At 36.5% G+C, this 60,948-nt stretch overlaps 1 protein-coding gene and 1 long non-coding RNA gene across 3 annotated transcripts; both read left to right on the forward strand.

The window, feature by feature from the left end:
• Positions 1-677: 677 nt before the first annotated feature.
• Positions 678-4,603, forward strand: LOC131424204 (uncharacterized). The gene is made up of 2 exons (XR_009226871.1): positions 678-2,969; positions 3,665-4,603. It is a non-coding gene; the product is annotated as an uncharacterized LOC131424204 (long non-coding RNA).
• A 6,371-nt stretch (positions 4,604-10,974) lies between these two features.
• LOC124093174 (steroid transmembrane transporter SLC22A24-like) lies at positions 10,975-44,701 on the forward strand. Of its 2 annotated transcripts, XM_046445459.2 has the most exons (10): positions 10,977-11,634; positions 12,460-12,563; positions 19,084-19,238; positions 19,338-19,506; positions 21,242-21,365; positions 28,700-28,815; positions 37,039-37,253; positions 38,867-38,975; positions 39,419-39,622; positions 40,519-44,701. In XM_046445459.2, exons 1-10 carry the CDS (start codon positions 11,233-11,235, stop codon positions 40,577-40,579), a joined length of 1,659 nt encoding a protein of 552 aa, XP_046301415.1. In that variant the 5' UTR covers positions 10,977-11,232; the 3' UTR covers positions 40,580-44,701. The 2 variants fall into 2 exon arrangements, with proteins under 2 accessions (XP_046301416.1, XP_046301415.1); XM_046445460.2 differs by lacking the exons at positions 38,867-38,975; positions 40,519-44,701 and having other exon boundaries at positions 10,975-11,634; positions 39,419-39,616.
• Positions 44,702-60,948: the final 16,247 nt, after the last annotated feature.

Genomic DNA, 60,948 nt, shown 5'->3' on the forward strand with positions numbered 1-60,948 from the left:
GCTTAAACTTTTCTCAAACTTGAAACAACTGCAAGCAGAAGATGAGCTTTTTGGGAAGCTGACTACTGAAAAGTTAGGAGATGTGAGAAATGCCTAGTGCCTGGGGTCAAACCAAGCCAGAGGAAGTAATCCTATAAGTAAAAGGTGGAACTAAGGGGCTCCCAGCAGCTGCCAAAGCCATTTTGCTTTGGGGAGTTTCCTCCTTCCTTACCTGCACTTTAGGGTTTACCCCACCTCTGTTTGCTTAACTAAGGGAACAATAAATACAGTAATGTGTTGATGTTATAGATTGTTTCTTGGGGATGATCTTGGCTAAATGTGTATCTAAAAGATAATTTTTTTATTGTAACAATTTGGTATCTGAATGGGTTTCTAAAGCATTGCACTATCTTGCAGTTAAAAGTTGGGTTTAAGCAATTGTTTAGTTTGATTTCAGATAGTTCATGCTAGAAAACTTAAATACTTAGGATAAAAAAATTAAAAAGTTTCAATTTTGAACTGGGTAGCCTGAGAAAATTTCACTAGGTATTCCAGTGTATTAACTTGGGCGAAGATAATAAATTATGATATGATATCTGTTCCCCTCAGTGTGTAAGATTCAGGAAAAAAAAAGGGTGCTAAATTAAAACTTTGGTCTGGCTTATTGAAATGACATTAATTAGCAACAGTCTTGGGAATTTTTAAGGCTTGATTTTTGATATACATGGTAGAACTTAATACTACTTTAGGAACTTCAGAACAAAGGAAGCAGCTTAATGATCCTGAGGGAATTTCCTCTGATGGTGGCCTTTATATTATCAGAAAAAGATCCTATTTTCAGTTTTGTGTGAGCAAGTGTTTCTAATGTAAAGAGATATAAGGATATAAAATTTTGAGAATTGCATCTTAAACCTGGAAATTATGACTTATAGCTAAAATGCCTTAGACATGAGGTTTCTGCTCAGAATTACAGTTTTCCCAGTTCCTCCCAAACCTCAGCCAGGACTTAAGCTGATATGCAAATAGAAGAAGCCTGGAACACTCAGCAGGAGACAGATTTCAGGCCCAAGGAAAAAAAGAGTTAAAGTGTCTTTTTACCTGAACTCAAACTAGACCCCAACCAAAAAGTAAATTATATGGTATTTATTAATTACTGGCCAGTCATCTTTTTTTAGGACTCTTGCTTTTTCTTAGATTCTGTATTTTTTTTGGAGCTCATGATTTTAATCCCACAGACAGGTTAATGTTTTCTGATCAGTTCTATTTCTGATCAACTGTGGAGTTTTTAAACATTGCAATGGAGATTTCACCTGAAAAAGCTACAAGGGTGTTACACTTGTGTTATGTGTTGTATGTCAGTATGTCTGGATGTGTGTATGTCCATATATCCTGCAGTGATATGACAATTGACAGATGAGGAGCGCTCATTAAAAAATTTAGAAATGGATCCAAATATCTTTGATTCACGTGGTTCAAATGGTTCAATTTACATTGGGTAAACAGATATGTCTATAAAATTGGGTAAACAGTTGATGTCTATAAAATAATCTGCTTAAATTCAGAAATTTACAGATATTGTTTTAAAGTGTGAACAGAAGGAGGTTATCAGATGGAAAAGAAAAACTAGAACGTTTTAGGTATGGATTTAATAGAGGGAAAATGTGTTTCTGGATAAGAGAGTCTATGTGATTAAGTAATTAAGAAGGTTTAAGTAAGTGATAAAAAAGGTTTGTGTAAGTTGGTTATGTGTGTAAGTTTTTGAGCAAATAATCTTAAAGAAATTAAAGATTATACAACTATGGTTAAACAACAGCTGTTATTTTTCAATATTGTAATCTTGTTACTTTAAAAGCTAACCTTGGTTAATATAAAAACATCAATATAATTATGGTGCTACTAATGTGTTCATATCTTCCAGGTATACAAGTCTGTAAAGTAGAAGCTTCAAAAGAACATTGTATGAAGCTGGTGTTCTAAAGTTGTATGGTAATTTTAGGCTTAAAAGAAAAAAACATGTTGGAGATTTGTTTATATCATTTGTGTTCTACGATTGGACTTGTTATCAATAAGATACATGTTACTTTTTACACTGAGATACAATTTAAATGTATTTTTAAGTTAATGAGAGCCTAATCTGTGTAAAGGTTTTATTGTAAAACACCAAAGTACTTTGCTACTTTTCTATAAAAGGTTAAAAGCTTTCAGCCTTTAATTCATGTTTTAGGTGTGATATTATGTTGTGTTAGCTAATGTTCATGTAAACTTGAACAACAATTTATGTAAACTTTGTAAAATGATCAGCTTCAGAACTATAGTACTTGAGATTTATAAAGAGCCCTGCCTTACTTGAGATAAGGCTCTGTCCCATCTCACTACATGTGAAAGTGGCTATGAAAGAAGTAAGCCAGATTTCAGTACAGTTAAAGTTGTGTCCAAAAGTAGGTTTTTGCCAAAATTACTAGGATCTCAAATAGGGAATTATGATGTATAACTCTGCCAGAATTCAAGGTAGCCATTATGTAAGCTAAATATGTTTTTACCCTAGTTAGTTTTGTTTTGTATTTTGCTTATAGATGGTTTAAGGATTGCCTGTTAATGTTTTAAAGTGGTATTGCTTTAAGAACACAACCTGGGTCAACATAAGATAAGGAGTTATCACCTACAGGATAGAGAGATAGACATTAAAGCCCAGTGCTCTTAATAGAAGGCTGTTAACTTATTTGCTGGATGTTTAAGATTAAGTTTTAAAATTAAAAATTTGGCTCTTGCCCTCTGAGTCAGTCTGAATCAGGGAATAGGGGACTTCTCCAAAGGGCTCTGCAACTCTAGGCCACATAACCTCCTGAGCAGGGAGATTAATGAGACCAGTGGAGGACAGAAAGCCAATCGGTGCATTTGCTTTGAAGAGAAGGGTCATCAGAAAAGGGGAAACATCCCTGATGCTTCCGAGGGAAGCCACATGGTCAAGCAAGGCCTGGACCCATCCTAAGGTAAATGGCACTAGCAGAACTGAGAAGCTGCTATGAAGTTCCCCGAGGACTCCCAGGGAAACTCAGCTGTCTGTTGACAATAGATAAGAACAAAAGTCAGTTTGACTTGCTTCATCTTAAACACTTAGCAAAGATAGTTAAAGCCAAAGCACAGCTGTTCCTGGACATTTTAAATGATAATAATAGTTAAATGTAACTTCCAAAAATAAGTAAACTAGAGGCTACAAAAGAGATTCTCAGACAGGAATGCCTGATAACTACTAAAAGGAACTGCCAGAGTAGTTTTTAGTTTAAGGCCCACAGATATTCCTAACCTACACAGGTAGGCTTGGTGTTTGCTAGGATGGTTATCCAGCCCTAAGTAGCAAAATTAAAGGTTTCTCTATTAGACATAGGTCATACTAGTAAAAAGGACATCTGTAAACCTAAATGTTAGTTGTTGTGTTTACATCCCTGACATTTCTGGCAAGGTGACAAATATCCTTAAAGATTTACATGCTTAGATAGAAGCCATGTCCTCAGCAACTTTGTCGTGGAAACAATATCTTAGCTTCTGGTTCTTGGTACTTCCTGGTGGAAAACATTGTTAGTCTCTGTCTTGGCCATTATACTCATTGTCATATTCCTGTGCTGTGACATTTATTGTTGCATCAATATGGTTCCAGTAAATTAATGAATTCTTGTTTCTCTTATAGACCACCTATCACTCGAATGGCCCTCAAGCCTAATACTTCTCAATTGGACTTTTATCATGGACCACTCGATAGACCCGATATTTTTAAAGGGGGACTCCAAACTGCTTGCCCCACACCGTCCCTTTTCAGCCTGAAGAAGCCAGAAAGATTCTCTTCGCCCCCCCCCCTTCCTTACAGCAGTATGGAGTTCCCAAATTAGAGGGGGAAATGAAGCCAGATTTTAATTTAGGTAGTCAGTGTAGTTAGATAAATTGGGGTCTAATATTGAGTGGAATCTAAAATGGAGGCCATGCTGAAAATGATTCCAGGGAACGCAAAACAACTCATGAAATGTGAAACCCTTCAATAATTGTGATGCATTACTTTTAAGATTAAAAGTAGTCAGAAAAAGGAGTGGGGAATGTAAGGGTAAAAGAAATTGAAGTTAAAGCGTAAAAGTTAAAGGGTAAAAGACCGGGTGTTGTAAAGTTTCTAAGCTGCAAGGTCTGAGTTAAAATGTAAAGGATTAGGTATTGTTAGGTTCCTATGCTACCTGCAAAACCTGAAATTTCTGTAGCTGTTAAGACAATGCTTGGAACTGCCCAGTAAATATTTCCCCTGACTATTTGGTTGTTTAATAAAGGCTCTGTGTGGTCGCACATAGGCATTGCAGGGCCTGGACCAATCAGTTTAAATGTAACCCCCTCCTTAGGAATGACCTGTCACTCCAGCCTGACCTGTTCCTGCCAATGAATGAACTAATCATGTTTAGGAGTTGTTGTTCAATTTTCCCGTGCCTCATGATGATTTGTTCTGATGTATACAAAGCCCTCCGCCCTCCCCAAAAAGTGTACTTAAGCAGTGCTCAGCCCCTGCTCGGGGCTCTGGGCTGCTTTCCCTTCTTGAGTGGGCACGGAACCCCAGCATGCTGGTTCAATAAATCCCCTTCTGCCAATTGCATGAGTGGTCACTTGGTGGTCTCTTTCTCCGACGTTTCGCGGAACCCTTACAGGTTCAGAGAAAGAGAACCATATTGGAATTTGTAGTAGAGACAATTTGTGTTATGTCCTGTCTGAGAAATTGTCTGTATTTTGCCCAAAGTCTGTGAGGCTGATTTAAAAGTTCTGGTGAAAGAAGTATCTAGAAAGCATAGAATTTCAGCAGTGGCATACATGTTGCTGGTGGCTGTTAACCACATTTATTGTGATAATCAAGAGAAGAAAGCAGAGCAGAAAGATTTGAAAAACTTTGACTTGAAAGGTGGGAGTAAAACTGAGTCTATAGAAGTTGCAGTTGAGAAACACATTACCTAACTAAAATGCTAAAAGTTTTTCCCAGAGACAATAAGAAAGATGGCTATAGAGCATCTCAGAAAATGGCAAGATCATATCCATCTCAGACTCAAGAAAGTCAAAGCAAAAATTCTCTTGAGAAGAGACCAGTGGGGACCCCTTCTTGCAGAAAGGGAACTAGGAGTTTTTTTCTACAGAGTAATATACCCAAACACTCAGAGGCTGCCACAGCCAGGGTCCTTGGAGGCTTAGCTAATGTTCAAGTTGGTGGCAGACCTTGCTGTCAACCACCTAGTTCTGCAGGAATGTAACATGGTGGAGTGTGGAGGTCAGGGAAGCCTTCATCGAGATTTCAAATTAAGGTGTGGGAGTCCAGAAAAAGTGCAGCAGCATCATAGTTCCTGCAAGCAAGGAGGGCAATGCATAAAGATGTTAGGAAGAAACAAAAGCTGCAGTGGCAACCCTCCAGAATAAGAAATTCTAGTACCATGGAACATCCATTGAGAAAGACTGCAGCAACCAAGGTGAGTCAAATCAACAGAAAGGCCACGTGGGCTACAATCAAGAAGGCCACAGATTGGAGTTAAACAAGCCCTTTGGACAGAACATCATGATATGTGCACCAAATTCCAGATGTGGAATTACAGGACTTGTTTTCCTAGCTGGATTTAGACTTCCTGAACTCCCTGTACATTTATATTTTGGATGCATGTACATTGCTTTTGAATTTTTACAGGAGCTCATGATATGAGCTTACCCTGAGTCTCAGAGGATATTTTTTTAATATAAACTTTTGGGCAGCTTGAACTGTTCAGCCTATGGGAACTCTTGGAAATGGACTAAATGTATTTTCCATAATGAGATGAACATGAGCTTTTGTGGGACATGTGTGAAATGTTATTGTTTAAATATTAGTTGTCCCCCAGAAGCTTGTGTGTAAGACAATGCAAGCATGTTTAGAGGAAAAATGACTAAGGTATGAGAGCCTCAACCCAGTTAGTGGGTTAATCCCCTGAAGTGACTATCTGAGTGAAAATGGAAACAGGTAGGGTGTGGCTTGAGTAGGTGGGTCATTGGGGGTATGCCTTTGGGGTATATATTTTGCCTGGCAAGTGGAGTCTCTCTCTGCTTACTGATTATCATGTGAACTGCTTCCCTCCATAACACTCTTTCACCATGATGTTCTGCTTCACATGGAGCCCTGAGAACCAGACCTTGCTATCTATGGATTGAGACTTCTAAAACTATGAGTCCTAAATAAACTTTTCCTCTTCTACAATTGATCTTGTCAAGTCTTTTATTCACAGCAGCAAAAAAAGTAACTAAAACATCAATAGAACAGAATAGAAGATATAAAGACAAAACTGCATAGATATATAGCAATCTGATACTCAAAAAGGTGCTAAAAACATAGATTGGAGAAATGATGATCTTTTGAACAAATGTTGCTAATGAAAACTGTATATTCATATGTACAAGAATGAAAGCAGATGCTTGTTTTTCACCCTGACAAAAGTCAACTCAAAGTGGATCTGATACCTAGGAATTAGACTAGAAAATGCAACTGTTGGAGGAAAACATAAAGTCACCACTCCAATGTATTGGAGCAGGCACCAACTTCCTTAGCAAAACCCTAAAGCTCAAAAAAATCCAAGAATGAATAAGTGGGATGGCATCAAATTAAAAATCTTATGCACAATAAAGGGAACAATTAAGTGAATGAAAAGAAAGCCTACAGAAATCTTTACCAGCTACTCCTCATAGAGGGATTAATGTCCAGAATATATAAAAAACTGAAAATACTTAACAAAAAGGAAAAAACACAGTCAACAAGTGGGCAGAAGAACTAACCAGATATTTCTCAAAAGAAAAAATATAAAAATCAACAAATACATGAAAAAAATACTCAATATCTCTAGCAATCACGGAAATGGACATCAAAGTACTACTGAGACTTTATCTCACTCAATTTAGAATGTCAATCATGGAGAATGCAAAGAATAATAAATGCTGGCAAGAATGGTACACTCAAAAATTTTGGTGGCATTGAAAACTAGTACAACCACTTTGGAATGTAGTTTGTAGATTTCTTCAAAGCCCAGGAATGGATCAACCCTATGACCCAGCTATCCTGTTTCTTGTTGGACATGAAACATAAATAAATAAATAAATAAATAAGGCCATTACAGTGAAATAGGAACATCACATCAATATTTATAGCAGTGCCATTCACTAATAACCAAGTTATGGGCCCAGCCCAGATACTCATTAATAAATGAATGAAAAAATAGGATATGCCATATATACACAATGGAGTTTTACTCAACCATGAAGAAGACTAAGATAATGGCATTTGCTGGGAAATGAATTGAATTGGAGAACATAACACTAAGTGAAATAAGTTAGACTCATAATGTCAAAGGTTGAATATTTTCCTTCACATGCAGAAGCTAAAGCAAAATAAGAGAAAAAGATAGGTGGAGGGCAGTTACTTGAAAATAAAATGCAAGAGAGTGGAGTAGTATAAAAGGATAGAAGGGAAAGGAAAAGAGAGAAAAAGTACGAGACTGTGGAATAAAATGGACCACATTATTCTATGTATCTAAATTTGAATACAACACAGTGGCTGAGCATGGTGGCACACCCCTTTAATCCCAGAAACTCAGGAAGCTGAAGAAAAAGTATTGAGTGTCCAAAGCCAACTCAGTGAGACTCTGTCTCTAAATAAAATATTTTAAAAAGGTCTGGAAATGTGGCTCAGTGTTTAAATACCTCTGGATCCAATCCTCAGTACCCCCCCGCAAAAAAAAATTTAATACAACACAGTAGAGTTTTCTTTTATGTATACCTATAAAACATCCATTAAAAACAATAAATTAATCAAAGAAAGACCAGTAGAACAAAGGAAGGGGAATACAGGACAGTGGAAGAAAAGAAAAGAAGTGGTAGTAGGGACTGAAAAGGAGCAAATTATTTTCTATGCATCTATGGTTCTGTGAAAATGAATTCCACTATTATATGTAAGTATAATGCACTAATAAAAACAATTTTTTTTTAAATTGAAAAGAGAAGCCATATGATCCAGTAATTCTACTACTGAGAATATACCCAAAGAACATGAAGTCAGTGTGGAAAAAGATACCTGTGTGCTGATGTTCATTGCAGCCCTATTCACAATAGCTAAGAAGTGGAAACAAGCTAGGACTTCATAGATGAATGAATATATAAAGAAAATATTTATTCATATGTATACATATATATTCATAAAGAAGAATGAGAAGGAGGAGGAGTTGAAAGGTGGAGGAGGGGAGGCAATGGAATGTGGAGTAATGGGGATTGAAATGGAGCAAATTACATTTCATGCATGTATGAATATGTCACAATAAACTCCACTACAATGTATAAGTATAAGGCACTTAAAAATTTGAATTTTTAAAATGAAAGAGCCTAGAAGCTAGTGGAATGAAAAACAGAAACAAAATCCTGTCATTTGCAACAACATGCATGGATTTGGAGGTCTATATGTCAAGTGAAATAAAACAGGCTCAAGTATTGCATATCATAAAAGTGTAGAATCTTAGAAATTCAGAGTATAATGATGTTGCCAAAAGGTTGGGAGAATATAGTGGACAGATGGCAAAAGTTTGATCAATGTGTACAAAATGACAGTTGGATGGGAGCATAAAATATTGGTGTGCTATTTTACAGTGGGGAGACTATAGCTCACAATAATGTGCAGTACATTTTTAAAAGTTATAATAATAATTTTGATAGTTTTCACCATGAAAGAAATTAAAGGGCTGGAGCTCTGGCTTAGTGGTAGAGCACATGTCTAGCAAGTGTGAGGCACTGGGGTTGATGCCCAGCACCACATTTAAAAAATCTACATAAACATAAAGTATTGTGTCCATCACAACTAAAAATATATTTTTAAAATTTTTATTATTAGTTGTTAAAAACATTACAAAGCTCTTGACATATCATATTTCATATATTTGATTCAAGTGGGTTATGAACTCCCATTTTTACCCCATATACAGATTGCAAAATCACATTGGTTACACATCCACTTTTTTACATACTGCCATACTAGTGTCTGTTGTGTTCTGTTGCCTTTCCTATCCTCTATTATCCCCCCCCCCGCTCCCCTCCCCTCCCATCTTCTCTCTCTACCCCATCTACTGTAATTCATTTCTCTCCCTTTCTCTTATATGTAATTTTGTATAACAAATTTTGTATAACAAATTGCATTTCCATGCAATTCCCTTTCTCTCTCCCTTTCCCTTCCATCTCTCGTCTTCCATCTCTCCTTTAATGTTAATCCTCTTCTCATGCTCTTCCTCCCTGCTCTGTTCTTAGTTGCTCTCCTTATATCAAAGAAGAAATTTGGCATTTGTTTTTTAGGGATTGGCTAGCTTCACTTAGCATAATCTGCTCTAATGCCATCCATTTCCCTCCTCCAGTTGGGGTGGTCTGTCTACTGCACAGGCGGGCTGCTGGGCCCCTCCTCCAGTTGGGGTGGTCTGTCTACCAGGCGGGCAGGTGGCTGTGCCCCCTCTCCGGGCTGCTTGGTCTGCCTACCGCGCGGGCTGGGGGCTGGGCTCCTCCTCCAGTTGGGATGGTCTATCTATGGTGCAGGCAGGCCACTGGGCCCCTTCTTCAGGTCGTCTGGTGTGCCTACCCTTCAGGCAGGAGGCTGGGCTCCTCCTCCAGTTGGGGTGGTCTGACTACCATGCAGGTGGGCCACTGGGCCCCTTCTCCGGGTCGCATGGTCTGCCTACCTCGCAGGCCGCAGCTAGGCCCCTCCTCCAGTTGGGGTGTTCTGAGTACTGTGCAGGAGGGCTGCTGGGCCCCTTCTCCAGGTCATCTGGTGTGCCTACCCTGCAGGCAGGAGGCTGGGCTCCTCCTCCAGTTGGGGTGGTCTGTCTACCACGCAGGTGGGCCGCTGGGCCTAAAAATATTTTAAATTAAATAAATGGTAAATGTTTAAGGAAACAGATGTTTGGCCATATTAAAATACTACACAATGTATAATGTGTCAAAACATAAAAGGGTACCCAAAATATGCACATTTTAATGCTTTTATGTATGACTTAAAAACATTTCATTTAAATTCTCAAAAAGTCTTTTCCTGTAAAAATTTGTGCATCCTGGACAGAAATCTGCATTTTAAGATGTTGCACAGGTGATGGATTTAAAGTTAAAGAATAAAAACCTCTAGTTTGCATAATTAATTCCAGATATTCTGTTTGGTTGCTTGTTTTGGTTTTGTTCAACCAGTCCAACTTCTTTCATTATTACCCTGCATGTTCTTTGGAATATCCTGCAAATATAGTTATGTCAAACCTTTTTATATAATTAGTTACTTATAATTATGTACTCTCTTGTTCAGAAACTGTCCTTTTAATCATTTATTGTCTCAGGAATTCTTCTTCACAAGTTCAAAGTTCTACTTCTAGAGGGATGACTCTCCTGTCCCGTTCTACCAAGGAATAATTAAACATTTTCTGTGAAATAGTTTATGTGTCTATCTCTCACTAACCAGAACATAAGACCTTATAACAGCAAACTCATATACTATTTCCAAATTTGTAATTAAGTACGCAAATATATTGATATAAAAGGCCAAAATGCTATTTGAATAAATTAATAAATCTGATAAAATAAACTATGGCATAAAAGTTCTGTTTTCTTCCTCTCTGTCCATTATATTTGTTTCCATATTTCAAAAACTTTAAAATCAGTCACTATTTAAACTGAAACATAATTTCAGTTACCAATAGTCAGCATTTACATTCAATATCCCTCTTTCCATTATTTTAACCAAGAATATTTATCAGTAACTTCTAGTGAAAAGACAGTCCTAACTAAGAAAAGCCATGCTCTATTCTTTACACAGTAATATCAGAAAGCTTTTTACTTTTGAGATTCCAACATTCCTTTTCTAAAAAGGACAGATCATTGAAAGGTATATTTCGGGTCATGTGGACATTACACCCGCTGAAAGTCCACTGTTGACTTCTCAGAAAGCTCAAAGATCAGAATCATTCACAGAGTAGTCTTTTAAGCAGCGTTCAGTTGCCAGCAAGTAGAAGTCTCTTTGTCAAATATTTCTGTAACTTTATTGAAACTATCTGCCTGTCTAAACCCATTATTCTGCAGCAGTGAGTCACAGCCCAACAAGGGGAAAGTTGAATGAGGATCAACACATTATAGGTCTTGGAAAAGAAAGCATTTTCTCCTTCTGAATTTACCTTCATAAAGTGATTCCTTCAGGTGATCCCCTGTTCAGCCTAAATGTCTTTTGATGAGCTCCTGGATCAAGCTGGAGGCCTGGGGAGATTCCAAATCTTTCAGCTAGTTCTCTTTTGTGTCATCAACCTCCTAACATACCCACATATTGTACTGGAGAACTTCACTGCTGCAATTCCTGATCATCGCTGCTGGGTCCAGATTCTGGACAATGACACTGTCTCTGGTAATGTCACCAGAACTCTCAGCCAAGATGCCCTCCTGAGGATCTCCATTCCCCTGGACTCAAACCTAAAACCAGAGAAGTGTCATCGCTTCATCCATCCCCAGTGGCATCTTCTTCACCTGAATGAAACTGTCGCCAACAAAACTGAGCCAGACACAGAGCCCTGTGTGGATGGATGGGTGTATGACAGAAGCTACTTCCCCTCCACCATCATAACTGAGGTAAGGTGCCTCATCCAAATATACTGTTTGTATGATCAAAGAGTTTGGAGGTAATACCAAGAAGAAGCTTGCTTTATACATTTAGTCCTTCTGCAGGTAGAAATTGCTTATCTACTTACTCTTTGATGCTGTGGAGAATGTACAGTATTGGAGTTAATGAACTGAACAAACAAAACATATACCTATAATTATCATTTAATCTAGTGAGAAATATCTTTAATTTTAAAAGTGATCAAATGTTATACTAAGTCAGTGGTTCTCAGTGCTGAAAAACTGACCCTGAGAGCAAATAAATCAGAATCTCTGGGCATAGAATCCAAACACTAGTGTTTTTGATGTCCTTTAAGTGATTCAATGTGTGGCCAAGGATGAGAGATATTGTCGTAGTTGAAGTATGGACTGCTAAGAAAAGTCAAAGGCAGGGTCCTTATACCACTTACATGATGAGAAAAAAAGTTATAGTTTTAAAATTTTTGGTAACTGTGTTTTTATATGTTTTAATTGTAGTAGCTAAAGAATCTGTATAAGTTAATGGAATAAAGAGAGTTGGTGACCTGAAGGTAAAAATGAATAAAGTCATGCAGAAAAAAGGTGCAGAATATTGGAAGGTTATGAGGCAAGAGAGAGGCAAGTGTACTTGAAGGGCTAAAATAAGTGGAGGAGGGGCGACCAGGGGAGAGTGACTGTAGGTGAAGCTGGAGATCGGGCAGGATCCACAAAGCAGAGATCATATATGGGAGTTTGCACTCTGTTTTCACTGACTGCAAAGATTTCAAAGGCTCCAAACGTTCTAAAACTCCACTGTGCTTTTTTATTTCCCTCCAGTGGGACCTGGTTTGTGAATCCCAGTCATTAAAATCAGTGGTTCAAACTCTGTTTATGACTGGGTCACTGTTGGGAAGTCTGATATATAGCCTTCTTTCAGACAGGTGAGTGTCACCTCATTTTCTTTTGGACTGTTGGTAAAATTAAGTATTCAGTACATACTTATTTCTTTATTTAAGAAATCTTGACGAGTTCTCTGTGTTTTGCACTGAACTGTGTATTGGACTCACTTTCTGACTCCAGGAAACTATGTATTAGCACTTAATACATATACACTGGAAGTTAAAACTTGTTGTGAAAAATTCATTGTTCTGCATTAAGGAGGACAGAAAAGGGTATGTCAATCATATTAGTTTCAGGGAGCAATTTGCAGAGCAAATCCAGAATGTGAGGTGTATGAGTAACAGTTAGTTCAACAAAGGCAAGGAAAGGAGATTTCAGGGAGAAGGCACTTGCATGTTTAAAAGTATGTTCCTGGTCTTGGCAATATTCTGAACCACCTAGACCCTGTAAGATAAATGAGCATAGATACTTTTATACTGGTCATCATTTCACACATGCAGTGTAGGCACACATACAGAGGTAATCAACATTATAAAATCTGAATCTGAGGATTGAGTAGCACTGTGGCCCTGATGGGATGGTAAGTCACTGGACCTGTAACCTGGATGCTGGTCCTTGTGAAATGACTTTAATAGGTAACATTTGTAACCAGAAAAGTTAATTATTAAGAAGTTAGAAGGATGAAACTTGGAGGTGAGAAGTTTGTGGCTTCTAGCACCCTGGCAGAGCTACAGAAGGCAGTCAACCATGGCTCTCATCCACGCATGTCTCCTACAAGAACACTGATGGGAGTGCTGATTCTGAAAGCCATCTAGTATTCTCAGTTCAAAATTGTGACTTTGAGCATACAACAAATAAATGATGCCTGTATGGATTTCTAGATCAGAGAATTCATTTCCCTCTAGTTTTCAGGTCTCTATACTACCAATTTGTACTGGAGAATGAATTATCAAAACAGTTAAATGAAAAATATGAATAAGTAAGTTTTCTTTGAGCATAGATTCAGGTTACTATCCATAAATAGCAGAATAAAAATGTATTATATTCATATAAATTTCTATTGAGCCACAAGAAAGAACAAACTACTGCCACATGCAATAACAGGGGCAATATTACATAACCCAGGACTGCATAATACATGATTTCAAGTTCTATGAAGATCAAAGCATACAGGCTAATATATGGTATTAAAATTCATGATCTTAGATATCTTTGTTGAGAATGGTGTCCAGAAGAATGTCTGAGAACAACTTCTTTATGAGACTGATGTTCTATTGATTTAGAACTGGTTAAATAGAGTGGTCTTGTGAGAATAATTAAACTTGTAAATGAAATGCTTAATAAGGGATGTAACAATGGTAGAGATGTGACTATTGAATTAGGAGTATAATTTGATAGAAGGCAATAGTAGCAGCTAGGAGATCAGTCGTAAAAAGATTAACTTCAATACTCATGACAGAGATTTGTAAGATGGCCCTTTCAGATCTAAAGTAGTAAATAATGGAAAGCAGTATAGAAAATTACTTTAGTAATTATTTTATTTCACAAATTTATGGAGTACATTAATTTGGTGTATTTATATACATTAAATACATACAAACAGTGTGTAATTACCACGACAATGTGGTTAATATTTCCATCACCTTAAACATTTAAAAATGTCTATAAACACATAATAATTGTATTATGAAATACTATGTGATATTTCATTTTATGTATACCTTATATACCAATAAAATCTGGGTAATAAGCATTTCTGTCTCTTTATGATTATATTGGTTTGCAGCTTTGAAGCTCCTCTCTTCTAGTGATTCATAAAATATACTATAGTTTATGTGAACTATAGTTGCCTGCTTTGCTGTAGAACTTAGAATTAATTAATGCCATACATTTGGGCTTTGGTGTCAATTATTCAACTTCCTTCTACTCCCCCTCACCTCTCCCTGCTTCTAGTACCAGAAGTTATGGAGTTCAACCCCCCTATCAAATGAAGGGACCTCTGCATTTCTGACAAATAACCACCCAGTCTCTTAGAACACTTTAGAGTATGTGTAGCTCACATTTGCAGCTAGCATTTGACATGCATTAATAATCCATATTTCATCCACACACTATGTTGACCAGTGTCTTCTCAAGCTTGAAAATTTTCTGCCTTTCTTACCCAGGAAATAGCCAGTGATTTTCTGTCATACATAGAATAAAACTCTTGAGTTTCTTATCAAGTCTTGCCATTCTGTCGTATGGCCCCAGCCTCCCTTCCTCACCTTATCTACCCACTTCTCCATTCTCTGATAGTCTTCAGAACATCTAGCTGGATTCTACCACGTGGCATTTGCATTTTCTATTTATTCTGCCTATAATGCTTTTCCCTGTACACTGTTCAGCCCAACTTCTAGGTTCTCAGATTCAAATCTTCTTACCTTCTGAAAAGTTTCTTCCCTGATTCCCTATTTAGTGGTACCTCTATCCAAGTTATTCTTGTGGCAATTTCCAGCCTTTAAATTTAATGGGTGTGTGGGCTCTCTCTTGTCCAGCAAGGAGGTCCACAAAACAGGGTATAGGAGTGTGTGGCTGTGGAGTCCCTAAACAAGTTCTCCGGAGGCCAAGCAGGAAGCAGGTCTGATTTTATTGCACAGTTACCACGTATTTATACTAGGGCAATAGCTAAGCAGATTACAGGTAGATACCAATGCAATTTCTGATAACTGTCCTTGCAGCAAACAGTTGAGGAGTGGGCCGTGGAGCAAGCACAGGCCTCACACCCATGGCCTCACACCCAGAGCTGTGCTTACAGGGTAAGCAGTCTACCACTCACATGCCTAGCACGAGGGGAGTGGCCTGCTACTCAGATGCCCTTAATTTATGCCATGTATGCAGTACTCCATGCACTTGTCCCCACAAATGGGAATTTTATAACTTTGCCTTTTAAATGCCTTATTTCTGCACTGAGTGGTAACAAAGAACATCTGTCAGCCTATTGAAGTAGCCCAGAGTAAAGATGATAGGAGTCTAAAAGAAGTAGATATCATGGAGATGGAAAGATGGAGCTAGATTTGGGGAATGTTTTAGAAGTAGAGACATCAAGACCTTCTGGAGATAAAGATTATTTTCCACTATTGTAGAGCTGTTAGTAAGAGAAATGGAAGTATCAAAGAGGATATAAGCTTCTGGCCTGAAAAATTGACTAAACTCTAGACTTAATGCCACTATAGAAGATGGAAGAGAATTAGAGAAGTGGAGAAATGTTGGTGGAGAAAATCAAGAAATCTGTTTTGGACTTGCTGAGTGGGAGCTATTTTGCATTGTGTCCGTCCGCTTTTTTCGTACTGTGACTAAAAGAGCCAACAAAATCAAATTTAGAGGATAAATGTTTATCTTGGGGCTCACAATTTCAGAAGTCTCAGTGCATAGGTGCCTGACTCTATTCCTTGAAGTATCATGGTAAAAAATATGGTGGAGGAAAGTATTAGCCAGGAACATGGCACAAAAGGGGTGGAGAGAGAAAGAGAGAGAGAGAGAGAGAGAGAGAGAGAGAGAGAGAGAGAGAGAGAAACTCTCCTTATCAAGACAAACTATAAAAAGGCATACCACCAGTGACCTACCTCTTCTAGCCACATGCTACTCAACTATAGTTACCACTCAGTTAATCCATTCAACTGGATTTATGCACCAATTGGTTAATATTCTCATAATCCAATCACTTCGCCTCTGAACTTTCTTGAGTTGTCTCACACACATCAACTTTTTGGGAACAGCTCACATCTGTTCACATCTAAACCATAATGGACATATATATGGAGATTCAGGTATCTAGTTGTACACATACATTTGGGCCATAGAAAAGTTCAAGGCTGTGAATATCTTGAAATTTGCTATCATACAAATATTTTTATAGTTAGAGGAGTGAGGATAGGAAAAAAAAATCAGTAAGCACAGTGATACAAAATAGTTTAAACCGGCCTAAAGCAATAACACCATGTGCACCATTCTACTTCACTGTAACTGAACAGGTGTTGTCTTCCTTTTACTCGAGGATAATGTCATTCTTCTCATTTACAATGTTCTTATTGGTTTCAGCAAAGATCCTTTTCCTTGTGTATTCCCATTCATGTCCATGAATTCCCATTAATCTCCATTCCCATCTATAACAACAGAGAAATGTCTCACATGCTTACTATTTCTCTTTCTACATGCTATGAAATATGTGATGTTTTTGAGTATGATAGTTTTCAAATCTATATAAGATGTATCTTTTTCTCTAATCTCCTTATTACATTTATCATTCAACGCTAAGTTCTTTTAGGTCTACTTATATTTTCATGTATGTAGTCTTTTGTTTCAAAGTAACCCAGAGCTCCTCATGATAAGCTCCCAACACTTTTCCCTATTATATTTTCCAGTGTTTGTTTCTTTGATTCCCAAGGCATCCCTAAAACCACACCTATCTATTGAAACAGGGTTTTCCTCAGGTGAGGCTGACCTTTAACTTCTGATTCTACCTCAGCCTCCTGATTCACCACCATGCCTGGCAATGAGCTTTAAAATTTTGCATCAGTTTTAGGTTTACAGAAATATTGTGTCCAAAGTACAGAGAGTTCCCAATACCCCCTTGTAGCGACCCCTCACCGGCAAAGGAAAACACGACACAGGATTCTTCTTACAGCAGTTTATTCAGGCCTTGTTTCATGTATCATCTTCTAGTGACCCCTCGCCGAGCGCCCATGCATAGCCTAATAAAGCTTACTCAAGTCCAATCCAAAGCTGCCACGCGGGGTTTTCTCATAGGGTGTTGAGGGACAGCACGCCAACTCTCCCAAATAAGGAGTTGTTTACCAAGATCCACAATGCAGACCAGCGCCGTATTCTAATGGCGGCAACGGGTCTACAAACACGGCTCACCACACCCCCTCCCACAAACAACCTCACATATTCTTAGCAACCTACATTAGTGTAATGAGGTTATTATATGTGATAGACCAATATTTATATGGTATTGACTAAAGCCCATGGTTTACAACAGGACACAATCTTGGTGTTACATGGTTTTAGGGGTTTTGGCAAAAGTATAAAGCCATGTAGCCACCAACAGAGTATCTCTTTTAAAAGATCCTGTCCTCTAACTGACCATCCCTTCCACTCAAGCTCTGTAACCATTATCACAAGAATTCATTTGTTGTACTGATTTTATTTTCATTTCTCAATTTTCCAGAGATTGTTTCATCCTCAATCATGGCTCATAAAAAGACAGTTCTATCTTAAATTCTCTCATTCAAGTTTAGTAACACAATGTATGTGGCAAGAACCTACATTTTGTTACAGAAGGTAACATAATTCATAAGACTTTTAATGACTTAGTCTGCTAAAGTAACAAAAGTTACAGGGAAAATGTTCAAAACTAAAATTTTATCCAGATAGTAATGTCCTAGTCAGCTTTTTCACTGCTGGGAGTAAAGGACCCAATCAGAACAACTGTAGAGGAAGAAAAGTTTATTTGAGAGCTCACCGTTTTAGAGGTCCTTAGACCATGGAAAGACAGCTCCATTCCTTGAAGCTGGAGGCAAGGCAGAATATGATGGTGGAAGAGTGTGGCAGAGGGAAGCATCTCTCATGGCAACCAGGAAGCAGAGAGAGACTGCTGTCACCAGATGCAAATATATTCATCATAACTGTGACTCCAATAAACCACTTCCTCCAGCCACACTCCACCTGCCTCCATTTACCACTCAGTTAATCCCACCATGGATTAACTCACTGATTAGTTTAATTAGTCATTTCTTCTCCAAGCCTTCTTGCATTGTTTCACATGTGAGATTTTGGAAGACACCACATCTAAACCATAAAAATTAACATTTCTGAAAACTTTGTATCAGCTCGTGGAACTTTGTCCAAGTTAACTCCAGAATGAGACCCTTCCCTGGAGCTCCATGACACAAATATTTCCCTGTTCTTTTTTGTGTGATATGTCCTTCTGCTTCTTATTCTCTGTCTCTCCTCTGTGGACCTCCTATGAGTTCTTGTGCTAAAGGGAACAGTTGCCAGGTCATCTTCTGAAAAACACTTCCCAAAGCCTTTGAACACTGACATGGCCCAGAGTATTGATTATGTCATCTATCTGCAACTTTGATGTATTGTCTTCCCACACTTCCTTTCAAATCCTTCAGCATTTACCTAAAGATTGCAAACATCCAACTATGGATCTCTTGATTTCACTCCTCAGCACTCTGAACATGACACACAAATCCACTTTCCTAAATTAACGTTTTTAAAACAAACATTTGTTATGACCTCCCCTATTTCCTCCTCTTGATATGGTTCCACGTGGCATCAAGATCCTCTTATGCCATGTGCTTTTCTGTGCATTCTGACATCATTCTAAGATTAGCAGGGATGCTTACATCTGTGATTTTCATTGTTGACTAGTATTATAATTCCGCTAGACCACAAGTACAACGTCCTACTTGTTAAACATTTTACCCTAAATCTCAAGTTATTTTATCTTTTCTTGTTTTTCACATATTACTTTTGTTCTGAAATAAGCTTACCTGTTCCGATCTTTCTTAGGTTTGGGCGGAAGGTGGTCTACCTGTGGTGCTTACTCCAGCTGGGCATCGTTGACACCGCGGCAGCCTTCGCCCCCACCTTCCTCATTTACTGCATATTACGCTTCTGGGCTGGGTTGAGTGTCATGACTATTATGATAAATGCTTTTTGTCTCAGTAAGTCAATAATTTAAGACTTTCATTTTCTCCATGCCTGAATTGACTGTGAAATTACCCTTTGCCTGGAATGACAATTATGTACATATTTTATTCCAGTGTCAGAATGGACAACATCCAAAAGGAAGTCTGTAGGAATAGTCCTGATGATGTCTTCCTACAGTATTGGGCAGATGTTCCTTGGAGGACTGGCTTTTGCCATTAGAAGCTGGCACACACTACATCTGGCTGTGTCTGTACCCTTGCTTGTCCTCCTCTTGCCTTCCAGGTATGAACAATCTCCATGTTATTTACAAGAGAGGCCAAGGTGATAACAGAAGAGCTATGTCACTGGGTATGTTTTTGGTTCCAATATTGGTCCCTATTAACACCCCTTGTGCCATCCAAGGTGCAAGAGAGGAAATAGGATGGCAATTTGAATGGTGGTTGGCACTATGCATCACCATTTTTGTATAATAGGCAGAAAATTGTCATGAAATAATTGTAATACAAAAAATTAAACATTTTATTATACTTTTATGAGTGCAGCATAATAATACATAATAGTGGAGTTCATTGTGACATACTCATAAATGCACATAATATAATTTCCTATGTCTTATTTTCCCTTACCTCCCTTTTGCCTACCCTCTCACTCCCTCTGATTGTCTTCCTTATGGTATCTCTTCTACATGTTTATTTTTTTAATTGGTGCAGTATGATCATATATAAACATGGAGCTCATTGTGATTTGTATATACATGGACATAGCACACTTTGGTTGATTTCAATGCCCAGCATCTCTCCTTGGCATCTCTCATTCTTGCCTGTCTTACTCTGCTATACTGTTCTCCCTTCTATTCTCATGAGCTCCTTTTATTTTTCCCTTTTTTTCTCTTTACCTTTCACCTATGAAAGAAAACATTCAATCTTTGGATTTCTGAGTCTGGCTTATTTCACTTAGCATTATGCTTTTCAGTTCCATTTATTTACCAGCAAATAACATAATTTCATTCTTCTTTATGGCTGCATAAAACTCTATGTGTGTATATACCATATTTTCTTTATCTGTTCATCTGTTGATGGACACTAACAATGGTTTTATAACTTGGCTATTGTGAATTGCACTCCTACAAACATTGAAATTCATGTATCACTAGAGTATACTGACTTGGGGGTTTTGGCATAAATTTCCTAAGTCTGGAACAGCTGAGTCATGTGGTGGTCCCATTCCTGGTCTTTTGAGAAATCTCCAAACTGCTTTCCAAAGTGATTTTACCAATTTGCAGTCCTACCAATGATAAATGTTATTTTATTCCGTTTTTTTGCCACTGTGATTTAAAGACCAACCAACAATTGTAATTATCTTTTCACATTGTTCATTAATAGTGTATATGAATACAACTGACCTTCTATGTTGACTTTGTATTATGCTATTTGGCTGCATTTTCTATTCATTAGCTAAAATATCTTTTTTTCTGGAATCTTCAGGATTTTTTACATGGAAGACCATATCATCTGCAAACAGATAATTTTACTTTCTCCTTTTTCATATAGATGCCTTTTATTTCTTTTTCTTGCCTAATTAATCCATCTATAATTTTTAGTTCTATGTTGAAAATAAGTGGTGAAAGTGGGCATGCTTGCCTTATTTCTGATCTCTGAGAAAAATCTTTTAGTCTTTCACCATTGAGTATGATGTTCACTGACTTTGGTCCTACAAAAACATTATGATATGTGAATTATAGATAAAAATTATATATCAAAAAAATTGGAATGCAAATGGATGATTTATACCATTTGATCCTTGTTTACTGATCTCTATAATTATTTTCACACATTAATGGACAGACATGTCCCTCATCTTAGTGGAAGACAAGTCCAGTGGAAAAGGAAGATTTGGTTAGAAATTACACTGCCACAATAATAAAGTATGTATAAATGGAAAGGCAAATGAATCTCAAGGTTGTATGGAAATTAAATAGTTGAATATTTACTGTACCTTTCTTGTCTTCTTTAATCAGGAAGCTGGTGGAGTCCTTCCGGTGGCTGATTGTCAGAAATCAGCTAGAAAAGGGTGTAAAGGAACTTAGAAGAGTTGCACACATAAATGGAAAAAAGAATGCTGAAGAGACCCTGACCATAGAGGTGATCTGGAAGGGGGACCTGGGATGAAATGACATGAACTCATAATCACACTAGGCTATGTTCCTGGGTCTCTGGGGGTGACTAAAGGGTCTGAATGAGAATGCTGAATGAGCTCTTACATCTCGTCCTGGTTCTTCATTGATTCATTATAGAGAGGGGACCTTGAACAAATGTATCAGGTATTTGGACATACATGTTGCAATTCATTCATGTAAGTACACAAATTGTACCCTAATTCATTTCTCACTACTTAAATAAATCATGGTCCCTTTTAAAGAAAATCAGAAAGCTAGTAAGACAAAGAGTAATTGACCATGAAAAGGATAGCATTAAAATTATTTTTAATTCTGTCCATTTATTTATCAATTCAACAAATATTTATTGTGCAACAAATGAATCACATACTCTTCTACACAATATAAACATGACAGTAAAATATATAAAAGTCCTTTCCTACTTCTTTTGACATTTAACATTGTTCTCACTAGAGAGTAATAAAATTGCACCTCTGTGAAAAATCTTTGGACAAATCTTTTTTTCCTTTTTTTCTCCCTGAAGTTCCCTCCTCATGGGAGCCAAATTCTGATGTGGCTTATTCAAAAATTACTCTCATTAACACATTTAAAAATACTTACGCATCTACTGTGTGCCAGCAGGTTAATATATATTAATAAGCAAATAAATCAGATTCTCTGCCTTTAAGGAACTTACATTTTAATTTGGGACAAAAATTAAGAGACAATTACAAAAAGAGTGATATGACAAGTCACGTGAAAAGAATTTTTGAGAGAACACAGCTTTAATGGACCAAAAAGTATTGGGGGTTAACTGATAAAAAGGAAGCTAAAAAGCACTTCAGGCATCACACAAACTGCTTGGTGGAGGGACAACTAATAGACTTCCCCACATTAACCCTGAAAGAGAGCAAATGCCCTAGACTAGAAATTGTTAATAAAGGAAAACACAAAGGATAGATTCTATGGCTACAAAATTATTCTATCCTTCTGACTCACTAAATAAATTGACACATTCTCAATTTCCCCAAAAGTCTTATTTTTATAGCATGTTCTTGAAGTCCAGAATATTTTTTAATTGCCATCATTTGAACTAAAGACTTCACTCTTGATAGAAGAGCACTCTAACACTGAGCTACACCCTGACCCCCAGAACCAAAACACTTCAATGAGATCCAAATGTGGATCAGACTACTTATGTGTTGTTCTCTAATCATAGAACCTGTATTTGTAAATCCACGAAACTAAAGAGACAAAACACATGTCTGAAATATATCCAACATATACTGATGATATAAGTTTAGAATAAATACTGGAGACATTCCTATTCAAAAAGGAGATTTGAGATACAGAGTATATAGCAATTATGAAATCAAGAAAGGCAAAGTTTAGAAATTTTGTGAGTAGGTTTAAAGGTTTGGAAAATTGAAGCAATTTGGCTCTCACAACCTCTTGTCCCTTGGCTCCAACTTCCAAATTTCTTCCCTCTCATAAAATGCATAAACATATTTTCATCTAAAAGGTGTTTTAAGTTAGCTTATCAGTGTAGCATTTTGGGGAGCCTTTCTCATTTGATACTATTTCTGTTCCCTTCAGTCAAGTTGGAAATGTTTATTGTGACAAATATTTCTCAAAAACATTGTGGAGCCCCTATGAAATTTCTTGGAGTTTACAAAAAATTTTAATTCTCTAACAAATATCTTTGATATAAACCCTTCTCAGCTTTGGGTGCCTGAAATGGCTGAAAGAAAACACATCTAATTATCTCAGAAGTTCTATTGTTTGTTTGAGATCTGATCCCCCTGAAATCTTGAGAAACATTGTACAGGAGGTGATGTATATGCTAATTACGTATTGATTCGTGAATGTTAAGACATCCTTGCAAGATTGGCATAAAAATCAACTTGGTATTGGTGTGTAAATCTTCTCAATATATGATTGAATATGATTAGCTAATATTTTATTAAGAATTTTTTCATCTTAGTTCATCAGGGTAATTGGCCTGTAGTTTTCTTTCCTTGATGTGTCTTTATCTGGTTGTAGTATGAGGATGATAGTGGCTTTATAGAATAAATTTGGAAGTGTTCCATCCCTTTCTATTTTGTGGAATAATTTGAGGACCATTAGCATTATTTCTTCTTTGAAATTCTGGTAGAATTCAGATAAGAATCCATCTGACTCTGGGCTATTCTTTGTTTGAAGACTTTTCATTACTTCTTCTATCTCATTGGTAGTTATTATTCTGTTCAGGCTGTCATTCAAAGCTGTGAACAATTATTTCCATATGAAAAACAAACTCTCCCTTTATTCAAGTTTATACTCTGACCATCTTGATCATTTTTCTTTTTCTTTTATTAGTTCTGTTTTAATTATGCAAGACAGTAGAATTTACTTTGGTATATTTATACAAGCATGGTTTTTCTCTCTTTCTAATTAGGATCTCAGTCTTGCAGATGTACACAATTGTGAGTTTCACTGTGTTCTATACATATGTGAACATATGAGATAATGCCAGATTCATTCCACTGTCTTTTCTATTTCTATCCCCCTCCCATCCCTTCATTCCTCTTTGTCTAATCCACTGAACTTCTATTCTTCTCCTCCTCCCACCTTATTTTGTGTTAACATTCATGTAACAGATAAAAATCTAACCTTTCGTCTTTTGGGATTGGTTTATTTCCCTTAGCATGTTAGTCTCCATATCCATTCATTTTCTGGAAAATATCATAAATTCATTCGTTTTATAGCTGATTTATATTCCATTGGGTATGGTATATATGCCACAGTTTCTTTATCCATTCATCTCTTGATAGGCATCTAGTTTTGTTCCATAAGTCTGCTATTGTGAATTGTTCTGTTAACATTGATGTAGCTGCATCACTATAGTATGCTGATTTTAAATCCTTTGGCTATATACTGAGGAGTGGAATAACTGGTGTTTCCATTCCAATTTTTGAGGAATCTTCATACCACTTTCCAGAGTGGTTGCACTATTTTGCAGTCCCACCAGCAATGTATGAGTGTTTCCTTTTCCCTACGTCCTCATTAACACTTATTGTTCCTTATATTCTTGATAATTGCTATTCAGACTGAAATGAGATGAAATCCCATTGTAGTTTTAACATGCATTTCTCTAATTTCTACAGATATTGAACCTTTTTTTCATATATTTGTTGGCCATTCCTATTTCTTTTTTTGATATGTGTCTTTTTAGTTTTTTGTCCCATTTATTCACTGGTTTTGGGTGAAGGTGATTATTGTAGTGGTGGTGGTGGTGGTATTGTTGTTAAGCTTTTTGAGTTCTTTTTATATCTTGGAAATTAATCCCCTATCTGATGTGTGGGTAGCAAAAATCTTCTCCCATTCTGAAAGCTCTTTCTTCATACTCTTGATTGTTTCCTCTTCTAGAAATAAGCTTTTTAGTTTTATACCAACCAGTCTGTTGGTTTTTTATTTTACTTCTTGTACTTTAGGAATTTTGTTAAAGAATTCTGTTCCTAAGCCAACATGGAGTGTTGTGCCTACATTTTTTTTTCTATCAGGTGCAGTGTTTCTATCTAATATCTAGGTGACCACCTTAATCTTAGAATCTTTTCTTTCATAGGTAGAGTTAATATTGATTAAGTCACCATATGACCCAACATGATCTACACATTCAATGCAATACCCATCAACATATCAACAACACTCTTCACAGATGTAAAAAAAAAAAAGAAAAGGAGTCCTAGAATTCAAATGGAAAGACAGAAGACCCATAATAGCCAAAACAATTTTTAACAAAGAAAATATATCACTGGATATATCACAATATCTGATTTAGAATTATACAACAGAGTTGTATTAAGAAAAATTACAGTAAATGCTGGTGAAGATGCTGGAGGATTGGAACTCTGATATTTGAACTCTGTAAGAATGTAAATTACTACAGTCACTATGGAAATCAGAATAGAGATTCCTTAAAACTAGAAATAGAACCACCATATGACAGGTATAAAAGTGAGTAATTCAGTATTTATCCAAAAGACTTAATATCATCATACTCTAGAGATCCATTCACACAAATGTCTATGGCAGCACAAATCACAAGAGCCAACTTATGGAGCAGGTGTTCATCAACAGATTAAGGGATAAATACAGTGCTATATTTATAAACAACAGTGTTGTATTCAGCCATAAAGAAGAATGAAATTTTATCATTTGCCAAAAAATAGATGGAATGTGAGATCATTATGTTAAGTGAAATAATCCAGACTCATAAATTCAAGGTCATATGTTTTCTCTCATATGTGGAAGCTGGATAGAAAAAAGGAAAAAATGAGAATCTCATGAAAGTTGAATAATACTGTCAGAGTAAAGAAAATTATCAGGGGGACAAAATAGAATTTAATGGGGTGTTACTTGAAAAAGAAATTAACCGAATTATGTTATGTGCATATAGGAATCAGCAACAATGAAACCCACTATTTTGTATAATTGATATTTGCACCAATAAAATTTTGAAATCAAAAAATTATTCCCCATATGTGCTCTCAAGCTGATGGTTTTAGCTTACTACTGGAGCACTTTGAGCATACAGGCACATCTCCCAAACAGAGTATATTTTTCTTTTCTACGTCTGGTAGGAGGAAAATAGTAATAAATTATGACAGGGAAATTATGCATTTTCTTGCAATCATAAACCTCTGCACTATCTTTAAACCAGACAGTAGCACTAGATTTTAGCAGGGAGGAGGGGTCAATATTTTTTCATGCCAAGTAGTAGAAGGGAATGTAAGGATTCAAAAGGATCAAATGCCTCAACTCAGGTATAACCATCCCCAAGTAAGTCCTATTTCTCAATTAAGGCCAGGTCCTTTCACAAAGAAACAACAAAAGGTTCCTATCTTCAAGTTTTATTGACAATATTTTTAAAATTGAGTCCTGGGACTTGGACTTCAGATTTTTCTGCCCTCTACCTGTGGAAGATGAGGGTATCCTTATACTCTGATCTTTATATACATCTTCTGATTTTCACATTCCACTTTAGATTGGTAGTCAATTACTACTAGTCTTCCATTGTCTTTTAAAAATGCATTTGTAGTACTTTACAAGAGTTCTAAATATCAGCATACTCTAGAGATACATTCTAAAGTCCTAACAATTATTCCTTTTTTAAAACTTTTGAAATTCTGGGATCATAACCAACCCATCCCAGTTTACCACCAGTGAAAATTTTAATACCTGAATTACAACTGCATGCACCAGCTAACACCACTATGGGATATCCATTGGATAATCTAGTTCTCGATTATTATTATAGCATTAATTTATTTGACTACTACTATACAATTACAAGTATTATAGATCTGCTTTCCTAGAAACTGAAAAATCTGAGATTTGTGTGCAGAAGGTTTATTGAGGTTTTCTTTCAAAACATTATCTGTGAGGAAAAAAATGGAATTAGGCAGAAATAAGTGTCAGAGTATAATGCAGTTCTAACAGAGGACCCAGGAGATCTTGCAAGAAACACTGGAACTAGGATTGCCCATGAGAATTCCTCTGCCTTGAAGCAAGGAAACATGATTCTAATATGCTTGTATTCTTCAGTTATTGGATAAGGACAAGGGTCTGGCATTGGTTGAGGAGATTTTCTTTATCTAAGTGCAATAACCAGTGGGGGCCACAACAACCAGCCATCAACACTCCCAGAAGCTGGAGAAGTGAATAAAACATGTGAGTAGGATACAACAGCATCCACTAACCAGAGATTAGAAAACTCTTTCCAGAATAATACCTGTTTTTGTAAATAAAATATTATTGAAACATAGCCAAACCCAGTTGATTTTGTATTATGAATGACTGTTTTGTGCTACAGCATCATAATTAATCAGTTGCAATAAAAATCATTGCCTGTATGGCCTAAAATATTTGTTTACTGGAGCTCAGGGGAAAAAAATTGTCTGTGGCGTCCTGTGCTAAGTCACTATAGGGTTTTTTCTTTGTGTGTGTGTGGGGGGGTGGTGATTGTTTGTTTTGTTTTGTTTGTTTGATTGTTTTTGTTTTGTTTTGTTTTGGTCTGCTTTGGGAGAGTTGATTTGTTTGTTCTGCACCAGGGATTGAAGCCAGGGTGCTTAACCACTGAGCCACATTCCAGGCCCTTTATATATTTTATTTTGAGAGAGAATCTAGATAAGTTGCTTATTGTCTCACTAAGTTGCTGAGGCTGGCATTGAACTTGCAATTCTCCTGCCACACCCTCTTAATCTGCTGGGATTACAGGCATGTGCCACCATGCACAGCTCACTGTATTTTTATTATCAGAAATAATTTATTACTATTTTGAAAATTATTAAGTGCCTTCTCTTGTGCTGAATACATATGATATTTATATCATGAAAATACTGCGTATCTTTAAAGAGTTATCTTTAATAACTCCAGTAAGAACGTGAGGGGCTACTTTCACTTTTTAACTGATGCATGATAAATTTACATACTTGGTGATATTATGTGACATTCTGATGCATGGATACATTGTGTAATGTTCAACTTGGAGTAAGGATATCTATCATCTAAAATATTTATTCTTTGTACTGAGAACATTCAAAATTCTTTATTCTAGCATTTCTGGAAATACAGAATATGTTATCATTATCAATATACACCCTGTTGTACCATAGAACACCAGAACAGAACACTTATGTACCTATTGACCAACCTTCTCCAAAATATAAAGTAACAGTAGTGTCAGGCCTAAAAGTTCTAACCCTGAAACCAAATGTTTTTGCAACTATTATGTTTCACTTGGAATTTCACCAAATTTCATCTGCTATAACATCTGGCCTGAGTGCAAATCATACTCTAACAATAGATACCCTAATTTTTACACTCCTTTAACTCTGTACACTCCAATCATGAGTGGAGGCAGCATGCCTACAATACCCAGAAATGGTCTACTTGGAACCAAATCATAAAGTGGACCTAGATTTTATAAAATCCATTGATTTACAGAGATAAACTCTAATTCTAACAATGAGGGGAAATTCTCATTTCCAGTGAATAGGAAAGAAAGTTCAAATCCTTAAACAAGTACCTTTTCATTGTTTTCAATTTACAGTGCAAATCTTTTGGTTAATCCTTTTTTCCTCTCATAAACTAAGTACTGGCTTTATTCATAGATAGTTTTCATTCTCCCCAATCCCTTTGTACATGAGGTAGATCATTTAGCATCCATATTCCCAACGAGTCAGAGGTTTCAAAGATAGTGAGTATATCCTCTAGTACTTACCACTATACATGTCCATTATTGACATACTATAAATACCTGTTGTTTTGTTGTTTAAGTTTGTGAAATCCACCATACAGAAGGAGTTGGATGCAGTCCAGGTCAAACCGTCTGTTTTTCAATTGTTCCATGCACCCAAAGTGATTATGAGAACATGCTGCTTGTGCCTTTTCAGGTAAGTTCCATCTGGTGTTTAGTAACTTCAAAATGTTTAAGATGCAACCACATTCCTCCTTTCAAAAAATATTAGCCATGAGGGACAAATATGGTAGAATAGAGAAAGGTTGCACCTCCCAGTTTCTCTATGGCTTTGAATTGAATCAATGGGAATACTGTTTCTCAGTGAGGTAGATGTTTAAGGGAATTCACTAAAATTCAATAATGGACAGTCAGAGATTTGGAGAGGCCGAGAAGTACTGACATTTCAAATGGAGGACATGAAAGAGTATATCAGTGCCAAGACATTGTGGCTACACCACGCAGGGGAGGGGTGTGACAAAAAGATTTTTAAAAAGCAGAATAAATTGGCATGGAGATACCCAGAGGACAGAAAGACAGCCTGAAATTAGCTTACTCTGAGTCTACACTTGGAGTTGGTGATTCAAAATTGCTCGGTATTTCGCAAGTTGGGAGGAGAGAGCCAAAGTGGGAAGCCAACTCATGGAAGTCATACTAGTTGTGGGGAACACCTTTGCTACAGGAACCAAAAGAAAAGATTGGATGGCATCTACCATAAGGTCTAGAATACATGCTGTTGAAACAGGCACATAGAAGAATTCAGTGCAGGGATATAGAGAGGAGTGCAACTTACTTTCCCATGGAGTCTGGCGACTCATTTAATCAGTTGAAGATATTTAGGAAGCCAAACAGGCAGGCATGATTACATTCAAGGATTGTAAACCTTGGAAGGTCATAGTCCTGGGTGGTGAAGTGTGACCTGCTGTGCCCACTCCACCCAGGAAACTTGGTTACCTTCTGAGTGAAATTTATCAAGAAGTGTGTGGGATTGGGACAACCAGAATAGATTGCCATCTACCTGATCTTATTGGTTTCTTTTACTAATATCTCCAGAATATGACAAATAATGGATAGATCCCAACTGTGGGAACTTTCCATTTAGATCCTTGCCTCATCTCTGCCCTAAGCACACTTTGACCTAGTCTTTTTAGACAATATTCCAACACATGGTATTTCTCATACATACTACCTTGTACTGATGAACTTAAAATCTAAGAGTCATTTCAATGAGCATTGAGTCCAACCACTCCATATTTGGTTCTAGGTATATCAATTAAGAAAAAGGAAAAAGGGCTAATAATCCCCAAATCTTTGCTATAAAATGCACATACACCAGGAAGAAATGGAAGGAAGAGCAGTCTGGCATTTGTAGTAAATATGCATCCTTGGTCAGTTTCAACCACCACAATGAAGACAATTCTTTCATCCATTGTTGACAAATTTTTTGTTCTTCCAGTTGTATTTGCAGTTTGGTTTATATGTATACATAAATATGTGTGAATGTATGTATGTATATACATTTTCTTTTTCATATTTTACCAGATTTTTATTTTATTATTTTTTTAGGGTTAGTGAGGTTTTTTCTTATTTTTCTTTTCTTTTCTTCTTTTTTTTGCTATTGTGACTCTCTGTCCTATATTCTCCTTCAAATACTAAAATTTTTCTGTTCTCTCTCTCTCTCTCTCTCTCTCTCTCTCTCTCTCTCTGTGTCTCTGTCTCTCTCACTCTCCACCCCCATCCCTCTCTCTCTCTCCACCTTATTTCATTTTTTTAAAAAAAATTTCCTCTTTCTTTTTGGGCTTTATGCCTCTCTTCTGTTTTATTTCTGTTCTTTATCATATTCCAATCTTTATTTTCACTTTTCCCATATTTTCTCTTAATGAACCAAAATTTTCCCATATTTTAACACTATTTTATGTAATTTATGCCCACACCATTCATATTGTTACAGTTATTATCATTTTGGAAGTCATAGTTGAAACCTGGTATTTCCTTTAGTGAAAAATCTAGTTGCTAGATTGTAATTTTTGCTGTTGCTAACTTTTGACCCCACCATTCCTGTTTTGTGGCTATTAGTGCTTAAAATGTCATAGTTGGCATCTGGTATTCATTTTAATTCTATATATTGTTTGCTACTATTGTTGCTGTTATTTATTTTTCTTTTTCTGTGAGATGCTAGAGATCTGGTATAACACTTTAACTTCATTGGGTAGATATTATGCTTCTGAGCCACACACTCTACCCATTTAGAAGACAGCACATTTTCTTCCATATATTACCTAACTCACTCAAACTTCAGCAACACAATATCACAAAGAGTAGGAGAGAACCCCCAAACTGACAACCAGGAAAGACTACGGGGACTCAGTGCTCACTCATAAACATATTTTCTCATAGAAAAAGCAAAGAGAAATAACACAAAGACTGTGAATACCACATCTATGAAGCGTTTCAAAATAGATTGTTCCTATACCCCTTTAATATATACAGAATTATCAAGTCCAGAAAAGCAATCACAGAGGGTATACTCCTTATGCCCTTGTGTATATAACACAATTTCCTGACTTACCAGAAGGACCTCCCTCTTTTGGGATCTCATAGAAAGTGGAATTCTCCATCTCCAATGCAATAAACACTATTGGAGTATACTAAGCTTGATATATGTTGTTCCCAAAATCTTCTAGCTTTCAAGGTCTGTGTTGAAAAATCTGCCATTATCCTAATTGGTTTCCCCCATATGTAATCTAATTCCTTCCTCTTGTGACTTTTAAAATTCTCTTCTTATTCTGTATGTTGGGCCTTTTTATTTTAATGTGACTTATTGTGGATCTGTTCTGATTTTGTACATTCAGCATCCTGTAGGCTTTTTGAATTTGGACTTCCAATTCATTCTACATGTTTAGAAAGTTTTCTAATATTATTTCACTGAATAGATTGTTCATTCCTTTGGTTTGTACCTGTATGCCTTCCTGTATCCTAATAACTCTTAAATTTGGTCTTTTTATGCTATCCCATATTTCTTGAACTTCTGTTCATGGTTTCTTACCATTATCACTGTGTGGTCTATGTTCTTTTCAACTTTATATATTTTATCCTCATTATCTAATGTCCTGTCTTCCAAGTGGTCTACTCTGCTGGTGATGCTTTCATTTGAGCTTTTAATTTGGTTTATTGTTTCTTTCATTTCAAGGATTTCTGTTCTTTTTTTTTTTTTTCGAACCTCTGTTACCTATTGAGGTAATTTTTGCTTCCTGTATTTGTCAAAGTGATCTTTCATTGCCTGTATTTGCTCTCTTATATCTTCCTTGAGTTCACAGAACATTTTAACCATGCCAATCCTAAACTCCCTTCTCTGTAATTTCTTTTGCTGTGGCTGCCAATGATTCTAATGATGTGATGTCTTCATTTGTTTGGGGCACTTTCTTTCCTTGTCTTTTCATGTTGCTCTTGTGTCTTCCTTTCCAGCTCTGAGGGTCTGATGTGTTGTTGTTTTTACCCTATAAGTTTATACTGCTCTTGCAGGGTTCCAAGACCTCTCCTTTGTGGGAAAGTACAATGTTAACAGATCCCAATATCAACTATATAACACTTTTGATCAATTTGTTGTTATTAAGACATTTAAAGTTTAGTCTCAATGTCCGGAATTGTTGCATTCAATTATTATCTAAAATATAATCAGTAATTTTGTAAAAAGATTTCCAGTTTCTGATGGTGGACAATGAACTGGGGTGGAGCATAGGACGATAAGCTGAGGAGGTAGGATGTGAGGATAAAGAGCTAGTATCTTAGGAAGTGCAAAAGAGAAATCTAAGAAGAGGGTTAGTATCAAGGGAATAGACAGGAAGTAATTTAGGGTAGACAAATACGTGGGAAGACAGTGGAGTACATAAAATCACACATATGTATTCAGAAAAATACAGATGTTAAAATAGTAAAATTTGAAGGGGGAAAGAAAAGTGAAAGAAGAAAAAGAAAAAGAAAAAAGGGAGCATATTCAACACCTCTATATTATATTATTCAGATGACTCAGTCCTCAAATCCTATTTCATGCAAAGTTCTTGGTTTCACATATGTTGGGGATGTGAGTGCCAGAGAATAGAGGGGTAGAAGAAAAAAAAAAACTTGAAGGAAAAACCAGGTTTGTTGCTAGCTTTAGAGATCTGTATCTTTCCTGCTTCTCTTCTCATCCAATAGGTGAGGTTGTCTGTTGTAAGCTGGTGTCTCTGCCCTCAGAGTGGTGGAGGTAACCTAGGTGGGAAGACTGGTCCTGGTGCAGGGCACCTGGAGAGGGGAATAGCATCCACCAGTCCCTGCAGAGAGACTTCACCTCACCTTTTGGGACTCCTTGTATGACCTGAGTGCCCAGTCCTATCTTCCTATCTTGCCTGGAGATTTCCCAGTTCCTGGTCTCTCTGTTAGGCTCCAAACTTTAGCCCCATATCCCTCTCCCTTACCAGTTCACAATTGAGGAAACTCTCACCCCAGAGCTCCCATAGGTGGGCCCTGGTCACACTGCACACCTGTGTTGGGCAGCTACTGTGTTGGGTTACCTCCACTGGGGAAGAGGGGAAGTACTAAAATACATTGCAAAACAAGTACCAGGAAACCTATACTATTAAACACACCTGGAAATATATTCAACAATTTACAACACCCTGATATCCAAAAACACTTCACCAAGAAAAGATTGTACCCTTCAAAGTTCTTCACATAAAATTGGAAGATAAATCCATCTCAACAGATGCACTAACCTCAAAACTGAAAATATGAAAAATTGTGGTAAAGTGAAATCTCCAAAGGTAAAACTCACAAGCAATGACTCCAAAGACATTGCATCACATAAAATGCTGGATAAATAATTCAAAAAGATAACTATTTAAAAATAGGATTGAATACCAAGAAAATTCAGGAAAACTGAATAAATTAAGGAAGGAATTAGAGAATATGAATGAGAAATTCAACCAAAAAAAGATAGAGATCTTGAAAAACCTGAGAAGAAATCTTGAAAATAAAAGGCAAGTAAATCAAATAAAAAATACAGCTGAAATTAAAGTGTTTTAAATATGTTAGAGCAGGTAGAAGATATAATCTCAAACCTTAGAGGTAATGTCATCATTCAGACAGTATTTAAGAAAAAATGAAACTACAATAACAATATACAATATCTCTACGACATTATAAGAGTGAATTGAAGGCCCATAGATATTGAGTAATGAGAAAAGATAGAGTCTAATAGCATTAATAACCTACTCAGTGACATAATAAAAGAAAATGTTTGAAACTTTGGGTATGAGATGAATATCCAGATATTGGAGGCATGTAGAGACCAAAATAGACAAGACCAGAAAAGAATCTCTCTATGACATATTATAAGTTAAATACTAAAAAATAGAGACAAAAGAAAGAATTTAAAAGCTGCCAGAAAATAATGTTGAGTCACATTTATAGGTAAACCAATAAGGATAATTATGATTTAGCTCAGACCCTATAATCTAGGAGGTCTTGGCATTAAATAATACAAACTCTGAAATAAAATATTGCCAATCAAGATTGCTATAGCCAACAAAGCAATCAGTCACAATGGAAGAAAAAGTAAAAACTTCCCAAGATAATGATAAAATAAAAGAATTCATTATCTGTAACCGAGCACTACAGGAAATACTTAAAGAAGTACTACACAAGGGATACAAGATGGCAGGCCAGACAGAGGAAGCATTCTGTGTTGCTCCATGACCTGTGATTCAAGAAATGAGAATACTGCTTCTCTTGAGCAACATTCCTGCTTTTGCACAGGAATCATGGTACTGTGTCATGCAGGGCTTCAGGCCTCTACATCAGAGTAGGTTTCCCAAATACTCACCCATGCAGGACTACCAGGTGTCTGAGAGTGACCATAGGCATCAGCACCCACATAAAATTTCATCCACCCACCTGAGCAGAAATCCCAGATGCAGCTCCCACACAGAATACCTGACAGCTACCCAAACACTGTCTCTTGCCTCAGCCTCCCAAGCAGCTGTGATTATAGGCATGTGCCACCACCCCATCTGGGTAATAATTTGAATGGACTAACTAGGTGGTTCTGACAGGCAGATGGGATATGGCTGGTGAAAATAGGTCTCTGAGGGTGTGACCTTCGAAACTATATCTGGCTTTCCTGGCCCCTCTTTGTCTCTCTGTGTTTCCTAACTACCACAATATGAACAATATTCCTCTTTCATAATGTTCTTTCTGCCTTATTGTGGGCCCAGAGCAATGGAGATAGCTGACCATGGACTGAACCTCTGAAACTATGAGACTAAGTAAACTTTTATTCCTCTAAATTTTTCTAGTCAAGTATTTTGCTTACACCAACAAAAACAACAAACACAACACTTCTGATCTAAATAATACCATAAATCAAATGCACACAACAGAAAATTATAGGCTATTTCATCCAATAACAAGCAAATTCACTTTCTTCTCAATAGCTCATAGAACATTCTCCAAAATAGATCATATTTTAAGTCACATAACAAGTGTTTGAAAATACAAAATGATCAATATAATTACTTTTATCTTATCAGATCATAATGGAATTAAATTAGAAATAAACACAAAATTACATAAGCACATGGGGAATAAAAATTATCTTTTGAAAAGAAATAGGTCTTAGATGAAATGATAAGAGAAAGTTTTAAAATTTCTAGATGGGGTAGAGAGAGAAGATGAGAGGGGAGGGGTGGGGAGGGGGGATAGTAGAGGATAGGAAGGGCAGCAGAATACAACATACAATGGTATTGCAGTATGTAAAAACATGGATGTGTAACCGATGTGATTCTGCAATCTGTATATGGGGTAAAAATGGGAATTCATAATCCACTTGAATCAAATGTATGAAATATGATATGTCAAGAGCTTTGTAAAGTTTTGAACAACAAATAATAAAAACAATTTCTAGAATCAAACAAAAATAGTAATACAACATTAAAAAGTTCTGGGTCATTATGCAGAGTTATTTTATAGAAGTAGATGATTATATTAAAAAAAGAGAAACAAATCCTAAATAAACAATCTAATATTATATCTCAATGTGCCATAAAAGCATGAACAAACTAACCCCAAAATGAGAAAAAGAAGTTCAGAGCCAAAATAAATGAAATAGTGTGGGGTAGGGTGGGGGGAGTATCAATGTAACAAATAGTTCATTCCTTGAAAAGTTCAAAGATTGATACTTTGATAGCCAAACTAGCCAAAAGAAAGAGTTTAGAGACCCAAATCAATAAAACTAGTGATGAGAAAGGCAATATCACTACAAACATTTTTGAAATCAAGAGGATCATTAGGGACTACTTTAAAAATTTATATTCCAATAAACTGGAAAATCTAGAAGATAATGACAATTACTAGACATCTATGACTTATCCATACTGAGAAAAGAGAATATAGAAAACCTGATCAGAACATTATCAGGGAATGAGATTGAAGACATAAAAGAAGCTTTCAACAAAGACAACTAATGTCAATCATCATCAAATTATATCATAAAATAGAAAGGGAGATAACACTTCCAAATTAATTCCTTGAAACCAGTATCAGTATTATCCTGAGGAAAATATATGGACCAACATCTCTGATGAATATAAACACAAAAATCTTTACTAAAAATATTAGGAAAACGAATTTGAAAACACATTAAGGGATTATACACTGTGATCAAGTTGAATTAATCCCAGGGATTCAAATTAGTTTCAGCATATACAAATCAATAAATGTAATTCTCTCACTAAGTTTCCCAAGGTGGCCTTGAACATACAATGCTCCTGTTTTCGTCTCCTGAGTCACTGGGATTGCTAGGTTGACACCACTGCACCTGACTAGGTCATTATACTCTTAAAACCAGGAAACACATGGAAAATTCTCCCTAGTGCCCTGCACCCTTACTTACTAGGATTAAGGTGAAAAAGGACTCCACACCAGGGATCAAAGAAAAGAGACTCACTGTTGCAAAGAAACAATTTACCTAATTTCCAATATCTAACCCTATCTATGTTCATTCCTTTATCCCCTTAAATTGAACCATAATCTCAGATTTCAAATTACCTTTTTTGCATAGAATTAAGCAGTTAAAAATTAACTTTTACTGGAATATGTGTATATATGCTATATATTTTTTGTGGCCTCAGTAAAAATTATAGCAATAAAGAGCTCATGGTAATTTTATGGTAATTTAAGATCACTGCCTTAAAAACAATTGTTCTATTATTCCATTCTATAATTATCATTGAACACTTACCATCTTGGGCCAATATAATTATCATGTAGGAGTCTCCTTCAAAATCTTAGGGAATGTTCCTTAGGCTCTAAATGTTATTAGATGTCTCTTCTCCTTTCACTTCAGATTTTCAAATGCTGTATCCTTTTATGGCCTCATCCTCAACCTGCAGCACCTGGGGAGCAATATCTTCCTGTTCCAGGTTCTCTTTGGAGCCATCACGCTCACAGCCAGATTTGTTTCCCTTTGGACTCTGAATTACATGGGTCGTCGGACAAACCAGATATTGTTCTCATTCCTGGCTGGAGTCTCCATTCTGGTCAACACATTTTTGCCTCAAGGTGAGAGAGACAAAGGTTTGGGGAAAGAAAGTGTTTCCCTCATTCCTTAGGAATTACATCATCTTACCTGTCTGATGCCACAAAAATGTCATTAAAAGTTAAAGGATTTTTGCAGTTAATATAAAGGGTTGAAACAGATTATGGCAAGCACTTGGCAGGACTTAGGCTCCAACTGTGCCTATGTCCTTAAAGTATGGTTCAGAAACAAAGCTGTCCTGACCACATCCAAGATGAACCTGAATAGCAGTTGCAATGGTTCAAACAGTGTCTTTAGAAGAGGAGCTAACCACATGCCTCTGGCTAATGACACTTTTCATAACAATCCTGGAGGGGGTAGGCCATGCAATTGCATCTCTAAATGGGAATGTGATACTTTCCCTGGGATTCTTCCTGATTATTAAGGCCTCCCTAACTCAATACATTTTTAGGAAAGGCTTCTTGAACTTAGTGAAATAAAAGCCCCTTGTCTTCAGACAGAAAGCAAGAGCACAGCAGGAGTAAGAGAATAATTTAATCTTAATGTCTTCTAATTGGCTTTGTGATTTGGCCTTAGAGAAGAAATGAATAATGACTTCTACTTTTATGTGTAATTATAATGCACCAATTAAAAACAATAAATAAATGAAAGGAAGATCAGTAGAATAGAGGATCAGAGAGATGGAGGAAGAGAGTGAAAGGGGAAGTACTAGGGGTTGAAATGGAACAAATTATGTCATATGCACTTAGGAATGTACCAAAATGAACCCCACTATAATGTATAGCAATAATGCTCTAGGAAAAACACTAGAAACAGATTAAGAATACAACTCAACCTATTTTACTAACTTACCCAAATGATCTCATTAATGATTTGGGAATTTCAGTGGTCACCATACTCCACCATGTTCCCAGAGCAGGAAAATATTTTGTAGGATTTCAGACTGGAAGTCTCCATTCTTCTCTCCAACAGAAGTTTCCCGCCTTTCAGGAGAACTGTCTGTATTCTTTTACAGTCCTATTTTGGTTATTTTAGTGAATTTAAAATAATCTTTTTAACCTCTGTAAATTCAGTAATTCAAAAGTATGTGATTAATACCCAGTATGACATTATTCACTTCTGAATAGACTTTCTAATGTCAGGCTGTTAAAATCCTGAATTATTGCCTAGAACTTGCCTCTCTTCAGATTGTCCAATACCTTTGTCACTATGTGGAGTAGGACTTTCCCCACATCACACATTGTTACCATACTCTTAGTACAAAGCTGTTCAAGAACGGGTCATAAAATCCTCAGTTTTTGTTCACATATAGTTCTAGGCCCTTCAGAAAATGCCATGAAAAAAATTGACAGAATTAATAAAACAAATATTTCCTGATTTCTCTATTCCCACCATTATGAGCAATACTCAAATGTGCAGAGAAAATTGAAGCAAGAGATTTAGATCCTTTTGTTCAGTGTTTCAGCCCGGCATTCAGCAGCTCTTCAACCTCTCCATCATCTCTGAGAGGTTGCATTTTGTCTGTCATTTGTTTCTCACCTGCAAACCCTACAACAGAATCACCTCACAATTAGTTAGTGAAAGACTGATTTCTTCAGCCAAGATTTTTTTATTCTCCCTGGTCTCTTCTCTCCAGAAATGCAGACTTTGCGTGTGTCTTTAGCAACCTTGGGAGTTGGATCTGTTTCTGCTGCCGGCACTGGTTTTACTCTCCACCAAATTGAGCTCCTCCCCACTGTATTCAGGTACAAGAGCTCAAAGACCTTCTGTCTGCTTTCCAAAAAGGACTTTCTGAACTAATTAACAGTTACTTCAGGGATAAAATGGAGGTTTTTCATGTTTCCAAGACATGAATTGTAATATACATTTTAAAAGCAACTAATAATCCACAATTATTTAAAACAGACTTTATGCCTCGCAATGTGCCAAGTCTCTTACTGCAGTTTTTCACTTAATCTGAAGAGCCACTCTACAGGATTGGTGCTATGAATATTCTTATTTTAATTATGATGAAACTGATTAATTAGAAATCAATAGTGCTCAATGTCACAATTAAGAGCTGGTTGTCAAAGCCCATGCGTTCAATAACTCTGCTGTATTGTCTCCCAAAATGAAATGGAGTTGACAAGTGACAGCATATATACAGATTTGTACAAGATTTTCTTTGTTTTTTTATTTTCATCCTAAGGTCCACTCTTGGAGGCATCGTTTCAGGATTCCAGAGAACAGGGGCAATACTGGCTCCTCTCCTGATGACCTTACTGGGGTATTCTCTCCGTCTGCCCTGGATCATTTATGGAGTCATCACCCTCCTTGCTGTCCTTGTTATCTTGCCCCTTCCAGAAACCAGGAATCAGCCTCTTGTTAACACGCTCCAGGATGTGGAAAATAAGTAAGCAGATGCCATGATCATCACCTGAATAGGAAGTGGCTATGTTCTATAGCTCTGTGATGAGGAAGCTAATGACCATTTGCAGCCATCTGTCCTACATATAGACTCAGATCTGAGCTATTTCTGCTTGACCCATGTCTTTTATTCAGTAGTAGCTCTCATATACCCACAAAACTGTATCACTCCTCTTGAGACTAGATAACACAGACCATCTTGCACCAGTCCTTTAATAGTGAAAAGGTCAAAATTAGCCCTACTGTGAAGGGCACACACTCTCTGCCCTCAAGGAAAGCCCACTTCTGGTGTTTTCTTGTAAATATGTGAAGACTCAAATACTTAATTCGCATACTTGTGATGTTATCAGGCATCAGCCCAATGAGTGCTCAATATATTATGGGGAGGAAATGAGCATGCCTCAAAGATACAAACCTGATTACTGCATCATTCAGGAAGGATTGTGGGACTAAAACAGAGCAACCTTACTTATAAAGATAACACTGTATCTAAAGGAAGTGGATTCTATAAGATTTAATTCAATTTATTGCCATATATAGTGAAAATTTTAAGGAGAGAGAGAAACTGAAGATATGGGCTGACAGAATTTGAAATGAGGAAAAATGAAAAAGTGCCCTTAGAAATTTTTACTTTCCCTTTGATATTTTCCCCCAAAAATTTCATTGACCAAATGTCTAAATTGACAAGGGTAAGAGTAGCAATACTCAACTCTGTCTTCCCAGGCATTCATAGATATCAAGGCCTTTCCCAGCACATTGGTGTCTAGGGAGTCTTGAGATAGAACAATATCATGTAGAACTTGATACAAAGCTCATCATCTAGCATGGAGGATATGTGCACTTATTCTACATCTTTGCTTCTTTTTTTCTTCTTCTTCCCAGCACAAAATATTCAAGAAAAGTAAAGCAGGAAGATACTTCCACAAAAGTAACACAGTTTTAACAACTTTCCAAGAGTTGATCCAGGGAAGAAAAAAATAAGGAATTAAAAAGTCAAGATTCTTCTTTAGGCCAATAAAACTAGTCAAAAATTTAATGGACCAATGGATGCTACCTAAAATCACTCAATATATAAATTTTCTCAAAATAATTTATGAGTTTATGTAATTTCACCAAACAATTGTTGGTTTGAAGCAAGACATTGCAAAAATAGTTTGAAGTTCATCTTGAAATTAATAATAGAAAAAGAAGCCTTTTTTCCATGATCCAGCAATCCCATTACTTGGTATATATCCAAAAGAGATTTTATATGCCAAAGAGATACCTGCACTTCCATGTTAATTGTAGCACACCTCGGTGTCCTTCAAAGGATGAATAGTTTAAGAAAGTGTATTATATTACATGAAATGGAACACTACTCAACCACATAAATGAAGAACATTCTGACATTTGCAATAACACAAATGAACAGGGAGGAGATTATGTTAAGGGATGTAGGAAGTACAAACAGAGAATGACAAATACCACATAACTCACCCATGTGTGAAACCTGAAAATGATGATCTCAAAATACAGTAGGATGGTGATTTCTAGAGACAGGGGCACTGGGGTAGTGGGAGTGTTCAAAAGATACAAAATTACAATTAGGTAGGAGAAGTAAGTAAATGAGATCTATTGGGCAAAATATTGACTATAGTTAATGACAGCATATTGTATTCTTGAAAAAAGCTGAAATGATGGTGGAGTGCTATCACCACAAAGAAATGAGGTAATACATGGTTAATAAGTTACATTTCATCATTACAAAATGCACATGTACTGCAAACCATCATGTTGCAAAAATAAATACATATAATTTTGTATGTCACTTTTAATAGATAAAATTTGAAAGCAAGAAAAGGAAAAGGAGTAACAAAGAGGCTGGATCATATATCATGAAACATGTGCTACATTTTATCAAATTACAGAAATCCAAACATTCATAGTAAATGCCACCACAAATCATAATAATTCCAAAAAATTAACACTTAAATAACAATTAAATAAACACTTAATATATGAAAGTTTTGGCACCAAAAAAACACTTATCAATTGAAATATTCTGTAGTAAATAATATTAATTAGCTATCTTGGAATAAATTTACAAAAATATTGGTAATGATTCTATTTGTGATTATATTTTATTGTTTTTCCCCTGGATTCTTTCTGGCTTCACACTTTAAACAAATAATATGAATCACTTTAAAATATTATACATATTATCAGATACTAAATAACTATTGATATGATTGATGACTTCAACATATACATATGTATATTTATTTAATATATAATTAGGAATAATATTATACTTCAATGCAAAAGTGGCAAAACAAGAGCAAATAATTCTCAGAGGGAAAAAAGCCACTTGAAAATAAGTATAAGAAAAGATTTCTAAATTTGTGATCAAATAAATACACACTAAAATGAAATACCAACTTTTACTTGCCAAAATAACAAAAAATTCTTATACCTATTCTTTATTCTGCTAGTAGTTTTGGTATAGTAAAATAAAAATTCATACAACACATTATCTCAATACAAATTGCAAAGCCATAGTGATCAAAAGAATATGGTACTTGTATAAAAACAGACACACACAGCAGTGGAACAGAACAGAAAATCCAGAAATTAATTCTCATATTTATAGACATCTGATGTTTTACAAAGGCACCAAGAACATACCTTGAAGAAAAGATTGTAAAACACTTCAAGACATTGAAATTGAAAAAAAAAAATTGGATAGATCCTCCCAATGCACCAACAGTGAAAGCAAAACTAGACAAGATAATATCAAACCAAGAAGTTTCTGTGCAGCAAAGGAATCAGTCAACAGAGTCAAGGCAACCTACAAAATGGGAGAAAATATTCATAAACTACTCATCAAAAAAGTGGTGATTGAAAGGTGAGTGACTCACCCGAGATGGAGATTCAACCAAGAGATTTATTGGGGGTCTGTCCAAAGGGGAAGAAAAGGGGAGTCAGAGAGCTGAGAGAGGAGAGGAGGAGGTCAGAGAGGAAGAGAGCAGAGAGAGAGAAAGAGAAGAGAGAAAGAAGAGAAAGAGGGCAGAGAGTGTGAGCTTGCAAACTTCGGCTTAAGAAGGCTTGCATAGGTGACATGGTGGGTGCTGATTGGCAAGGTGACTCAGGAACTGCTAGCAGACACTGTGTCTCATGGGGATTGGATGAGAAATTATTTGAATTTGATGCTCTTCAGCTTTGCACCCTTTAGAGAGGAGGGGAGGGGTAAGGGATTATGCAAGACTGAAACTTAACTTCAGTGGGGAGTCTCTCACACACCCAACAGTGATGATTGGGTGATAACCACTCAATAACATAGAAAAACTGACTTTAAAATAGGAAAATGGTCTGAATAGATGTTTCTCAAATGGTCAACACTAGTCGTTAAGGAAATGCAAATCAAAACTACAATAAGATATCATTTCACCCAGTTAAAATGGATATTATCAAAAAGACAAAAATTACAAATGCTAGCCAAGATCCAGAGAAGGGTTAAATTTCATACACTGTTGATGGGAATATTAACTGGTATAGCTATTGTGAAAAATGGCATGGTGAGTGCTCAAAAAACTAAAAGTAGAATTACACCATGATCCAGTAATCTCACCAATAGGTATATATATATCCAAAAGTAAGAATATCATTCTATCAATGAGATATCTGCATGCTTATGTGTACTGCAACACTATTCACAAAGACAAGTTATGGACTTAGCAAGATGTAAAAGATAATCATTTGAATGGAATTTTAAATGAGGGGATCTGGGGGAGTGTGGTGGTCTATGAGGCTCACTGCTTACAATGTAGCAGTAATCTCCCTGAGTCAAATGAAGCCACAGATGGGGCCTGGCCAGCAGCAACGTGGCCTAGGCTTTTGCCTCCCTCCAGTTCCCTAGAAGCACGCAGACTGAAGCAGAAAACCAGAGGTGTCTCTTCCTGAACCTCAGCCTGAGCCAGAGGAAGACAGGCAACTTGGGTGGCTGAAGAGGGTCCACTGCCCAAGAATGAGAATTCTATTCACTCAGACATGGAGATGATTTAATTGCCAGGAGCACAGTTATCATTGTTGAGTTGGATAATGCAGAGAAAACCAACATTATTTACAAACTTTCTGTTAATTAAGTTGTAAATATTACCATAAAAGGTAATGTAGAAGAGAGGATGGTGAAAAATACACATTACCAGTGTTGGATATTGATGGCCAGAAGGTCAATTCGTTTTCCCTGGAACACTTATTATGCTAACATAGAGTTTGTAATAGCTGTTGTGGACATAAAGAGGGCTTCTGTAACTAGAGAAAAACTCTGTAAAAATGTTCAGTGCATCAGAACCTAAAAATAACTAGGATTATTAATTTTGTTAATAATCAAGATGTTAAAGAATTCATGGCTGTAGCAAAAATCTCTCACTTTTTGAAAAAAGTGAGGTTAACTTTTCTTCCTTTTGAAAAGGTTTAGGTCAGTTTATGATAAATATATCTAAACCATTAACTTTTGCAGCCCTTTGGTAAAGCCCAGCCTTTTATTGATAAAGAGTATATGGAAAGGGCTGGATATCTAACTTAGCTGGTAGAGTGCTTCCCTTGCATGCACAAGCCCTGGGTTCAACCCCCAGCACCACAAGAAAAGGTCATTGTATATAGGACAGTAGAGATCTTCTCATCTTTGTATGTGATATCATCCATTCAAGAATCACCATGTCAATGGGAACTCTTATTAGAATTTGATGAATATATATAGATGAATAGTTTAGATATATTTATCTGGGCTTGGGATATAGCTCAGTTGGTAGAGTGCTTGCCCCCCATGCACAAGGCTTTGGGTTCAGTCCCCACCAACAAAATTAAATATATTTATCTAATGGTTTAGGTATATTTATCACAATCTGACCTAAACTTTTTTGATACATATACTTATTATAAGTTGATTTATATTTTTTGATAGGAAGAAAAATCAACATCATTTATTTGAAATCAAAGATGTATTCTTACCTTCCAAGTTGTTTTCTCATTATTTCCTTCCAAAGTAAGATAATAAAGCTGTGATTGACATTTTTCCCATAATGAATCTACTCAGGACATGGTGTAGTCTGTGGCAAATAAAAATGTAGAGGAATATATTTTTGACTTTAAGAGATTTACTATTAGTGCAACCCTCTGTAGTTGAAGGTTGAACCCTTTTGTTCCATTCAGTCAAAATAAATTTAGCACAGATATTGTTTCCAGTACTTGGAAATGTAATAACTATTTATATAAAGTATTTCACACACTAATGTGTAATTATTGTGTATACACCTCAAATTCAAGTTAATGGCTTTATGTTCTACAGAAAAGTAGATAACAAAAAATTAATAACTTTCTTAGTTATAACCCTAAAAAGATAGGTACTGGCATTGGTGGGAAGTGCCATTTTGTTCTTTTCCTCAGGCTTTCCAAAATATACCAATCAAAACCCAATATCACTTAGTGACTCTTAAAATAGAAGGAAATAAAAAGAGAAAAACTTGAGAAAAAGATGCACATACACACAATGGAATATAATTAAGCCATGAAAAGAATAAACTCCTGCCATTTGCAGCAACTAGAGAAAATGATATTATATGAAATAAGTAAGGCAATTACTGGAATAAGAAAGACAATTAGTGAATGTTTTCATTCATTTATGGAAGCCAAAAATAGTTAATCACATAGCAGTAGAGAGTATAGAAGTCACTAAAGGTTAGGAAGGGGGAAGTTGTTCAGCTTTCTGTCATTATGAAAATATATCTGAGAAAATCAACTTAAGGGGGTAAAATATCTATTTTGGCTCACAACTTTACCATGGTTGCTTGTTCCTGTTGCTTTGTCAGCAAGGCAGTTCACCATGGCAGGTAGTGCTTGGTAGAGCAAAGCTGCTCATCTCTTGGTGACTGTGAGCAGAAAGTGATAGAAATGAGTTGGGATCCCAATATCTCCCTTAGGATCACAGTCCCAGTGACCTAATAGCTTTCAACTGGGTTCCACCTCTTAAAGCCACCGTCCCAATAGCCACCTCTCCACACCTCCATCTACTAGAGCACAAGCCTTCAACACATGAGCTGTGGGGGAACATCTAAGTTATGAACTATACTGGGGGAGTGACTCTAATGTCCTGTAGTGTGATAGGACAACTACAGTCTATGCAGTCTATGGCAATTAGGTACATATTCCAATATAGCTAGAGAACAAGAATTTGAATGTCCCAATACAAAAATATGACAATATTCAAAGCAATGGAAATGCTAACTGCCTGATTTGATTGTTATACAGTCTCTCTCTCTCTCTCTCTCTCTCTCTCTCTCTCTATATATATATATATATATATATATATATATATATACACACACACACACATATATATATAATAAAGTATTATATATACTTTATATATACTTTTTGATAGATATATTTATTCTAAGTTGATTTAAATTTTTTGACAGGAAGAAAAATCAACATCACTTATTTGAAAACAAAGATAAAGTCTTACCTTCCAATTTATTTTCCACTTAAGTATACATTCCAATATAACTAGAGGATAAGAATTTGGAGGTACCATCACATAAATATGACAATATTCAAAGTGATAGAAATGCTAACTGCCTGATTTTTGTTATATGGTAAATATATATATATATATATATATATATATATATATATATACACACACACCCACACACACATACACACATACACACACACACACACACATATATATATACACACACATACAATGCTGTATACCATAAATGAGCACAAATGCATGGCAATTAGAAAAAAATAAATTAATTTTTTTAGAAAAGATGCTATAATTTGCCAGATCTATTGATATAATCTGTTTTCTTTCTTTTACTCTCCAAGTATAGAAAAGTACATTGATGACTTTTCAAATGTTAAAGCACCCTTGTAATTCTACAATAACAGAAACTTGGTCATGATATGTTGGGGTTTTTGTTGTTGTTGTTTTGTTTTTGATAGATTTCTGCCACTGTAGTTTTTTAATTTTATTTTCATTTGTCTTTTTTTTAAAGGTGGAATTAATATTGTTTTACCTACAAACTTCATTTTTAGTAGATATATGAGGCTATTAATATTGTCTACTTTTTTCATCATGATTTTTGTCTTCATTACGAATTTTAAGAGGACTCAACATGGGGGTGGGTGGGGGAGGCAGCGCTTTCAGTACCTCCTCAGCCACGCAGACAGAAAGACACATCAGAACGTCTGGATTCACCTGCTGAGAAACTCTCAGCAAAATTCCGCTGAAGTGAGACCTAGCTGGGGAATTGGGATTATTTGAGGTGATAGCTTGCCCCAGATGGGTGAATCTCGGCCACCCTGCCCGGAGGTCCGAGCCGCAGCTGCCTAGCGACCGGCACAGGAGGTTTCAGCCCTGCGGGATACCATGTGCGGTGTAGAGACTCTATGAAGAGGTTGCTAACCAAGCCTTCGTGAAACAGCAGACCAGAACTGAAACCAAGTCTGGGACAGACCAGAGACAGGCAAGACCCACCCCTCCCATCGGACACTCCAGCAAGGAGTCTGGGGCCTGCCATAGCAGAGAACTGATGTCAACAGAGTTGGCGGATGGGAACCCTTCCCAGCTGTATCGGCTTTAGCAGGTGTGTGACTCCCATCCCCACCAGATACATACAGCTGGGAAACCTCAAAAATCTCTCCCCAGAGCTCTGTGGGTGTGATTGTAGGGGCCGAGGGAAGCAGGGGGGACTCCCGAACCCCAACTCCCCCTACCACCAGCAGTGAAACCCAAGGCCTTAGCCGCCAGTTCCCGGGGGCATGGCCACTGAAGGGGTCCAGACAAATTAAACTGATGGTATGAGCGGGGCCTGGCTGGCTGGCTGGCAGGAGGAAGGGGGGAGGGGCCAGAGAAGAGAAATGGCTCTGGACTAACAGGATTGGAGAGACGCCCAATAGGGGAAGAGGAGCAGACTTACAGGGATTGCTGCTGGCACAACGAGGGCAGAAGCTCAGCTCAGAGGGCACAGCTCCACCTACTGAAAGAGAAGAAAATAGAACTCTAAGACTTCATTTATCATTTTTTTCCTCTTCCCTTTTCAATTTTTATTCTTCTTTCCATTCTGCTTTATTCTACCTATTTTTCTCTCCCTCTTTCTCTTTAAGGACTCGTTCCTTCCCCTTCCCCCTAATTTTCATTCCAAGCATTATGACTTTCATTACGTGTAATTTTCTAAATGCAAATAGGTGAATATTCTGAGGCTGTCTATAGGGCTCCTAAGTACCTAGCTATTACCAAATACCCTGATCCATTCAACGGTTAATATCCCCCTTCAGTAGAGCAATCTTCCAAAGCAGCCAAGACATACTAACCTTCATACCATCATAGCACCCAACCTAAACATAAAGTCCTAAGACCAAACAACAGATCACTATATGCCTACAGAATCTTTAAGCCTTTTATGAATCAAATGAAGCAGCTTTAAATTACAATAAAGCCCAACATCTCTAGACATAGTCTCCCACCACAAAGGAGAGACCACAGAGATATACAAAACCAAAACAAATTTATAGGAGAAAACAGAAACACAGAAGTTAAACAGAGTTGGAAAGTAACGTGAACACCATGAAAAAAACAAGGGAAAAAGGATTACAAACAATGCAGGACAACTTAAATTCACAGGAGAACCTAGAGGCACCAGAAAAATGGACCGAGAAAGAACTCAAGGCATACCTGACTCAGATGGAATGGAATCTTAAAGAAGTCATTAGACAGCAAGTCCAAACAATGAAATAATACTGTGAAAATGAATTCCATAATCAGATTCAAAAAGCAAAAATGAACTCTACCAGGAGATAGAGAAATTAAAAAAAAAAATCAAAGAGTAATCCTAGAAATGCAGGAAACCATAAACCAAATCAAAAACTCAAATGATAATATTACAAATAGACTAGATCAAATAGAAGTTAGAACATCAGATAATGAAGACAAAGTTTACCAACTCGAAAAGAATATAGTCAATGCAGAAAGGCTGGTAAGAAACCACGAGAAAAACATCCAAGAGATATGGGATGTCATAAAAAAAACAAACTTAAGAGTCATTGGGATAGAAGAAGGTATAGAGGTCCAAACTAAAGGAATGTGCAACCTGTTGAATGAAATAATCTTAGAAAACTTTCCAGAAATGAAAGGTGGAATGGATTTCCAAATTCTGGAAGCCTACAGGACCCCGAACATACAAAACCATAATAGACCAACTCCAATACACAGTATTATGAAGATATCCAACATACAGAACAAGGAGAGAATATTAAAAGCTACAAGAGAAAGGAGGCAGATTACATTCAGGAGTAAACCAATTAGGTTAACAGCTGATTTTTCATCACAGACGTTGAAAGCGAAAAGATCCTGGAACAACGTATTTCAAATGCTGAAAAATAATGCATTCCAACCAAGAATATTGTATCCAGCAAAATTAAGCTTCAGGTTTGACAATGAAATTAAAATATTTCATGATAAACAAAAGTTAAAAGAATTTGCAGCCAGAAAACCAGCACTGCAAAGCATTTTGAGCAAAACACTACAAGAAGATGAAATGAAAACAGCACCCAAAACTAACAGTGGGAGGTAACTCAGTAAAGGGGGGGAAAAATAACCAAAGAGGAAAAACAAGCCAAATTAAAATAAATAAATAAATAAATAAACATGACTGGAAGTACAAACCATATATCAATAGTAACCCTAAATGTTAATCCCCACATCCTCGCCAGCACTTGTTGTTGTTTGACTCCATAATGGCTGCCAATCTTACTGGAGTGAGATGGTATCTTAGGGTGGTTTTGATTTGCATTTCTCTGACTGGTAGAGATGGTGAGCATTTTTTCATGTACTTGTTGATTGACTGTATGTCCTCCTCTGAGAAGTGTCTGTTCAGGTCCTAGGCCCATTTGTTGATTGGGTTACTTGTTTTCTTATTGTTTAATTTTTTGAGTTCTTTGTATACTCTGGATATTAGGGCTCTATCTGAAGTGTGAGGAGTAAAAATTTGTTCCCAGGATGTAGGCTCCCTATTTGCCTCTCTTATTGTTTCTCTTTCTGAGAAAAAAATTTTTAGTTTGATTAAGTTCCATTTGTTGATTCTAGTTATTAACTCTTGTGCTATGGGTGTCCTATTAAGGAATTTGGAGCCCGACCCCACAGTATGTAGATCGGAGCCAACTTTTTCTTCTATCAGACACAGAGTCTCTGATTTGATATCAAGCTCTTTGATCCATTTTGAGTTAACTTTTGTGCATGGCGAGAGAAATAGATTCAGATTCATATTGTTGCATATGGATTTCCAGTTTTCCCAGCACCATTTGTTGAAGATGCTATCCTTCCTCCATTGCATGCTTTTAGCCCCTTTATCAAATATAAGATAATTGTAATTTTGTGGATTGGTTTCTGTGTCCTCTATACTGTACCATTGGTCCACCCGCCTGTTTTGGTGCCAGTACCATGCTGTTTTTGTTACTATTGCTCTGTAGTATAGTTTGAAGTCTGGTATCGCTAGACTTCCTGCTTAGAATTGTTTTTGCTATTCTGGGTCTTTTATTTTTCCATATGAATTTCATGATTGCTTTCTCTATTTCTACAAGAAATGCCATTGGGATTTTGATTGGCATTGCATTAAATCGGTATTACTTTTGGTAATATCGCCATTTTGATGATGTTAGTTCTGCCTATCCATGAACAGGGTATATTTTTCCATCTTCTAAGATCTTCTTCTATTTCTCTCTTTAGGGTTCTGTAGTTTTCATTGTATAACTCTTTCACCTCTTTTGTTAGGTTGATTCCCAAGTTTTTTTGTCGTTTTTTTTTTTTTTTTTGAGGATATTGTGAATGGGGTGGTTGTCCTCATTTCCATTTCAGAAGATTTGTGGCTGATATACAGGAATGCCTTTTATTTATGCCTGTTGATTTTATAGCCTGCCACTTTGCTGAATTCATTTATTAGCTCTAGTAGTTTCTTTGTAGACCCTGTTGGGTCTGCTAGGTATAGGATCACATCACCCACAAATAGTGATAATTTAAGTTCTTCTTTTCCTATTTTTATGCCTTTAATTTCTTTCATCTGTCTAATTGCTCTGGCCAGTGTTTCGAGAACTATGTTGAACAGAAGTGGTGAGAGAGGGCATCCCTTTCTTGTTCCAGATTTTAGAGGGAATGCCTTCAATTTTTCTCCATTATGATGCTAGCCTGAGGCTTAGCATAGATTGCTTTTACAATATTGAGGTATGTTCCTGTTATCCCTAGTTTTTCTAGAGTTTTGAACATAAAGGGATGCTGTACTTTGTCGAATGTTTTTTCTGCATCTATCAAGATGATCATATGGTTCTTATCATTAAGTCTATTGATGTGGTGAATAACATTTATTGATTTCCGTATATTGAACCAGCCTTGCATCCCAGGGATGAAACCTATTTGATTATGATGCACGATCTTTTTGATATGTTTCTGTATCCGATTTGCCAGAATTTTATTGAGGATTTTTTGCATCTAGATTCATTAGAGATATTGGTCTGTAGTTTTCTTTCTTTGAAATGTCTTTGTCTGGTTTAGGAATCAGGGTGATGTTGGCCTCGTAGAATGAATTTGGAAGTTCTCCCTCTTTTTTCTATTTCCTGAAATAGCTTGAAAAGTATTGGTATTAATTCTTCTTTAAAGGTTTTGTAAAACTCTGCTGTATACCCATCAGGTCCTGGGCTTTTCTTAGTTGGTAGTCTTTTGATGGCTTCTTCTATTTCCTCAATTGATATTGGTCTGTTTAGGTTATCTATATCCTCCTGACTCAATCTGGGCAGATCATATGACTTAAGAAATTTATTGATGCCTTCACTATCTTCTATTTTATTGGAGTATAAGTATTCAAAATAATTTCTAATTGTCTTCTGTATTTCTGAAGTGTCTGTTGTGATATTGCCTTTTGCATCCCATATGCTAGTAATTTGAGTTCTCTCTCTTCTTCTCTTCATTAGCATGGCTAACGGTCTGTTGATCTTATTTATTTTTTGGAGAACCAACTTTTAGTTTTGTCAATTTTTTCAATTGTTTCTTTTGTTTCAATTTCATTGATTTCAGCTCTGATTTTAATATTTCTTGCATTCTACTACTTTTGCTGTTGTTTTGCTCTTCTTTTTCTAGGGTTTTGAGATGAAGTGTGAGATCATTTATTCATTGTTTTTTTTCTTTTTTTAAGGAAGTAACTCCAAGCAATGAATTTTCCTCTTAGAACTGCTTTCATTGTGTCCCATAGATTCCAATATGTTGTGTCTGTGTTTTCATTTATCTCTAAGAATTTTTTAATTTCCTCCTTGATGTCTTCTATAACCCATTGATCATTCAGTAACCTATTGTTCATTCTCCAAGTGATGCATGATATTTCCTTCCTTCTTTTATCGTTAGTTTCCAGTTTCATTCCATTATGATCAGATAGGATGCATGGTATTATCTCTACTCCTTTATAATTTCTAAGTGTTGCCCTGTGACATAATATATAATCTATTTTTGAGAAGGATCCATGTGTTACTGAGAAAAAAGCATAACTGCTTGATGTTGGATGGTATATTCTATATATGTCAATTAAGTCTAAGTAATTAATTGTATTATTGAGTTCTATAGTTTCTTTATTCAACTTTTGTTTGGAAGATATGTCCAGTGGTGAGAGAGGTGTATTGAAGTCTCCCACAATTATTGTATGGTGGTCTATTAGACTCTTGAACTTGAGAAGAGTTTGTTTGATGAACATCGCTGCACCATTGTTTGGGGCATATATATTTATGATTGTTATGTCTTGTTGGTGTATGGTTCCCTTGAGCAGTATGTAGTGTCCCTCTTTATCCCTTTTGATTAACTTTGGCTTGAAATCTATTTTATTTGATATGAGTATGGACACTCCTGCTTGTTTCTGAAGTCCATATGAGTGATATGATTTTCCCCAACCTTTCACCTTCAGTCTATGTATGTCTTTTCCTATCATATGGGTCTCCTGTAGGCAGCATATTGTTGGATCTTTTTTTTATCCATTCTACTAGCCTGTGTCTCTTGATTGGTGAGTTTAAGCCACTAACATTTACGGTTATTATTGAGATATGGATTGTTCTTCCAGCCATATTTGTTTATTTATGTTACCTAACATGGTTTGTTTTTCCTCTTTGATTGTTTTTTCCCTTTACAGTACTACCTCCTGCTGTTGGTTTTCATTGTTATTTTCCATTTCTTCTTCCTGTAATGTTTTGCCAAGGATGTTTTGAAGAGTTGGTTTTCTAGCTATAAATTCTTTTAACTTTTGTTTATTGTAGAAGGTTTTAATTTCATCTTTCATCCTGAAGCTTAACTTCACTGGATACACAATTCTTGGTTGGAACCCATTTTCTTTCAGCGTTTGAAATATGTTGTTCCAAGATCTTCTAGCTTTCAGAGTCTTTTTTGAAAGACAGCTGTTATCCTGATTGGTTTACCCCTAAATGTAATCTGCTTCCTTTCTCTTTTAGTTTTAAAATTCTCTCCTTATTCTGTATGTTGGGCATCTTCATTATAATGTGTCTAGTTGTGGATCTCTAATGATTTTGCACATTCAGCATCCTGTAGGCTTCTAGGATTTGGGATTCTGTTTCATTCTTCAAGTCTAGGAAGTTTTCTCGTATTATTTCATTGAATAGATTGCTCATTCCTTTTGTTTGGACCTCTATACCTTCCTGTATCCCAATAACTCTTAAGTTTGGTCTCTTTATGTTATCCCATATTTCTTGGATGTTCTGCTCATGATTTCTTAGCAGTCTCGCTGAGCTGTCTATGTTCTTTTCAAGTTGAAATACTTTGTCTTCATTGTCTGATGTTCTATCTTCTAAGTGTTCTACTCTGCTGGTAGTACTCTCATTTGAGTTTTTAATTTGGTTTATTGCTTCCTGCATTTCTAGGATTTCTGTTTGTTTTTTATAACCTCTATCTCCCTGTATAGTTGATCTTTTACTTCTTGGATTTGTTTATGTAATTCATTGTCGATGTGATCTTTTTATTGTCTGATTTTGCTGTCTAATGTCTTCCTTGATACTCCAGATCATCTGAAGCATGTATATCCTGAATTCATTATCTGACATTCCATCTGCTGCAGATATTACCTCTTCTAAAGTTGAGTTGACCTGCATTGCTTGTGGTCCTTTCTTTCCTTGTCTTTTCATACTGCTCACTTTTCTTTCTGCTTTGTGAACCTGGTGTGTGATTGATTTTCCCCCCATATATTTATATTGCTCTTGTATAGTTGCAAGGTCTCCCTTTTTTGGAGAAAGACAATATTAACAGTTCTCAATATCAATAGTACATCATCTAAGCACACGTTTTCCTTATTACTACATTTATAGCTAGACTCTATGTCTACAAATGTTGGTTTCGATTATCATTTACAAATATAGTGATTAGTTTCATGAAAGGCACACCGTTTCTGGTAGCTTGAAGAAAACTGAATTTCAGGTGTAGGATGTTATGTTTATGGGGAAAGGAGTGCGAGTATGGTGTTAATCTAACTTAGTAACTTTGGAAATCTCTAACCAATAAATGGGTAATTTATGGAAGAATGTATAGATTCAAATTCCTATCTGTAATTATAAGATTACCCTACTTATAAATAGTAAAATTTAGGGGTTTGCATTTGGGATAGAGAGAGTAAGAGGGAGGAAAACAAATAACAAGGAAAGGAAGAGAAAAAAGAGAGTGGGAAAAAGAAAATATGAGAAAAAAGAAAAGAAATAAAAAGGGGGGAGGGAGGTGGGGCATATGCAATTCCTCTATAGTATATTATTCTGGTGATTCAGTTGTTAAAGACCTTTTTCGTGCACAATTTTTGGTTTCACATATGTTGAGGTTGTGAGGACCAGAGGGAGAAGGGTAGAGGAGACTGAGTGAATGGCTGAAAACAGAGAGAGGAGAGAGAAAAAGAAAGAAAAAAAAAGTCTCTCAGAACTCTGTTTTCATTTCTTCCAGTTGGTGGCATTGTCTATTCCTAGCTTGAGTCTCTGGGTTCAGGATGGTGGTGGTAGTCAGTGTGAGAGGAAATGAGCTTCCGCCTGTGGCCTCTCTACTTTTATTCTCTGAGATGTAAACCAGGTGCCTGATCCACCTCAGAACTGCACTGGTAGCCTTGCCAACTGGTTGGTGGGTTTTAAGGGTTGGTGGGATTTTCCAAGATGAGTTCCATCAGTTTTTTCTCATAAGGTATTTGATGAGGTGGAGGTGTTGGGGAAACCTTATGTTTGTCAAGAGCTAGGTCAGGTGACCGCATGGGCGGGCGGCAGGGCCCCTCCTACAGGTGGAGTTGTCTGTCTATCTTACCTGTGGGAGGCTGGGCTCCTCGAAGTGGGGAGGTCTGTCTACCACGCAGGCAGGCCGCTGAGCCCCTTCTCCGTGTCACAGGGTCTGCCTACCGTGCAGAGGCAGGTGGCGGCTGGGCCCCTCCTCCAATTTGGGTGGTCTGTCTACCATGCCTGTGGGCCACTGGGCCCCATCTCTGGGTTGCGTGGTCTGCCCACCATGCAGGCGGTGGCTGGGCCCCTCCTCCAATTGGGGTGGTCTGACTACCACGGGCGGGCCGGTGGGCCCCTTCTCCGGGTCACTCAGTCTGCCTACCGTGCAGGTGCAGGCGGTGGCTGGGCCCCACCTCCAATTGGGATTCTGAGCTCTTTTTTATTCCATTGATCAATGTCTGTTCTTATGCAAATAATATGCTGCTTTGCAATCAAGGAGCTTCTGTGTAACCTAATTTCTAAAGAACACTCTACTAGAATTCTTTAAGTGACTTCATGCAATAGATATGCTCATGAATTAATATCAGTTTTTAGTAGTACCTACTGATGTGAAAAGACAATTGAAAAGATTAAATATGCACAAGTTCATCATGGATCATCATTAAAACATGAATATGTACAATTGGCTTTGAGAGGTAGCACTAACTTTGAACTCAAATAAATAAAATGTCTCAAAAATAATTTAATTCTCATTGGCAGGCTTTTATTACAAAAATTCATACTCAGTGGTTGTTATAGTTTAGTCTTGTCAAAAAACTAATTAGGGAGGAATCACAACTGCCATGTTGCTCAGGTCTCTAGGTCTCAGTGTCAGTGCAGGACTACCGGCTACTAGTCTACAGAGGACCTCTGGGTTACTGAGTAGGACCACCTGCATTAGCACCCACACAGGACACCTGGCCACAGCCCATGGGCTGGAAATCTGGCCACCACTCCTGTGTGGACCCCCATCTACTAATGTTGGGATCCCCCAGTTGCCTCCATCTTGGGACACTGCAACCAGAGTTGTTGTCTGGAGACAGCTGCCAGTCAGAATACTGCCACAGAGCTGCATCTCTGAACATGCTGCTCAGTGCCACTGCCCAGCCCCACCTGACCTGACACCCATTGCTGAAAGCAGCCACTTGCATCTTGGGACACCTTCATCACCATATTTACCTGGGTAAACTCCCAGCTTGGAACACTGGCTAAGGCTTAGAAGCAATATCAAGGTACCAAAAGTCCTCAACTCCCCTCTCCTTGGCAGCTGCTAATCTGGCACAGTGCTTGCAGCTATGAGGCTGATCTGTAGCTCACAAAACTCGGTCCTGAAATGCCCAGTATAAAACATCTCTCCTTTACATGTGTGCAGCCCCCAGAACACAGACCTCTGGAGAGAAAGGTTCATGATTAGGAAGTAGAAAGGGCAAGGGTGAGAGAGATACAGTTTAGAGACATAATTAGACACCATGAATTGTGAAGTCTACAGGCAATATAAGGAGATAAGACCACATGCCTACATCACAAGAGTGGTCCTAAAGGAGATCCTTGGGGTGCAGTCTTCTATCGGGGATGAGCAATTGCTATATTCTACCTCCAGGAACCATGTCCCCCAAAGCAATCTTCATACCCTAATAACCTTCATCATCCTGAGGGTGGAGAAACCAGCAAGCAACAGACAACTCCACCTATTGGATGAGAAGGGAAGCTGGAAAGATACTGGTCTTCAACAGAAACAAACTTTGTATCTTCTTTTGAGATTTTTTTTCTCTTTTCTCCTGCCCTCATATCCTCAAAATTTCTGAAACCAAATACTTTTCATGAATTAGGCTACTGAGAACTGGGATGTCCAAATAGTATATTGCAATGGTGTTGTATATTCTTTTATCTCCTATGCTTACATTTTTAAATGTTTCTTAATATATATGTTTGTTTAGTTTTAGTACTCTACTGTCTTCCCACTTACTTGTTTCCCCAAAATTAATTTTTCTATCTTCTCCTGCTACTAACCAACATCTTTTGTGCTAGAAAGGAAGACACAAGAACCATACAAAAAAAAAAAAACAAGGGAAGATAGTGCTCCCTAAAAACAAAGATATTACATTATTAGAATCCAAGGCCAGCACAATAGAAGAAATGACAGAGAAGAAGAGTACTTCAATAGGAAATAGAGGTTCTGAAAATAAAATCAAACAGAAATTCTTGAAATAAAAAAAAACAATAAACCAAATTAAAAGCTCAACAGAAAGCATCACCAACACATTAGATTATTTGGAAGGCAGGACCTAAGACAATGAAGACAAAATGTATAATCTTTCATGCTTTCTAAGATCTAATAATTCTATATCCTTACCTCCTCCCTCCTCAACATCTCATCCTACACCTCAACCATGATTCTTTGTCCACCATCAGAATCTGTAGGTCCTTTTGCCAACCTACTGTTTTTATTATAGATAATAATTGAACTTATCATTTCTGTTTATTTTGACAAAACTGTAAATGTCTTAATAGCAGCTATCTGCTTTAAGGCTGTGTATTGTTTGTATTGGGGTCTGTTTACATTGTTCCCTCATCAAAGTATAGTGTCCCCTGAAGAGACACTATAAGCCTATTAACTCTTCAGATCCATAGTGTCACAAGGGAAGACACAATAACATGATGAATAAACAAGGGAAGATAGTGACATAAACAAACCAAGATATTACATTATTAGAATCCAAGAGCAGCACAACAGAAAAAAAAATGACAGAGAAGGAGTTCAGGATATACATAATTAAAATGTTCTCTGAATTAAATGTGATGTAAGAGAATAAATACAGAAAAAAAGATTATTTCAATAAACATCTACATAAGCCAAGACAGGAAGCAAAAGATTTCTTCAATAAGAGATAGAGGTTCTGAAAATAAAACCAAACAGAAATTCTTGAAATAAAAGAAACAATAAACAAAATTAAAATCTCAACAGAAAACACCACCAACACATTAGATCACTTGGAAGACAGGATCTTAGACAATAAAGACAAAATATATAATCTTGAAAATAATGTTGACCACACAGTGAAAATAGTAAGACACCATGAGCAGAATATTCAAGAATTAAGGGATGACATAAAAAGACCAAATTCAGGAATTATTGGGATAGGGGAAGGCATAGATTTCCAAACCAAAGGAATCAACAATCTGTTCAATAAAATAATATCAGAAAATTTTCCAAAATTGGAGAATGAATTGGAAAATCAAATACAAGAGGATTATAGGACACCAAATGTACAAAACCACAACAGATCCACACCAAGGCACATTATAATGAAAAAGAGTAGCATACAGAAAAAGAAGAGAATTTTAAAAGGCACAAGAAAAATGAATCAGATTACATAGAGGGGAAAACCAATTAGGATATCTGCAGATTTGTCAATCCAGATGTGGAAACCTAGAAGATCCTGGAGCATCACATACCAAGCTCTGAAAGAAAATGAATGCCAACTAAGAATCTTCTATCTAGCAAAATGAAGATTTAGATTTGATGATGAAATAAAAACCTTTTGTGATAAACAAAAGTTAAAAGAATTTACAACTAAAAAGCATATACCACAGAACATTCTTCACAAAATATTCCATAAGGAGGAAATGAAAATCAGCAAAGGTATGTATTACACCAAAGGAAATACTAATCAAAGGAGAAACTAAGTCAACTTAAATACCCACAATGAACAAATATGTCCAGAAATACAAATCTTGTCTCAATAATAACCCTGAATGTTAATGGCCTAAATTCAATAATCAAAAGACATAGACTGGCAGGCTGGATTTTAAAAAGACCCAATAATATGCTGCCTTCAAGAGACTGATTTCATAGGAAAAAACTTCCACAAACTGAAGGTGAAAGATTGGAACAAAAAACATCCCACTCATGTAGACTGTGGAAATTAAGCAGGGTTTTCCATCCTCATATTAAATAAAGTAGACTTCAAGCCAAAGTTAATCAAAAGGGATAAAGAAGGACATTCACACTGCTTAAGGGAACCATTCATCAACAAGACATAACAATTATAAATATAGATGCCCCAAACAATGGAGCATCTATATTAATCAAACAAACTCTTCTCAAGTCCAAGAATCAGATAGACCACAACACAATAATTCTGAGTGATTTAAACAACCTCTTTCACTACTGGATTGATCTTTCAAACAAAAGCTAAACAAATAAATGATAAAAATCAATAATACAATCAATAATTTAGACTTAAGAGACATATATAGAAAATTTCGTTCATCCACAAATGAATACTCTTTTTTCTCAGCAGCACATGAATTCATCTCTAAAATAGACCATATTTTATGCCACAAATTTACTCCTAGCAAATACAAGAAAATAGAGTTACTATATGATCATTTCTGTATGATCATCTCAATAGTTGCAGAAAAGCATTTTACAAAATACAGCACCCCTTCATGTTCAAAACACTAGAAAAACTAGAGATAACAGGAATATATCTCAATGCTATAAAAGCTATCTATGATAAGGCCAAGGCCATCATCATTCTAAATGGAAAAAAATTGCAAGTGTTCCCTCTAAAAACTGGAACAAAACAAATAGAACAATGTGTTGCAAAAGACATCAAAGAAGAGATTAAAAATTCCTAAAGGTAAATGAGGACACTGAGACTCTAGCCAGAGCAATTAGACAGATTAAAAAATAAAAAACTTAAATGGACACAGATCAGAAAAGAAGAATTCAAACTATCACTATTTTCTAATGATATATTTCTATACCTAGAAGATCCAAAAAGTTCCACCAGAAAACCTCTAGAACTGTTAAAAGAATGCAGCAAAGTAGCAGGATATAATATCGACACCCATAAATCAAAGGCATTTCTGTACATCAATAACAAACCCTCTGAAAAAGGAACTCAAAAAAACCACCCTATTTCCAATAGCCTCAACAAACAAACAAACAAACAAACCTTGGGAATCAACTTAATGATAGAGGTTAAAGACCTCTACAATGAACACTACAGAATGGTAAATAAAGAAATTAAAGAAGTTCATATAAGATGAAAAGATCTCCCTTATTCTTGGAAAGGCAGAATTACTATTGTCAAAGTGACCATACTACCAAGACCACTATACAGATTTAATGAATTTCCAATTGAAATCCCAAAGACATTCCTCATAGAAATAGAAAAAGTGGTCATAAAATTCATCTGGAAAAACAAGAGACCCAGAATAGCTAAAGCAATTCATATCAAGAAGAGTGAAGCCGGTGACATCATTGTTCCAGACCTAAATTATACTACAGAGAAATAGTAACAAAAATGGCACAGTATTGGCACCAAAATAGGTTTGTAGACCCATGATGCAGAATAGATGACACAGAGACAAACCCACATAAATGCAGTTATCTCATATTAGACAAAGCGACCAAAAACATATATTGGAAAAAGGACAGCCTCTTCAACAAATAGTGCTGGGAAAACTGGAAATCCATATGCAACAAAATGAAATTAAGCCCCTATCTCTCACCATGCACAAAACTCAACTCAATGTGTTTCAAGGACCACGACCCTGTGCCTAATAGAAGAAAAAAGGTAGGGCCAAATCTTCATCATGTCTAATTAGGCCCTGACTTCCTTAATAAGAGTCCAATAGTGCAAGAAATAAAATCATTAATCAATAAATGGGATGGATTTAAAATAAAAAGCTTCTTCTCAGCAAAAGAAACAATCAATGAGGTAAATAGAAAGCCTACAGAATGGGAGCAAATTTTTACCACATACACATCAGACAAAGGACTAATCTCTAGGATATATAAAGAACCCCAAAATCTTAACACTCAAAAAGCAGATAACCAAAACAATAAATGGGCTAAGAAATTGAAGAACGAGTTCTTAGAAGATGATATACAATCAATCAACAAATATATGAAAAAAAATGTTCAACATCTGTAGCAATTTGAGAAATGCTAATGAAAATTAAGATTTCATCTCACTCCAGTCAGAATGGCAG

Source organism: Marmota monax, unplaced genomic scaffold (assembly GCF_021218885.2).
Source record: "Marmota monax isolate L192 unplaced genomic scaffold, Marmota_monax_Labrador192_F-V1.1 WCK01_AAM20220418_F8-fsc00038, whole genome shotgun sequence".
Taxonomy (NCBI): Eukaryota; Metazoa; Chordata; class Mammalia; order Rodentia; family Sciuridae; genus Marmota; species Marmota monax.

What these genes read in the sequence shown, in the direction of transcription:
- LOC124093174 (XM_046445459.2), top strand. Translation starts at nt 11,233, where the DNA reads ATGTCTTTTGATGAGCTCCTGGATCAAGCTGGAGGCCTGGGGAGATTC. An exon ending in CCTCCACCATCATAACTGAG is followed by an intron (nt 11,635 to 12,459) that starts GTAAGGTGCCTC and finishes ATTTCCCTCCAG; the next exon opens with TGGGACCTGGTTTGTGAATC. An exon ending in AAGAGACCCTGACCATAGAG is followed by an intron (nt 21,366 to 28,699) that starts GTGATCTGGAAG and finishes TTGTTGTTTAAG; the next exon opens with TTTGTGAAATCCACCATACA.